This window comes from Adiantum capillus-veneris, chromosome 19, assembly GCF_014529385.1.
Source record: "Adiantum capillus-veneris isolate H3 chromosome 19, ASM1452938v2, whole genome shotgun sequence".
Classification (NCBI taxonomy): domain Eukaryota; kingdom Viridiplantae; phylum Streptophyta; class Polypodiopsida; order Polypodiales; family Pteridaceae; genus Adiantum; species Adiantum capillus-veneris.
The window spans coordinates 95,978,895-96,050,983 of record NC_140949.1 but is presented as its reverse complement, the minus strand read 5'-3'; positions in this window follow the sequence as shown (position 1 = coordinate 96,050,983).

The following is a 72,089-nucleotide window of genomic DNA, read 5'->3' as shown; positions in this document are numbered from 1 at the left end:
GGCTAGTAACAATTGCAGGTAATTTCCATAGTCGGTGTGTTGCATGAATTCTACTCCATTCAGCTTCTACAGCTCGTCTCCAACCCACTGGGTTTTACCTGTGGTAGAGAGCTTCTTCAGGATAAGTTGTACAGGGAGAGGAGGAAGATCCTCTACCCGTCTTCCAAAACAACGAGAGCAGTAACCGAACCACTCTTCCCTAGGACGTGGGAATCTTCTTACCACTTCTTCTTCAGGATTGTTGAAGTGGATTGGTAGCACTCGCATGCATCGTGCAAATCGGTAGGGGACCTTCCACCGCTTAGCTTCGGATGACTTCCTCTTTGGCAAGCTGGGTACAACCCGGATTTCTGAGCTTGAAGCACTTGCTTGGCCAGATGCTTCTCGCTTTGGGTCATGTGTTTCCTGGCTGGCTTATCTTCTTCTTACCTTTGGCTCGAGGAACCTTCTTAGGCCATTTTGGAGTAAAGGTTAAAAATTTGACTAAAGTTTCTTTAGGGAAGAGAGGCCTCACCGTTTTCTTTCCTTCTTTGATGTGAATGACTTCTTCGCGATGAATGTCGATGTAGACGATTTCAGCCCCTTCGCTGCCTTTGTTGCTGGCACTCATTGACGGTGTGTTTTGGTTGACAACAGTGATGGCACCTCACCAACCTCCCGCTTGATGCTCTCAATTTGTGGTTAGAATGAGCAACACGAGATGGAGAATTTACCTCTTGAATACTGACGACACTACAGCCTGGCAGTAGTACTTCAATGAAGGCGGCTAGTGCCTCCTTAGTCTCCTCTTCTTCTATCCTCCAGTTAGAAAATTCCTTCAGCCATTCGTTCATGATTGATGGCGTGCGTCACTTTCAGCATTGTAAACTAAAGGGTCTTCGAAGCCCTCCTCCGTGGGGGCACCAAATGACGGGAGCAAAGCGAACCCCGAACCCCGACGGCCTCTAAAACGCCGAGGGCCGAATGGCACACCTCGAGCCTGTCTCACGGTAAAGCGAACAGGGGGACACCATCTAGCTTTGAGCGGCTAGGACGCAGACTATGATGATATGAAGACCGTAAACTTACATACACACACACACACACACACATAGAGAGAGAGAGAGAGAGAGAGAGAGAGAGAGAGAGAGAGAGAGAGAGAGAGAGAGAGAGAGAGAGAGAGATGACCAAATGATGAAAACCCTCGGGGGTGTGAGGGAGAGTTATTTCTGCAGTATTTACAATGACCTTCCTTCCAGCAGCGAGGCGGCACACCGTGGTGATAGAGAGGTAGGGAGAAAAGATGGTGCAACTATTTGGTGCGTTCTCTAAGACGACTCAATGATTGTGAAGCTTGCTACCAAGAGCGTGTATGTGTGTGTGCATCGACCATTGGAGTCGAGAGGTGGACGTGGCTCCCTTCACATGGTGCAATTCCCAAGGCAAACCATCACACAAGCCCCCTCCCCATGCCAATAGTGTCAATTCTTCCCACTACACTCTACCAAGTGCTGACCTCTCATGAACTGCCCCCCTCGATAGTGACCTCTCAGTGCCAATTTATAGGTGTTGGGGCTGCTTGGATTACGATAATCCCGATGTGATTAGGGTAAGCTAATCGGGGATACAAAGCAAGTGGTGGGCCTAGTGTGGTTGACTCTTGCTTTGTCTTGAGAGTTATTTAAAATGAGAATCTCTAGGTGGGCCTTTGTAGCCATCACCTAGAGAGAGGGAATTTACAAAGTGGGAATTCTACAAGGCTTGGGTGAAAACTGAAGAAATGATGAACATAACCTACAAATTACTGAAAATGGCTGCGTGGTTGCGTGATGCCGACGAATGGTGTGTTGCCGGTGCGTCGGTGTAGCGCGTACTTCTTTTCGGGGTCGGCCGGGACATGCCTTCAGCGCATTTCTTCTTTTTGTTGTTGTTGGCGCGTGCGTTGGGTGTTCTCCTTCTTTTTGTCGATGTTGATGGCGTAAGATCCTTCTTTTTTTTGTATTTTTTTTAAATGCGTGCGTATACACATGCCGTGTGTGTATATGGGTGCGTGAGTTTATTTGTATATGTGTATGTGTGTGTGTATGGCGGCATGTATATGTATATGGAAGCGGGTGTGTGCGTGGGAACGGGGGTGTGGTGTGTATATATAATGTATATATATATATATATATATATATATATATATTGTTTTTTGGTGGTTTTTACTGCAGTGAAGGGACGCGACAAGGATGGGGAGAGATGGGGTGAGAAAGTGTGTGTGTGTGTGTGTGTGTGTGTGAGAGAGAGAGAGAGAGAGAGAGAGAGAGAGAGAGAGAGAGAGAGAGAGAGAGAGAGAGAGAGAGAGAGAGAGCGAATTTACTACGCCTGTACACGCCCGCGAGGGAGAGATGGAGAAATGGCCGGCTGTGGCTATGTGCAAAACGCGAGAGAGAGAGAGGGAGAGGGATGAGAGGTGGTGAGGGAGGGAGAGGATGAGGGTGTGTGTGTGTAATAGCAAGGGTGTGGAGCGGCTGTGTGAGCGGGCACTGTAGGAGCGGAAATTGGGGGGGGGGGGGGGGGGCGCCTGTGCGGTCGAGCGCGAGGGAGATAGGGGGGTGAGAGGATAGAGGTGAGCTACGGGCCAGCTACGGGCCATGAAATGTCGAGAACGGGGGGGGGGGGGGGTGAGCGTTGTCAACGGGAGGGGGGTTTATTTGTAGAATATATTTATATATATATAACCTCCCCCTAAGGCGGGTTCCCGCCAATGGAAGAAGAGGGAGAGAGGAGGGGTGAGAGATTAAGGTGGGGAGAGAGAGGAGAGGTGGGGAAGAGAGAAGGGAGGGAGAGGATGAGCTTGACCTAAGGCCCACCGTGGCTGCTTCCGAGAGAGAGAGAGAGAGAGAGAGAGAGAGAGAGAGAGAGAGAGAGAGAGAGAGAGAGAGAGAGAGAGAGAGAGAGAGAGAGAGAGCTAGGTGTAGATAAGGGGGGGGGGGGATGCTTAAGGCCGAAGGGAGTGTGGACAAGAGGGGGTGGGGGTACGGTCCGCTGGGGCTGGGGTGTGGACAAGCGGACAGAGAGAGGGGAAGAATATTTGGAAAAGATAGAGAGAGAGAATATTATCTGTGGCGGCCCGCCGGGACTGGAGTGTGACAGAGACACCAATGCACCTACTGGGCCGGGTGATGCAGTGGCAGAGTAGGAGAGAGGGAATATTTAGCGGGGTTGGGCAGTAAGAGAGAGAGAGAGATCGTCTTGTGGTGATGATGGAGGGGTGTGTCTAAACTGGCGGTGCCCCACTGGTGGTTAACCTTGGGGGGGGGGGGTATGGTGAGTGGTAAAGGTTTTTTTTTCTTCTTTTGGTAACAAACCCTCCCTTCCTTAGGGTGTGGTTCTCACGGGCACGGTTTCAAAAGCTGGCCCTCACCATGCTTGGGGAAAGGTAAGAGAACATGATGCTTTCATTCTCTTCGACAATGGCTCTAATCACAATTTCATATCCACAGAGTTGGCCACTAAGCTAGGCATGCAAGCCTTTGAGATGGGAAATACCCTACCAGCTGATGGTGCTTTCAAGGGAGAAGAAGTCCTAGTTACTCCTTTAATTGGGAAATTGAGGCTTCATGTCCAAAGTTATGTGGACAAAGAGGATTTCTTTCATATCTCCCCTTAAGCATGAGGATGTAATCCTAGGGGCACCATGGTTTGATCGCATGGCGTTGTCGTGCTGTGACACGTACATAGTGGGAACACATACTACAAGATCTATCTCGTAACTTTTTAGATACATAATTATATTTCCTATAATGTACATATGCATATGTAAGTAGAACAATAAGCTTTCTAACTCATCCTATTATTTATCTCAAGGGTAACGTATTCTTACTTTACCATAAAAAAGTACTATGGGAAAAGCGTCAATAGCTCCGCCTCTTTAACTTGGGGCCAAAAGCATTGATATTTTCTTTCTACTGATAGCCATTTTTCGGCTTTCCATAATTGTTATAGTAAGTTACCTCACCCTATCAAATCACTCAAACATTTTGGTTATCCCTACCATTTCACTGTACATAGGCGTGTGTGAGTTAGGGGGCTTTTCCCATATCTTCTTAAAATCCTCAGCTAGCTAGTCACTGGGTTAGTTGAATCAAAAAAATAAATAAAATCAAAAAAATAAAAGTATATTATGGCCTCTTTGTGTGTAAATATTTCATTGTATATATGGCCTAAATATAGGGATTTTTTATAATTATTTTGGTATTTTATTTAAATATTTCTACTTAGGTGTGTGTTTTATTAAACCTATGTACACCTTCTTTCATCCTCTTACACCATAATTATATTTTTTGCCAATATGTACATACTCTAACCTCATATTTTTTCTTTATACAAATCACTCCCACATTTTTACCCTCACCCTCATGAAAACAAAAAATTGATTTCTACTCATTGGTCACGTTTATTATATTATTTACTTGCATACCTTTTCCTCTTTCACCCAAAATAATTCAAAGAGGGACTATATCATATGATTCCGATATCTTTCCATATCCATAACTCCTCCATATTTTTATTATTATTTTTACTCATTATTCTAACACCATGTGCTCATTGAGCTAAAGTCCATGAATAGTCCATACACTAGTCCCACCATGTATATATTTCTTTATTCACCAATAATCCTCCTCCATGCATGGGTCAAGGGCAACTTGGATGCTTTGTATTATGATATGACAAAGGAGGGGCTCACTCTTGGATGCATTGTACAAATTCAACAAAGGAGGGGGCCACTAAAAGGCTTTTGCAGGCATAAAAACAGGTCTTTTGGTGAGAATTTTGACACCTATTTCCACTCCGAATTTGGAGCAGTGGTCAAATGAGAAAATGTAGCCCACGCTCTGAATAATCACCTCAAATTTTTTCATGATTTTTGGAGCTACCAACGGTGAGCTATGATTTTTTGAGTGGACCCCAGTCTGCCCACTTTTCTCACAAGTAGCCCTTAGTCTTCTCTCACCCTTCCACACACCTACTCACTCTTACACATCCCTCCCTCTCCTTCCCTCACTCAAACCTGCAATTTCCATGGCTTCTCCCACCCTCTTCACCATTACCCTTCTCTCTCATCCCTATAGTTCTTTTATGAACCTCTACATACATACACCCTCTCCATGTCTCTCTCTATTGCTTCTATGTTACAATTTCATTTACCTCTCCTAAAAATATTTAAAATTCAGCATCTTAACCATGATAACTTCTGTAAATTGAGGATTTTTCATCAACAAATCCTCTTTTCATCGTGGTGGTCAACCGTGGCGGCGGCGTAAAGAAGCGAAGAAGAAGAAGAAGACCAGCGGTCATTTTTTCCACAATCTACACAAGGGTGAGTTCAAGCTTCTTCAAAGCTTCACCATCTCAATGATTCTCTTTTAATTCACCCCTCTTCCTTCATCAAATCAACTCATCCTACCCATTGTAAATGTATCACTAACAATTCTAGTGATTATTACCACTAACAACTAACTTCTCTTGTAAAAATGCACCCACACTATCAACATATGGAGTAGGCAACCGCACAAGTAAACCAAATTCACTCACTCCTATGGAAGTTTCTCTCCTTTCACCACATCAATAATTCTCTTACTTGAGCCCACATCCATGTGACTCAAGAGAAAAGAGAGACTCCATTCTCATTTGAAATTCATAAAAATTCATAATCCTTGATCTTTCCTAATAAAATTGATTAGGCTTAATCCTAATCAAGGCTTCTAAAACCTATAAATAGAACCCATTCCTCCTTGTAAAAGACATCACTATACCATTGCACACTAGATTGAGCGTACCACACGCCAGTTCTATCTTGGTTGTAAAGAGAGAGTAAGCTTTCTATACACCATCACCTTGGTGCATAGAAAACCTTGAGCTAGTTTGAGTAAGTGCGAGTAGAAGATATTCTTCCTACCATTGTTGTATCTACCCCAACATCAATGAATTGGTAGTTTTGGGTGCAATTCATGTCCAAAGGCTCACGCTTCTCCTCCAATTTGGCTTGGCAAACTCATTCAGCTTCATAAGGTGACTTGTTTCATTGAAGGTTGTTGTTTTGTTGCTTGTGATTCATTGGCTATTGTTTGGCTACCATTGTAAGAGGGTGGATGGTGAGAAGGCTCCCATAACCCTAAGACAATGTGCTAGTGATGCTATAACCAAATCTCGTCACTTGATTCCGTAAGCTCTAAGTTCCTTTTTTGTGCAAAATATAAAGTTGAAGCTAAGTTGTACACCATCTCTCTCTCTCTCTCTCTCTCTCTCTCTCTCTCTCGTGTTTTAGTGTGTGAGAGTGTTCCATTGGTGTTAGGGTTAGTGTAAATTCATTGCTTGTTTGTGGGTTGCTCTAATGATTCTCCTCTTTTGCGTCCTAGTTCGCTCTTAAACTAGGTGGTGTCCCTTGTGTAGTTGGGATTTGGCTGTGGGTTTGTTGTTTTGGTTTGTGTTGTGTTGTGCCCCAGTCCCATTGAGCAGCACGGGAGCCTTGAAGGGTGTCTAGAGGTTGCTCTTCTTGTTGCCCGCCCCGGACCGCCTCACTACCATCTCATTATTATCTCACACCCTATCTAGATCCTATATCTAGGGCAATTTCCAATCTATATATATTCTATGTATTTTTCATATATATATATTTATTTCTTTTTAAATAGCAACTAGGAGGGAATCAAATCCTAGTGGGACACTAAGTGGCATGATTTTAAAGATACACTTATTTTAATGCATTATTGCAAGCATGATTACAAAAATTTGTCAAGGAGCAATGTCATGCTTTCATATGGCATGAGGTGTCCATTAGAATCAAATAAAAGTCTAGGCTAAGGGGACCACAAGAAGACTTTTGCTGCCAAAACTGTACCCTATTTTGATGATTTTTTAACACAAGGTTCCAATCCGAATTGGAAGAGGAATATAAAAAGGAAGTTGTAGGTAATGAGCGAAAGTTTCTGTCCATATTTTTACTTTTTTATTTGGAACCAAGGTTGAGGAGATATGATCAAAATACTGGACCCCAGTCTGCCCACATCATGCAGGGACAGCTCATTTCCAACTTTTCCAATTTCTGTTCATACTGGCTCCTCTCTTCTTGTGTAAACCCTTGGGGGTTCCCTTCACTTATAAAAGGAGACCTCTTCTTCCTTAAAAACAACTCAAGCATTCAAGCCATTGATGAGAGGAATTCACGAAGGAGTGGGTAGTAATGCTTAGTTGTACTTAGCCATTAACATAAGCCTAAGCCTACACTTTCTCCTAGAGGAAGACTAGCCATCCTTGTAAGCTATCCTTGGAAGATCAACTTTAATCGAAGAAGGTCTTGGATTTGGTGTATCAATCAAAGTTGAATTCTTCCCTCTTCTTCTCTCTCCATCAAAACTGGTGCCGAAGAGTTTGACAAGTAAGATGTGTTCTACATTCATATTTTGTTGATTTCTTGTTGTTTTCTTTTCATCTCTAATCCAACATATATATATATATCTAATCTCATCTCCTTAACCAAACCTATCTCTCTCACTCTTAAAAATTCCTTCTCTCTACAAATTCTAGGTTCTCTTTGCTACAGGTACATCTCTCCCCATAGTATCCTTATTGCCTACGGGCAAGAATAGGGCTTGGGAGGGAAACTTCTCATCTCTTCACTTCTCTCATGTCTAGATTTCTCACATACTATCCTAGATGAATAACCCACATGATGATAATTTCTATCGCTTTCACTCTGTACGATCTATTAGAATTAACGTATGGAATAGCCGTAAAATACACTTTCAACAACGTATAGTGTTTCTCTTTGGCCTAGAAAGGCTCAATGAAATACTTCTATCACCAGATCCCATTATATTACCTCTCATAAACTATAACTTTTCTTTTGACGTAAGCATAGTTAGCTTGCTATGAACCAAGAGGACTTGTACACATAATTAATCCCAATCACTAGACAAAATATATATATTATGGTAAGCACAAAACTACAATTCCAAAGAACAATTCGCAGCCTATTTGGTCAGCCAAGATTGAATGCCATTAACTCATCTATTAACCCTTTCAAATTACCCATGACACGATATAACCATAGCCTTGATGTTTTCATCTTTGTGTTGTTTTGACATTCTCTTTTGTGTTCTTTCTTTGTGTGTGTGTGAGTGCAAGAGAGAAAGAGTGGCGCTTCTTTGATTGCACTTCTTTCCAAACCCTAGTCTTCATAGCATCTATGGTTTAACTCCTTCATATAGTTTTTTTTGGAGTTCTCTCACAAACTCTCACAGCCAAAAGTCCGGTGCTTTCCTGGCAAGATCGCAAATTTCTCGACATATTTTTGGTGAACCCGATGCGAAACTGCGAGGGTGAGAGTTTGTGGGTAACCATGGGTGATCATGCTGAGCAACAGGGTATGCATTTTGACCCAACAACAATGCAAATGTTTCAAGAATTTGGAATGTTCATGCAACTACAACATGCCACTGAAAGAAGGGAGATTTTTGCAATGAAGGCCATACAAGAGGTCGTCAACAGAATGGATCAATTCAATAGTAAAAATGTAACCAAGTACTTCCGCGAGTATGTGAAGGAGATGGAGCTGCATCGCATGTAAGAAGGTGAGATGATTCAAAGCTTTGAGCTAGTTGTTGCTCCAGAAATTAGGGAGCATGTTAAGGCAATTAAAGATGGGCATGGGAGAAATTGGGAAGAACTCAAAGTAGCTTTAAAGGAGGAATATTTCATGGAGGACTCGGAGAGAGTGACCAAAAGGACATTCTTAGAATGGGTAGTCAAGCCAAAGCAAGGACTATCAATAACAGAGCTACTTAGGGAATTTGAGTGGCGCTCTGCACAACTCACCAGGACAGAAAGAGCCACACTAGATGCAGAGAAGACAGATCTTTTCTTCCAAGCCACAGGTAAAGAGTTTCAAGAAAATTTGGAGCTTCTTCTTGAAGATAAAGATGCTGAGCAAGGACTAAAGACCGACTGGAATGAGGTTGAAGGTGCTGTTTCACTGCTTGCCAAACGACAAAGAAGAAGGGACAAGATGGTAGTAACACTACAAGTCCTTCCACCTCAACTTCTGACAAAATGGTAAAACCTACTTTTATCGCTCCTAAGATTGATGAGTCCATGCTAGACAAGCTTGTGAAGGGAATGCGTGACTTGAAGGTGAAGCTTGCAAAGCTTGAAGAAAAAGGCCAATCATCAGGGCCACTTCCTAAGCAAAGACAACAGCCCAAATAAGGGTTTGTTAATAGATGTATTTGGTGTGATAGTACAGACCATGTAAGAAGGGATTGTGATGATTTTAGTGATGCTCTGTCAAAAGATGTTGTCTTTTTTAAGGATGGTAAAATCCACTTAAGAGAGACAGGTCTACCCTTGAGAACTAACTTTGGGAAGGGGGGAATGCAAACCTTAGTTGAAGATATGGCAACTAAGCATGTTAGTGATGAAGAGTTGAGTGACCATCATGGTCAAATTTGGCCAAATGTCATGCAATTAGCTAAAAAGGAAAAGCTTACAAAAGAGATTCTACTTGAAGCAGGTGATTGCATACTTCTAAAAACAGGATGGAATGATCCAGTGGACTCATTGTCAGTGCATGTCTACATTACAAAATTCCAACAAAATGAGGCGATTGTAGAAGAGAAGCGCAGACGTGAGAATACTGAAGAAGGACCATCAAAAAGAGATTCTAGAAGTGGGGGAAGAAGCGACTCAATGCCTTCCCAAACAACCCCGACACAAGGAGCGTCTCCACCTGAAGTACTCCTGGAGGAGTATATAACAGGAAAGAAGAAAGAGCCAACAAAAGGTAAGACAAAAGGCCAGACTTATAAACTACAATCTGATATTGAGGTTGCTAAAGATTTAAAGAAAGTCTTGGAGGAAAGGATCTTGAATAGCAAGATTGAGTTTACTCTAGGAGAAGTTCTTGGCATTGCAAAGCGTGAATTCCATGAGGAGATCATTGACATCATCAAGAGGAAGAGGCAAACCCTTGCTGAAGTTTCTCGTCCATAGGTTGAAGGGGAAACCTCGAAGACACAAGGGATGCAGCTGCAAAATAAGGAGGATGATGGAGCTGTGGTAGGATGCTACCAATCTAGTGGGAGAGTGAAGCAAGTGCATTTCTCAAATGATGATGAAGAAGTTGAAGATATTCCTAGGGGCTACTATTCACGAACTTACTGGGCAACTACTAAGGGCTACTACAGAAACTTTGGTCAAGGTAGGTGACCTTGAAGAGCCATTTGTTGCCTTGATTGACCATGGTTAAGAAATAAACATATTGTCAAAGAGTCTCTACAACAAGTGTAAATGGCCGATGGCCACAGATCATGGTTGGATGCTGAAAGTGGCAAACAATTCATCCGGTGAATTGTATGCAGCATGTCCAGGTGTTAAGGTGACAATAGGTGATGTAAAGATTGACCAAAACTTCTTTGTACAGGATACATCTTCATATCATCTCATCCTTGGACAACCCTACATTGTGCGAGTTCGAATGGAAACAAAGGTAATGGATGATGGTTCAACATATGCTAGGATACGTAGCAAAGATGGTAAACGAGCTGTCCAATTTCTCACAGTTTGTGTGAACCATGAAAGAAATCGTGACAACCTCGGAGAACATCCTCTACCAAAGGTGAGCAAAGAGTTTCATGACCATAGGGAAATGATGGGTTTTGGCCAAGTACCATTGTAAAGCGGGATTGCAGTGGTACAGAAAGAAAAAGGGTCTCGCCTGATCTAGAAATAGGTGAAACTTTTTCAACGAGCTCCTTGGTAACAAGGAATGGATCAGTATGTTTTGCAAAACTTGAAGATTTGAAGAGATGTGAGAGGCAATATGTGAATAATGTACAAATAGCCATGATAAAGAGTGGGTTGCTAGAGCCTACTGAAAATGTTTTGGGTTTGTGTGAACAAGTTTCTTTTGTAGATACTATGGGTGAGTTTGATGCTATAATGGGGTCTAGTTTGCATCTTGAAAATGAAGTTGTGGAAGTTTGCTCTATGGAAATGTATCAGCAATAGAAGCCTTTAAAGAAAACCAAACAGTTGGCCCAAAAGTCCATGTTGAAACTAAATACAAGAGTGTAGCAAAGAAGGTGAAACCAATAGCTTCACCCTTACCACCCAACAATAGGGAAAATATTGAGCAGGCTTCTGTACAACCAAGTTTGAGGAATCCTAAAAAGATTGGGCATACCTTCACAAAGGAGTCTTTCCAAGAGTTGCAGATTGGTCGCGAGGAGTTTCTAGCACAGGAGGAGACAAAGTGCTTCAAATAAATGCTTTCAAAGCATGGTAATGCTTTTGCATTTGAGCCACATGAGATAGGATGTGTTGATCCTTCTATTGTAGCTCCTATGGTAATTTTCACAATACCTGATGTGCCTTGGAATCTGCGGCCTATTCCGGTTCCAAAGGCTCATTTGCCAAAGTAAGTAGAGGTACTGAATGAGAAAATCAAAATGGGAATCTTGGAGCCTTCTTGTGCTCCATACTCAAACAGGGGGTTCACAGTTCCAAAGAAGAATGGTTCTCTACGCTTCATCCAAGATATGCAACCAGTGAACAAGGTGACAATTAGAAATGTAGGTACAGGTCCAATTGTGAATGAGTTTGCAGAGGCGTTTGTAGGGAGGGCAATCTACTCAATGGGGGATTTCTACTCAGGGTATGATCAATTTCAGCTTGCAATCGAAAGCAGAGACTTGACAACCATGAGGACACCTTCGGGTTTGGTATGGATGTGTACCTTGCCACAGGGAGTAACCAACTCGATTGCACATATGACGAATGGGATGAATAAGGTCTTACATGACTTTATTCCTCAAATCACAATGCCTTTCATTGATGATTTGTCTATCAAAGGATGTGAAGAAAGTGACAAAGATGAAGCTTTGGATCTCAAGGGATGTCGCAGGTTTGTGGTAAATCACATAAATGATCGTGATAAAATTTTGTCTAGGTTGGAAGAAGTGAATCTTACATTGTCAGGGAAAAAGTTTATGTTTGGTGTCAATGAAGTGCTCATTGTGGGGCACATGTGCAGACCATATGGTAGGAAACCTTGTCCAACAAAGGTAGATGCCATCCAAAGAATAAAAGAAACATGCACTAGCATCACTGAGGTTAGAAGGTTTCTGGGAGCATGTGCCTTCTATGTTATTTGGATTCCACATTATGCACATGTAGCTGGTCCTCTTTATCAGCTGCTTAGAAATAATCAAAAGTTTAAATGGACAGAAGCACATGTAAAATCCATGAAAAAGCTAAAGGAGTTGCTCCAGTCAGCAACGACTTTGAGAAAGGTAGACTATGAGTGTCAAAGGCCAGTAATTGTGACAGTAGACACCAGTCCTACAGGGATTGGATGGGCAATAGGGCAAGATGACAAAGAAGGACACAGGTATGTGGTAAGATTTGGAGCAAAGGTACTAAGTGCTTGCCAAAAAAACTATTCACAGATAAAGAGAGAGTTATGGGGTATGGTTACAGCCTTGAAAAGTGGGAAAGAGTACCTAATTGGTGCATGTGTGGTTGTAGAAACAGATTGTCTACCACTTCTTGGGATGATTACAAGCTTCTCAACGCCAGATATTGCTATGTTGCGGTGGATTGCCTACATTAAGTCCTTAAATCCCGACTTTAAGCACATTGTAGGTAAAGACAATACAGTGGCATATATGCTATCAAGGGCAAGGTATGAAGATGAGTCACAAATGATTGATGAGGACGATGATGTAGGCACAAATTTCTATTCTATCTCTCATTTCAAAGGTAACAATGTCTGCATGACTAATTCACTTGAATTGTTCTTGTAAGATCTTTATGAAGGTGATTGGCTTTCTATTGGAAGCTACTTGAGTACTCTAACAAAACAGGATGATTGGTCTGAACAAAAATTCAAGAGGATACGCAGGAAAGCATATGGGTACTTTTTAAGGGATGGTTACTTGTGGAAGCATCCTAAACAAAAGGGTGCTACACCACAACGGGTTACATATAAAAAAGAGACTCAAGTAAAGCTCATGCAAGAGTTTCATGAGAGTCTATGGGCTGGACACAGGGGTGTGTGGGCAACCTTTTCCAAGTTGAAAGAAAAATACTGGTGGAAGTGTATGTATAAAGATGTATCTCAGTTTGTAGAGTCGTGTGTAACTTGTCAAATGTATTCAAATGTTCGACATCGTGATGGATTGCACCCTACATATCCACCAGCCATGCACTATAAATGGGTTGTGGATCTAGTCACAATGCCTTTAGGACTCTGGTAGATGAGATACTTAGTTCTTGCATGAGAGGAACTAACTAATCAGGTTGAAGGAAGAGCATTAAGAGCTAAAACCACATAAGCTGTGTGCAAATTTCTTCGTGATGAGGTGATTTGCCGTTATGGTCATGTGGGAAAAATCACTGTAGATCGAGGTGAACTGGATGCCGAAGAAGCAAGGGAGTTCTTTTCTATATTAGGAATCAAGATTTCTCTTACTATAGCTTACAACCCTGAAGGCAATGGAAAGAGTGAAAGAGGGCATCCTCCTATCATCAAAGCTTTGGCCAAGGCTTGCGAAGGAAGAGTTGGTGAGTGGCCAAAATTGTTACCATATGCTTTGTGGGTTGATTGTACAACACATAGCTCAGTAACTGGCTACATGCCTGCAGAGCTAATGTATGTTCAAAAGCTAGTGATGCTGATTGAAGATACAATTCCCACATGGAATGTACTACCTTGGCAAGAGGGGCTTAGCAGGGAAGATCTCCTTGCACTGCGTATAAGGCACCTAGAGAGAAGATCTGGAGACATTGAAGCTGCAAAAGAACGACTCAAAAATGCAAGGTTGTAAAACAAGGACTACTTTGATAGGCGACATCGACTCAGGAGCAAAGCAATCGACAAAGGTGACTGGGTTTTAGTGTATGATAGTAGCCTTGATAACCAGCACACAGTCATGCGTAAGTTCTCAAAAAGATGGTTTGGACTGTATGTTGTAAAGCATGTGCATGAAAATACTACTTACAGCTTGTCTGAACTAGATGGTACAGAAGTAAATATTCCCATTGCAGGAAAAAGGATCCAAATGTTTAAGAGAAGAGGTGACAATAATCCAGAAAATGTTGACGTGGAGGAAGAGCAAAACACATGTGAAGATGAATCTTTGGAATCATCCAGTGAAGAAGAAAGCAAGGAAGATGTACAAGACGACTGATCTTACAACAAAGAGAAAATGTGGCACATACCGGAGGATGTGCAGGTTTAGAGGGGGTGGATGTCGTGCTGTGACACGTACATAGTGGGAACACATGCTACAAGATCTATCTCGTAAGTTTTTAGATACATAATTATATTTCCTATAATGTAAATATGCATATGTAAGTATAACAGTAAGCTTTCTATCTCATCCTCTTATTTATCTCAAGGGTAACGTATTCTTACTTTACCATAAAAAAGTACTATGGAAAAAGCGTCAATAGCTCCGCCTCTTTAACTTGGGGCCAAAAGCATTGATTCTTTCTTTCTACCATCTCATTATTATCTCACACCCTCTCTAGATCCTATATCTAGGGTAATTTCCAATCTATATATATTCTATGTATTTTTCATATATATATATTTATTTCTTTTTAAATAGCAACTAGGAGGGAATCAAATCCTAGGGGGACACTAAGTGGCATGATTTCAAAGATACACTTATTTTAATGCATTATTGCAAGCATGATTACAAAACTTTGTCAGGGAGCAATGCCATGCTTTCATATGGCATGAGGTGTCCATTGGAATCAAATAAACGTCTAGACTAAGGGGACCACAAGAAGACTTTTGCTGCCAAATTTGTACCCTATTTTGATGATTTTTTAACACAAGGTTCCAATCCGAATTGGAAAAGGCATATAAAAAGGAAGTTGTAGATAATGAGCTGAAGTTTCTGCCCATATATATATATATTTAATTTGGAGCCACGGTTGAGGAGATATGATCAAAATATTGGACCCCAGTCTGTCCACATCATGCAGGGACAACTCATTTCCAACTTTTCCAATTTCTATTCACACTGGCTCCTCTCTTCTTGTGTAAACCCTTGGGGGTTCCCTTTACCTATAAAAAGGGACCTCTTCTTCCTTGAAAACAACTCAAGCATTCAAGCCATTGATGAGAGGAATTCACGAAGGAGTGGGTAGTAATGCTTAGTTGTACTTAGCCATTAACATAAGCCTAAGCCTACACTTTCTCCTAGAGGAAGACTAGCCATCCTTGTAAGCTATCCTTGGAAGATCAACTTTAATCGAAGAAGGTATTGGATTTGGTGTATCAATCAAAGTTGAATTCTTCCCTCTTCTTCTCTCTCCATCAAAACTGGTGCCGAAGAGTTTGACAAGTAAGATGTGTTCTACATTCATATTTTGTTGATTTCTTGTTGTTTTCTTTTCATCTCTAATCCAACATATATATATCTAATCTCATCTCCTTAACCAAACCTATCTCTCTCACTCTTAAAAATTCCTTCTCTCTACAAATTCTAGGTTCTCTTTGCTACAGGTACATCTCTCCCCATAGTATCCTTATTGCCTACAGGCAAGAATAGGGCTTGGGAGGGAAACTTCTCATCTCTTCACTTCTCTCATATCTAGATTTCTCACATACTATCCTCGATGAATAACCCACGTGATGATAATTTCTATCACTTTCACTCTGTACGATCTATTAGAATTAACGTATGGATTAGCCGTAAAATACACTTTCAACAACGTATAGTGTTTCTCTTTGGCCCAGAAAGGCTCAATGAAATACTTCTATCACCGGATCCCATTATATTACCTCTCATAGACTATAACTTTTCTTTTGACGTAAGCATAGTTATCTTGCTATCAACCAAGAGGACTTGTACACACAATTAATCCCAATCACTAGACAAAATATATATATTATGGTAAGCAAAAAACTACAATTCCAAAGAACAATTCGCAGCCTATTTGGTCAGCCAAGATTGAATGCCATTAACTCATCTATTAACCCTTTCAAATTACCCATGATACGATATGACCATAGCCTTGATGTTTTCATCTTTGTGTTATTTTGACATTCTCTTTGTGTTCTTTCTTTGTGTGTGTGAGTGCAAGAGAGAAAGAGTGGGGCTTCTTTGATTGCACTTCTTTCCAAACCCTAGTCTTCATGGCATCTATGGTTTAACTCCTTCATATAGTTTTTTTTGGAGTTCTCTCACAAACTCTCACAGCCAAAATCCCGGTGCTTTCCTGGCAAGACCGCAAATTTCTCGACAGCGTCCAATATCAAGTTTCCTGAAAGGCAAATTTACTTTAAGTACAGGGACAAAGACATGTACATATATGCTAATGAGTCAGGTAACACTATACCTATTGTACATAAGCAAGATTTTGATAAGTCAATAAAGAGCTCTATTTCTGTGTACATGATATTTGTAAAAGACTCTCAAAATGAACCTAATGTTCTGTCAAATAAAAATAAAGGGAATCAAAAAGAATTAGTGTTATCTAATTTCCTTAATGAATTCCAAGATGTTTTTATTGACGACATCCCTAATGAATTGCCTCCAAAACGTGGGGATGATGACCATGCAATTGAGCTTCTTCCAAGAAGCGCACCGCCTAATAAACCTCCTTATTGAGTTTCTCAATCTCAACAAGAGGAAATTATGCGGCAAGTGCATGAGTTGGTTGAGAAAGGAATGGTTAGGCCTAGTTCATGTCCATTTTGTTCACCACTTTTTTTGTTTCAAAAGAAAGATGGCACATATCGTATGTGTGTCGACTATAGAGCACTAAATAGATCCCTATCAAAAATAGGTTTCCCATTCTATGATGGGTAGAAGAACTATTTGATAAGCTACAAGGATCGACCTACTTTAGTAGGATTGACCTAAAAAGTGGCTATCACCAAATAAGGATTGTTGATCAAGACATTGTAAAGACCGCATTTCGCACTACGTTTGGTCTCTATGAATTCATTGTCATGCCTTTTGGCTTGACCAATGCACCGGCTACATTCAACCGCATGATGGAGAAGCTCTTTAGGCCTCACCGCCGCTACACTGGAGTGTTCTTTGATGATATAATCATCTACTCCAATTCCTTGGACGAACACAAACAACACCTTTAGGTAAATTTTCAAGTTTTGCGAGAGAATAAGATTTACATAAATCAAAAGAAAAGTGAATTTTTCTTACAAGAGATTCAGTATTTAGGTCATATTATCTCTAAAGATGGCAACCAAATGGATCCATCAAAGTTAGAAGTAATAAAAGCATGGCCTAACCCAAAGAATCTACATGAATTAAGAAGCTTTATAGGCATGTGTGCATACTATAGACGCTTCATAGAAAAATTCTCACTCATAGCAGGACCATTGCATGACCTAACAAAAAAGAATGTTAAGTATGCATGGACTACCAAGGAGAACACTGCTTTTGAAAAGCTTAAAGAGAAGCTTATCTCTCAACCTGTGCTTACACTACCGGATCTCTCAAAGCCATTTGAGGTCCAATGTGACGCTTGTGGTGATTGCCTTGGAGCCGTGCTGCTCCAAGAAGAGCAGGCCATAGCATTTGAAAGTCGAAGGCTCGACCCAATTGAGCAAGCTCTATGCATATATGAAAAGGAACTCCTCGCAGTTCTACATGCCTTAGACACGTGGAAGCACTATTTATTGGGGACTCCTTTCATTCTACGGATGGATCACCAAAGCCTCAAGTACTTCATGATGCAGACCAAGCTCTCCGACAAACAAATGAGGTGGGCAAATTTCCTTTTGCAATTTCATTTTCATATTGCTCACATTGCTGGCCGCAAGCATAATCAAGTAGATGATGCACTCTCAAGACGACCGAGAGTGAATGCGGTTTTCATAGCAACTCACAATGATCTATCTTCTATGATAGATGAGTACGCTATCGCTTCTGATTTTAAAGATGTGATGTCAGCCCTTGCACTAGGGAAGAAAGAGGAACCATTTACCCTACAAGATGGTTATCTTCTCTATAGTAATAGGCTATGCGTTACTAACTCACTACGTGAGAAAGTAATGTATGAATCTCATGATCCTCCATATGCGGGGCATAGAGGGATGCAAGCTACCCTAAGAGGGATACAAATGTACTTATATTGGCCTACCATGAAAGCAAACATACAAGAGTATGTTTCAAAATGTGTGGTTTGCCAAAAGACAAAGTTTAATAGAGGGAAGCAACCTGATTTGCTTCAACCTTTGCCAATCCCTAATTCACCATGGGAGAGCATATCCATGGATTTTATCTTTGGATTGCCTAAGTCTATCCATGGGAATATGGGAATATGGACAATAGTAGACAGGTTACAAGCGCATTTCATACCTGTCAAAAATACTATTAAGGCCCATCAAATGGCAACCCTCTTTATATCATAAATCTTTAAGTACCATGGCTTGCCCAATTTCAATAGTGTCGGATAGAGATCCTAGAATGACCAGCAATTTCTGGAAGGGTCTCTTTGAGAATTGAGGTACAAGGCTAAATTTCTCTTCGGCCTATCACCCGCAAATGGATGGTCAAAGTGAGACAGCTAACCTAACAATTCTTGATCTACTAAAAGATTATGTCACTGAAGTAGATCAAAGATCCCAATGGGAGAAGTACTTACCTTTAGTGGAGTATGCTTACAATAACATAGTACATACATCCACGGGAAAAGAACCTTTTGAAGTACTTGAGGGAAGATCAAAAAGTCCCCTGCTACTTAAGGTACATGGGAAGATCTTCGTTGAAGATGAATATAGCCGCGACATACAAGAATCTTTCCAAAAGATTAAAGATGCTATATCCATCTCATAGCAAAGGAAAAAGGCTGCTGCTAACAAGCACAGAAGAGACCTGACCTTTAAAGAAAATGATTGGGTCTTGCTTAAATTTCCAAAGGCTCGATTAAGACACATGACGGGAAAGAATCCTACGGGACACCAAAAATACTATGCTAAACTAGCAAAAAGGTACTATGGCCTCTTTCAGATTCTTAATCCAATCAATGAGACGACTTATCAGCAGCCCAACCACTAGCTCATACACAATGCTTTCCATGTGAGCCTGTTAAAGCCTTACCATGGAGAGCCACCCCAAGAAGCAACCATAGAAGACCCACCGGAGATTGAAGACCAAGAAGAGGTACTGCAGCCAGAGTCCATTCTCCGACACGAAGACAAGGTATTAAGAGGTGGTAAGATTATCCGACGGTATCTTATTAAGTTTAAGAATTATCCTTTTGAAGATGCTTATAATGATTCCCTAGAGTAAGCAAATATAAATATGTTTTAACTGATCAATGTTTTTGTCTTATAAGACTCTCTTTTTTTCCTTTATTGTGCACAAATGTTAAGAAGTATGCATGCTTAGGATCAAGTTTGCGGAGGCGACGTCTCCCAAACACCAAGTAGAGCTTGTCACTCTACTATGGAAGATTGATAAGAATAATGCACAGACATGCTTGCGGCAGCTTCGGCTCTCAAGCGCCACATGGATTAGTCATCCATTGTGGAACGGTGTTGTAGGGTAAAATAGGGATCCTATACCCGCTAAGCAAAGGACTAATGACTATGCTTTATCATCTCTACCTCATAGTCGAGGACGACTATGATTTCAAGAGAGAGGTAATGTCATAATAACTAATATCTAATTCTCATAAATGATTTTCTCGTATTAAACTGATCATTTAATATGGGGAAGTACCAGGGGAGAAAAAGCTAGATTATTAGTAAGGCTAGTAGGTTGGTCACAGTAGGGGGCCCACAATAGGGATCCAAAGGGGTACCATCTGCACAAGAGAAATGTGCAACGTGCAACGTGCAATGAATGGGCTCCAAAGACCTTAGGGTTCAGCCCATTAAGACTTCCAAAAGGTTAAGTTCCAAAATTTCAAAGTGTAAGTCCAATGGTCAAATGTTAATGGAATTGGATGCTTTGTGTGTATACAAAAGTCCAAATAGCTAGAGGAAAAATTAGAGGGCAAGTTGGGAAGATGGCAAAGCTTGTGAAGTGACTACACACACACACACACACACACACACACACACACACACACACACACACACACACACACTATACACCTAAGCTTACCCTTTCCACAAAGTAAACATGAAACATGTCAGGCATGCAAAGAAACCCCCAATTCTTGCCTGAATCCTATTGGATGGACAAAGAGGTGGACCAATGAGGATTGAGCTAGTGTAAATTCAATTTCCTATTTTAGAAATGCTTCATAAAAGAAGCAATGAGAATTAATCTCCCAAAAAGACTATTGGACAGTCAAAAGGTCCAATGAGAAATAAGTAGCCCACAAATTTGCTTAATTCCTGTTGGCCAGAAGACTAAAAGGTCCAATAACAATTTAGATAATCAAATTAATTATCTGAGCTTTTACAAAAGAGGAAAGGGGTGGACACCTGTCACAAGGCTCTTGACTGGGCCTCTCAAATGCTATTGGCTAATCTTTTCACCGGCGAATAGGAAGCCATCATGAGTAAAAAGCTTGCTCAAATGCTATTGGCTAAACTTTTCAAGGGCCAATAGGAAGCCAACATGAGTAAATTGCAAGAGGGATCTACCAAGATGAGAGAGGGGGCTGATTTGTAAAGGAATAATTTCACACACACTCACACAACTCATGTGTAGAGCAAGAAAGTCATCTCCTTCTCCAAGCTTTAATGGAAAGCTCATCTTCTTCTCCAAGATTGGAGAATGGAGGCCTACACCAAAAACTCTTGGATATGGAATGCAAATCCAACCAAGAGCCAAGCTTCAATGCCATGCTTCTCTCCTCTATTATCTAATTACTAAGAGAAGCTAAGCTACAAGAGTAATTAAGTGAGGAAATACTTCTTTCTTGTAAGAATACTCCTTCTTCCTCTAGATCTGCTCTCATACCCCGCTAGCTCTCACCATCTTCGAAGGTGTGTGAGGTCTTGGATCTGAGACCAACGAGGAATTGATGTTATATGTTATCATGTGTAAGTTTGGTGCATGAATCTTCCATCTTCATAGCACCAACGAGTTTTTACCAAGGAACACAAAGAATTGTATTGTACAAAGTCTCTCTTAATGGGAGAATCTATAATACAAATGCCTAATGGAGGGGGGACCGGTCCATGTAAATCCGGTCCTCAATAGTTGTCAATTGTTCTATTTCTCTCCCTCTTTCAAGTATTGTTATGCCAGTCTAATTAGGTGTTATCCTAATGTTGCTATCTCCAACCAAGCACTCCTTTATGCTCATTAGGAACTTTCTCTTAATGAAATGCTCACTATGTTAAGTTATTTTTCGCGATTTACAAGCTTTATAGACCATTAAATGTTACACAAGATGTGCCTGTAGACTCTATAGAGACAAAGGTAGAGAGGCAGTGCTCTAGTGAGATTCAAGAGGTGTTGTCAGGGTATGTGCAGGTAGAGGTGGAGCGGTCTGCTCCCTAGAGACACAATCAGAGATGACAGACATGAAGTTCTTTGGTATGCTCATGCTAGAGGTTGATGAGTTGGTGCCAGGGTGAGAGGGACATAGACATCCCAGTGTCTGCTTTGACACATCCATATGCGATGAGTATTCTTGATGGTGTTGTAAATGCAGACAACGCAAGGGAGGCTAGGACAACCAGGTTTGCGCAAATTTTGTTAGCGTTTGGGCATCCCGTGTACGACCTACTAGTTTGGAGGCACGACCTAGCAGCTGCAGTGAGAGCGTTTGCAACAGGAGTTATTAGTCGTAAGATGACTGACACTAGTATGATGCATAGTAGAGTTTTGAAGACCATCTAGAGTTGTCTGTGGGATTTACATGCAGTCTCTCGCATGAGAGAGAGAGAGAGAGAGAGAGAGAGAGAGAGAGAGAGAGAGAGAGAGAGAGAGGAAAAAAACCTAATATAAAAGACGATATTTCCACTTAGACACCACAAGTAGTAATGTAATGTAAAGAGATAGAGAATGAGAGAGCTTGAGCTCTTACAAGCGCACACGTACACAACCAAGAGAGCACACAATGGATATGGAGGTTGAAAGCTACCTCTCTTCTTCACTACTCAAAATGGTGATAAGGTCTCCCACATAAGTAGGAAATACAACATAGTAAGAGTTTAACCCGATTCCTCTCCCTGGGCAACTGCCCGCCGACACATGCAAAGCTAGTGTTTGCTCAACCGAGTACACTTTATGGCCACCTACTACTAATATCCCTGCCTCCTACCCTGTGTGTAGTCTGCCACCCCATTGGGCAAGCACACATCCCCATGTCATCCTCATACCATAATAGCGTAGCCTCCAAGCCTTGCACTTCAAACCACTCTCTAACACAACAAGGACTTCTTCAAACCAAGTTTGGGTTGCAGGTTTGTGCTACGTCATGGTCAGAAACCACTTCCTACCCCTCTCCCCTTAACCTTGATGGTAGGGAAATGTCTTTGAATCACCTTTCCCCCTGGAATATGTGCTCTTAAACTGGCTCTCGAGGTTGCCAAAATGGTCGTCCATATTCTAGGGAAAGGTCTTTGAGGGTCAATCAAAGACCTTTCCCTACACCATCACAACAACTTCAACCGCCAGGAATCCTCAGCCCAAAACCTCAGCCCTGTCGCTTTGTACACCCTGCCTTCATGCAACCTCTTCCCCTCATGGTGTCTCACACAACCCTCTTTCCATTCTCTCTCTCTCTCTCTCTCTCTCTCTCTCTCTCTCTCTCTCTCTCTCTCTCTCTCTCTCTCTCTCTCTCTCTCTCTCTCTCTCTCTCTCTCTCTCTCTCTCTCTCTCGCACGTGTGCCGCCATGCAAAGCTATGAATGATTTTTTTTCCCCACACTATTTTCTGCTACATACAAAAAGCAAAGGCTCTTTGAATCCTCCACCTACCCAATATGACTACTTTTTGTCTCTAGTTGCCGCATGATACCAACTCACAACTCCTACACACCCATGCACACTTACCTAATGACCTTTTCTCTCTCTCTCTCTCTCTCTCTCTCTCTCTCTCTCTCTCTCTCTCTCTCTCTCTCTCTCTCTCTCTCTCTCTCTCTCTCTCTCTCTCTCTCTCTCTCTCTCTCTCTCTCTCTCTCTCCCGAGTGAAACTCTGCTTATCACCTCCTACAACAACAATCTTGCACCTTCTAACTTGCATTAATCCAACAACTTTGTCATGGTTCCTTCTGAGCATCCTCCATCTTTTTCATCGCGCCAACCCCTGCATGAAAGCAAGTTCATAAATATTACTCATTAACGTATATGTTGCAACATAACTAGATATTTCTCGATAAGCACCTAGAAGAGTCGACCAAATTCTAGGATAATCAAATGATGGGCTCATCTTGATTACTCTCATAACTTTGCGTCAATACCTTGTATGTCTAAAGAGGTCAATCATGGAAATATAGTCGACAGTTGACACAATGGTGGGGTGCAAAAGAGCCGATGATGGAGATCACTATAGACATAATCAACATGAGAGAAGTTATGAAAGACAAAGAGACCATGACGGAGATGATGATTATAGAGGGGGTTGTAGCCACATGGATGGTGATTAAAGGACTTTCAGAATGCATGATGATCGCAAGAATAGACACGATGGATACACTCATAGTGACAACAATGACCTGAAGGAGTACGAGCGAAAGTGCGACGCGAGAGAGAGTGCGAGAAGAAGAGCACGACGATATGGTGAACTCGCTCTACTGTAATGTGTAGAGCATAGTGAGTTCTTATTAGGTTTTTACAAAAGAATATGTGTACATACCTGGCGGCCCGCCCACTTACCTGGGCGACCACATTGGGCTTTATACCCCAACAACCTCCCACTTAAAGTCCAATGTGGTACTTTAAGTGTGAGAGAAGCTACTATACAAGCTAATATACAAGAGATGTAGAGAAGTGATGTACTACCCTACACCTAACTGCTTGCGAAAATGCGCAAAGCTCTCTGAGGGAAGTCCTTTTGTAAGTAGATCAGCAGGATTTTCTGTGGTGTGAACTTTGACAAGCTGAAGTTGCTTATCCTCGAGCATTTCCCTGATGAAATGATACTTCACATCCACATGCTTTGTCTTTGAGTGATAAACTGGATTGCGAGCCAATTGTATAGCACTTTGACTATCACAATATAACACAGGCATCTGTTCTTTGATTCCCAAATCTGTTACTAGTCGATTAAGCCAAATTGATTCTTTGCATGCCTCTGATGTTGCAACATATTCAGCCTCTGTAGTAGACTGAGTAACACAATCTTGTAATCTAGAACGCCATGATACTGCTCCACCAGCCAATGTAAAGACATACCCTGACGTAGACCTTCGGTTGTCTAAGTCACCTGCATAATCTGAGTCTGTAAAACCCTTTACACTTAGCTCCTGACTCCCATAGCATATACGCATACTCTTTGTAGCTTTCAGGTATCTCAATATTCCTTTCACTGCCTCCCAATGTTTCTTGCCTGGGTTTGACATGTATCGACTTACTAATCCCACTGCAAATGCAATGTCTGGGCAAGTAGCAATCATTGCATACATCAAACTACCCACTGCAGACGCATATGGAATCTTATCCATTTCAGCCTGTTCTTCCTCAGACAGAGGACAATCTTGTTTGCGAAGTTTCTCATATGGTGGCAATGGAACACTCACTGCCTTTCCCTTCTCCATATTGAAACGCTGCAAAACCTTGTCAATATACTCTGTTTGAGATAACCAAATCAACTTCTTTGATCTGTCTCTCTCAATGCGCATACCAAGTATATGACTTGCCTCACCCATGTCTTTCATGTCAAACGATTTTGCCATCTTTGACTTCAAAGCTGAAATTTCTTCCAAGTGCTTGCCAGCAATCAACATGTCATCCACATACAAAATAAGGATCAGCCAATTGCCATCCTTAGCCTTCTTTGTATATAGACAGTGATCGAACTCACTACGTTTGTAGCCTTGAGAAAGCATAAACTTGTGGAATTTATGGTACCATGCCCTCGGTGATTGTTTTAAGCCATGAAGACTCTTTAACAACTGGCATACCCAATCTTCCTTGCCTTTCTCAACAGACCCTTCTGGCTGCTGCATGTAAATTTCCACATCTAAATCACCATGCAAGAACGCTGTCTTGACATCCATTTGGTGCAACACCAAATCTAATATGGCAACCAATGCAAGAAAGCATCTCAATGTAGTCATCTTGACCACCGGAGAGAAGACTTCCTCAAAGTCAATGCCTTGTTCTTGCTTAAAGCCCTTGGCAACAAGCCTTGCTTTGTACTTTGGCTGACTATCATGAGCGGTGATCTTATACCTGTAAACCCATTTACAGGGTAGATCCTTTTTGCCCCATGGTAATTAAACTAGCTTCCATGTCTGGTTTTTATGCAGAGCTATCATCTCTGACTGCATGGCCAATTGCCAATTCCCGGAGTCCTTCATTTGCATTGCTTCCTTGTAACATGAAGGCTCATTGCAATCAGTCAACATGACATAGTTCATAGATGGAACAAACCTATCAGGAGGTCGCGTGACACGTCCAGATCTATGCACAATAGGTGGCTCAGGCTCAACCACAACCTGTGGTTCCACTCTATCCTGCCCTTGCTCCTCTTGAGCCCTTACATTTTGTCTTGCACGTGCAGGTCCATCTTCTTGGAAGACAACTCTTCTAATCTCCTCAACCCTCTCTGGTTTAGAATGATATTTGGATTCATTGAAGTGAACATCATTGCTGCGGACAACCTTTCTGGATTCGGGATCCCAAAGTCTGTACCCTATCTCACCATAATTACCATAGCCTAGAAAGATGCACTTTCTACTCTTTGGTTCAAGTTTGTTCCTAAATTCCTTTGGAACGTGAGTATATGCCTCACAGCCAAAGACTCTGAGATGCTTGTATGAGGGCATTTTGCCTGACCATACCATCTCTGGCACTGATTCCTTCTGCAAAACCTTGCTAGGAGATCTATTTACAAGATGAACAGCTGTTGATACAGCTTCAGCCCAAAACCCATTTGGCAGCTGTGCATTAGACAACATACTTCTGACCTTCTCTTGTATGGTCCTATTCATCCTCTCAGCAACACCATTTTGAGGAGGATTGTAAGGAGCAGTAAGTTCACGTTTTATACCTTTTGACTCACAAAAGTTCTGAAAGGCCTTTGAAACATACTCTCCTCCATTGTCAGTGCGTAAGCATTTAAGCTTCTTGCCACTCTGATTCTCCACAAGTGTCACAAACGTTTTGAAAACACTAAACGCTTCATCCTTGTGCTTGAGAAAGTAAACCCATACTTTCCTCGAGTAATCATCTATAAATTTCATAAACTAAGAAGCTCCCCCTAGAGATAGGTTAGGCATAGGTCCACACAAATCACTATGAACAAGTGCCAACTGTGTATCTCTTCTACTGCTTCTATGCTTATGTGGCTGCTGTGTTTGCTTACCATACAGACAATGTTCACAGAATTCAAAATCATTAAATGAAAAGCCAGGCAAATAACCAGAACGAGACAAGATTTCCATTCCCTTCTTGGACATATGTCCTAACCGGAAATGCCACAAAGAAACGTTCGGCTGCTCGGTTACATTGATTACATTTGTAGAGACATTTGATACATAAATCATGTAAAGTCCTCCAGACTTTACTCCATGTGCTACTGTCATAGAACCCTTGGATATCTTCCACATGTTCTGTCCACAAGTGGTGACGTAGCCAGCATCATCAAGTAAACCTGTGCTGATCAAGCTCTTTGTAATTGCGGGAACATGTCTCACATTCTTCAGCGTGAAAGAAGAGCCATTCTGAAACTTCAATTGAACATCTCCAACACCTAAGATCTCACATGTTTGCCCATTGCCTAGCCGAACATGATCTTTAGTGGTCACATAAGAGGTAAACCACTCCTTGTTTGGAGACACATGAAGTGATGCCCCTGAGTCTATAATCTAGTCACTCAGTGCATTTCCATCAGATGCTATAAGAAGAGCTGAGTCCATTGTATTCTTCAAGAAGTAGATGTCTCCTGACACTAGACTGTCATCCTCTACAACAGTGTTTGTCACATTTATTTCTTGAATCTTCACTGAGGACTTGTTCTTCTCACCATGGTCTTCAGCTTTCTCTTTGCCTTTTTCTGCTTTCCATTCTTTGCAGTCTCTTTTCATGTGACCCTTCTTGCCACAATGGTAGCATTCTATGTCACTCTTGCCTTTAGCACTGCGGGACTTGCTACGAGATTGATTCCTCTTTCCACCTTTGTACTTTTCTTTGGTCCTTCCCCTGACAACTAAGGCTGTTCCTTTGCCTTTGTCCATTGTCTTTCTATTGGTTTCTTCAGTAAGCAGACTTCCTTCTACACCTGCTATGTTCAAACCATCTAGAGGTGCAGAATTACTCAAAGCTGTGCGAAAAGTGTCCCAACTTTCCGGCAATGTGATCAACAGGAACATAGCTCTAACAGGTTCATCAAACTTGACACCTTGAGCTGACAATTGACTGTAGATTGTGTTGAATTCATTCAGATGATTGGACATAGGTGTCCCTTCTTTCATCTTCAAGTCAACAAGCTTCTTAAGCCAGTATACCTGTGAAGCTGCACTCTGCTTTTCATAAAGATCACTCAGCTTTAACCATGCTTGATAAGCCGACATCTCGTCTGCTACATTGAAGTAAACGCTTTCTGCCAAAGTCAGCATAATGGTAGAAAGTGCCAATTCATCCATTTCATTCCATTCATCTTCGTCCATATCTTCTGGTTTTATCCCCTTGAGATTTATAGGTTTTATCTGCTTCTTTTGTACCAACACATGCCAAATCTGCTTCTTCCACAATGGGAAATTGGTTCCATCCAACTTCTTGATATTGTAAAGAGCAGTGTCTTGTGATCCAGCCATAGCTACGCTTCACAGTAGTTTACTTTTCTGGGAAAAATTCGGCAGAGTTTCCCCTGTAAACTGACCTCTGAACCAATATCAACCTGTCAAATGAACCAAGAAAGCTTCAGATTCTGCAGAAATTTTGGCAGAGTCTCCTTTGTAAAATGGCCCTGGTGTACTAAAAATAGACCAAAAAACAGCTCAAAAAACCACTGTCTCTCTAACACTGTAAGCTGTGGGTAAACCTGTCCTGCACCTGTACTGTCTCTGACTGTCCTTTCACTGTCCTGTAAGCATAGACTGCGACAATGCCTCAACGGCAGTAAAGCGAAGATGCAATCCCAACTGTCTAACTCACAGTCATTACATCCTAGCTGCCTATCTAAGGGTGCTCGAGGGATCGCTCCAAGACCTGTATCACCGAAAGGATCTCAACATTCGACATTTGGGGCCGTGTCTTCGCCTGTCGAATTTCACTCCAATCTGAGTTGGTGACTCTAGCCTCCTGCACTGCTGCCCCAAGCCTCGATCTGAGCTCTGATACCAGTTGAAGGAGTACGAGCGGAAGTGCGACGCGAGAGAGAGTGCGAGAAGAAGAGCACGACGATATGGTGAACTCGCTCTACTGTAATGTGTAGAGCATAGCGAGTTCTTATTAGGTTTTTACAAAAGAATATGTGTACATACCTGGCGGCCCTCCCACTTACCTGGGCGACCACATTGGGCTTTATACCCCAACATGACCAACATTGAAATCTCTCTCTCTCTCTCTCTCTCTCTCTCTCTCTCTCTCTCTCTCTCTCTCTCTCTCTCTCTCTCCAGGTCTACATCAATTTTGTTTCCACATTATTGGATAGGTTTTCAATTCTAAATGATTTGTTTCTCTTGGGCTCTAAAGAACCTTGAGCTTTAAAAAAACAATCACCCAAAGGCCGGATGCAAGCCACAAAGCTTTTTCTATCATTTTTTGGCAAGCCACAAAGCTTGTAGAGTTGCTATCTTTATCTTGACACAAATTCTAGTAGTTTTAGTACTATGAAAGACATTGGGATTATGGAGGAGGAGTGCATGTTATATGCATTTGAATGTGTAGCCTCCATGTTGAAAAGCTGTCCATTTAGATTATTATGGTAGCTTTCCTCATTACATGACAACCGTATCAATTTAGCTGCTATAGGAATGTGCCGATGGCGTGTTTAGGCAACCACAAGATTCTTTGTCCATGATTAGTAGTGTACTTGAAAAGCTAGGGATGCTTGCAATTAGTGCCTCTTTGGAACATCTTGATTGTACATTGTGAACTTGTGGTTTCCCACCTTTCCTCATCAATGAACTTCAAAAGTATTCCACTTGGGATACAAACAAGAGTACCCACTATTGTTAATGAATCTGATTTGCACAAGAAATAGTTGGTTGCTACAATATGTTGTACCTCAAGTAGATCTTGGTTAGTTTTTATCATTTAGATCCCGCCTTATCAAATTTTGTCCCAATATGAGTGCTTTATATGTCCAATAGAACCTACTTTCCCACTAAAATGCTACTTTAATGATGTTTGCTTGTTAGACTCTACTAAATCACAAGCTTACATAATGCTAAAATTTCAAACATGAATTTAATGACCGGAGTAGCAATTATATAGTGATATGGATCGCATTATGCGAAGGCAAGGTGAAATTTTAGTAATCTTGTGCATATGCTTTTTGTAAGGATGGATGTTGTTACAACACTATACACAATAGTGGTCGAAGCAAATCATAATAGTGATTTTATGCTTTAGGCATATACTATGTTTGAACTTTTTTATGTTTTTCTTTAACTTCATTAAATATAATAATTTGAAAAACTAATAGCCAAATTTGCACCATATACTTCTCTTGGCCTCTTTTTTATCCCATTTTATAGGATTTTCCAACTTTAAATCACACATCAACCATATGGTAGTGAACTTGTTTCTTCTGTGTTCTAAGTTGTTAAATTTGTAGATGTTTTGGTAAGCCTCTTAAGGGAGTATGTTTTTGGCACTAGTTTGGTAGCCTAACAAGACAAGTGTCCTTTCATGGTTTTGAAACAAAGTTAAACACTAGTATCATAAGTATCTCTTTGTAGAAGTCCTTACTTTAAATCAAAGCTAATGTTACGGGTGTGTAATGTCAAAAAAATAAGACATAAGACCTCTACATCACACATAGGGAAGGTACAAAAGACCAAGAAATCATTACAAAAAACAAGTTAGAATAATACTGGTATTCATCATACAGAATAGATGTGAATGACTTGTTATGTATGCAAGATATGCCTAACTTATAGAATTCCCTTTGTATACTGGTACAAACAGTTGCACCATTTTCGATCAGCACATACACCCTTTCAGGCTCGACTAAGGTTCCTTTGGTCTAACATTTGGCACGCACGAAGGACCTGATCCCACATTACATATCCTGTTAGAGGAATTAGTATGTGGAATATAAGGGGGAGGTGGATTGGATTTACATAAGGTTGCAGTTGCACAAAAGGCTAGTAGCTTAGATAATGCTACATGAGCAAGGGAAATGCCATTCATCCACCAAGGAGGAGCCGGATGCTTGAACAAGCTGAGGGAGTTTGCACATTGGTTCAAGAAAAAGGTAGCACGTCAGAAGAGGGTTTTATACTTTGTAACACTATGTTTCTGTATGACTACTTCCTCCCACAACTCCTCCTCCTCGAGGGTTTGAAAAAACAATTTGATAGGGAAATGGGGTACAATCATCAACCTTTTTCTTACCTTGATCAAATGAGCTGGATGATGTCCCACCCAGATGACCCTCTAGTGAGGACAGCGCTGGGACCACAAAAAAGGCGAGTGTGGACTGCCATGTCCAAATCTCTCCTTCCTAATGAAGTTGGATATCTTCTTTTAAAAGTGACACCATACATCTAGATCATCTTCTGTTAATGCAGGAGGTCGGAACTAGACTTTTGATATGCCACCTTCAACGAGTAGTTCGAGCCCACTCCTCCAAATCACTTCTTGCGAATTTTGCTTGCCACTCGTCAACCGTAGTGGTTGCTTTAGTCGCCTCATGAACTTGGCACCGAGCTTACTCCTCTTGCTCCTTTGAGGAGAAATCATGTGACTCAGCCCCATGTAGCCTTCCCTCCATTTCAACAAGTCACTCAGTTAACAATTGATTCTAAGCTATAAGCTCAAAAATTTGTTGTTGTTTTGCTGGAATGACCTGCATCTACTGGTGTTGCTCCATGACATGGCATATTCACTTGATACATGAACTGCAATCAATCAGTGACATGTTGTGCTTGAAGTTGGTAATCCGGATTGCATTCAAAAATTATCTGCACTTTGATGAGAGTTGAAGGGCAACTGCTTTTACTTAGCAAATATTGGGGCGGCTCCAACCACTTGTGTCCCCTCTTGTCTTCCTGCTGCTCCTTCAAATGTAGATTGAGTAAAAACTACAATAGCCATAGCTGGCCCAAAGCCTGTTGTCACTGGCACGATAACCAAAAAAGTAGATACGGGAACAAAAATTGGTGTGGACACAGTCTGGTCCGCATCAATAATAGTATGCCATGTTTTGATAAACACAGACTGTGTTGTTCACAAGGCATTCAGCCTCTTCTCAAGCCTTGGTCATCATACATACTCCCTCTAGCACCCATTGAAGGCACTCTCGTACTTCCACATCCTGACACCCTTGTAGTCTGAACTCGTTGCTGGTTGGGTTTCCAAAAGCTGTAATCATATCTTGCATGGTCGTCTTGTCTATAGGGACAATCACACCTGTGGAAGATAGACAACATTTTTGTTTGTACCAATTGTGTTGACAATTGATGGGGCTCACCATGAAGATGCACAATGCCTTGACTGTCCTTCGCCTACTAGCACTTGCAAGATCAAAAGAGTATGGGGATGGGGCTATCCCTGCACCTAGTTAATTAATGTATACTCCACTAGTCCTCTGCGCTCCAGCCAACCTTCATAGCCTCTGTCATTTGATGATTGAGGGGGTTAGAGTCTTCATGCTCATAGATCCCGCAACTGGTGTCATCCTGTGGTTGTACACAAGGAGGTCAAGGACTTGCACAGAAAAAGCGGTGAACTACGCTAAGTTGTGCGACAAGCAGAATTGCACAGAGCTAAGCAGAGCACGCGAATAGGAAACACACATGCAAACAACAAGTAAAAGTGGGACCAAAGACTTTGCCACACTTATATAGTATCCCTTTTGCATGTCAAACACCGCCAAGCTTTGAACCACTTTGTACTATAATCCATACAAGTCACAATGTATCTTTATTTAGATTGTTTGCTATTGGTTTGATTGGTCATATTGATAGCCATTTTTTGCCTATACGTATATGCTATAATGAGCTACCTCACCCAACCAAAATCACCTAAACACTATGGCTATCCTCACCTAAACACTATGGCTATCCTCACCTTTTCATTATACATAGGCATGTGTGAGTTAGGGGACTTTCCCCATAACTCCTTGAAAACCCTCAACTAGCTAGTCATTGGGCTAGTTGAGCCAAAAAATAAATAAAAATAAAAGTAAAAAGATATTAGGACCCATTCGTGTGTAAATATTTCATTGTATGGAGGGCCTAAACATATTTATTTTATTTTATTATTTTGATAGTCATATAAATTTTTTATACCTAGGTGTGCGTTATTTGCCTAAGTATGCTACACATATTGGCTCATTGCTATGATAATTTTTTCTACTATTGTTCATATCTCTATTTTATAAATTGACGTATTCATGCAAGCCTCCTAAAGATTTGTGTGAACCCACTCCAAGAAAATGCACAAAATTTCTTTTCACTTAGTTATGCTTTCTTTGCCATAGATAAGTATTTTTTACATGTATTTTCTCTTACTTCAAGTAAATAAAATTACATTATTAAATACAAATGAGGGTACCCTCACTTGATTTCCTATATATTCACACACACACACACACACACACACACACACACACACACATATATTTCATTTTATATTTATATACAGGTGACACTATATTAGATTCCATGTATTGTATATGGACTAACCTGTTTTTTTTCATCATATCCGTTTATCATATTTATGAATAATCCTAATCTATGCATGTTTTCAAACAATTAAGAATCTATTAGTCATGATCTCATGCAAGGAGGGGCTCACTCTTGGAGCCTTATACAAATTCAACAAAAGGAGCACCACTAGAAGACTTTCGCAATGAGGAAAAATAGGTATTTTGGTGGAAATTTTCACATCCACGTCCAATCCAATTTTGAAGAAGTGGTCAATTTGAAAAATGTAGCCCACAAGTTGAATAATCTCCTCAAATGGTTTCATAATTTTTGGAGCTACCACGGGTAAGATATAATTAGACTTGTATCTTTAAGTTCTATCATTTGTGCTTGTTTGGGAAAGTGGTTGATGCGTTTTCATCGCTCACCAAATTCTTGTCCATTGTAAGTGGGTATTGTGGTGAGAGGTTTCCCACATCCTAAGATAGTGTGTGTGTGCTAGCAGTGTTTAGCATTCACTAAGCATTGGTTAGTTTTGTGCAAGCTTTGTGATAGCATCATAAACAACATCACCTTGAAAATTGCAAAAACTAGGCATTGCTCAAGCTCCATTCCTCTCTCTCTCCTCCTTGCTCTACATCTTTGGCATAAGATTTCTTGTGTGTGTTTTGTTGTGCATCTTCTTGGTTGTGGCAAAATATCTCTTGCATCCTAGTTCGCAACACATAATTAGGTGGTGCCTCTATCCTTGGGATGTGGGTTTGTCGTTGTGTTTTGTGCTTGTGGTTGCCCCAGCCCTAGTTGAATAGCACAGGAGCCTTAGAGGAGCGTTTATAGGTTGCTTCTCTTGTTGACCACCCCATACCACCTCATTATAAAGTCCAAATCCCACTTTTGGAACGGTTCAAGTGGCAGAATTGGATTAAGTGGTAATCTATCCTTATTCACTAGCTATCCAAATGTCTTGCAAACATCACATTGGCCTGCAAACCTAATTGCATCTGTATATATTGTAGGCCACAAAAGCCCAACTTGAAATTATTTCATAGTTGTTAAGGTCTCGGATAGATGACCATCAACAATACCTTCATGAGCCTCCTTGAGTATTGCTCGTTGTTCCGATCCTGGGACACACTACAACAATACTCCCCAAAGATCTCTATACTAAAGATAAGCCAATAGAATTTCAAAGACATTACTCTTCAATTCCACCCTTTTCCTTTGATTTACAATCAATTGGGCCGATATAATGCCTTCCTACAAAAAGAACATCATCTCCTCATACTATGTCCATGAAAGATTTTTTGGATTCGGAACAACTTCCTCATTTTGCACATTGCCTTTTTCTTTCGCTTCAGCTTTGCATTGATTGTATCTAACAATTCATCTTCAACACCAGTTGGTGCTTCCCCTCAATCCAATAGAGATAAATAATCTCCAACTACATATTGTGTACCCAAACGATGCATCACTTTAAATTTAAATTCCTACAGTAGAATCATCCACCTGGCCTATTTGCCCACCAAATTTTATTGCCAAACAAGGAACAACAATACCGAGCGATCCACATGAAAGTAAAATAATTTTGCAAGAAAATAATTTTGAAACTTCTTCATAGAATAAACCATTCTTAGACATTCTCCCTTCATCATCATCAAATAATCCTTTGCAGCTCTAGAGAGTCGTCTACTAGCATAACAGACTAGTTGGAACCATCCATTAATGGTTTCTTGTAATCATACACTTCCAATTGTGATGTCGGAAGCATCAACAAAAACATGGAAATCCATTCCCAATCTGAAGATAATAGGACTCGTGCTTTGGTCAACATCATCTTCAAATGATGGTAAGACAAGTCACATTCTAGAGTCCATTTATTTCCCTTTTTATCCCACCACTGGCTTATGCGGTTTTGGTTATACCCGTTCCTCTAGAAACAAAATTGGTGGGATTTTTCATGGAAGATCTGGCCTAGTTCTTGTGAAATTGCCTTGCTAGTCCGGGATTACCCTTGGTCTGGCTTAGGAAGAACTTTGCAATAAAAATATTGACTTCTTCTTTGCTCATCTCACAACTTGCTTTAGAAAAATTATAAGATCTTCAATTGTTGGTTTCAAAACCGCCTTTTGACTCGGATGAACTTCCTTACTTGTACTTTCGGATCAAATTTTTTTGCTTCTTCATATGTTGTTGCCATTATCTAAAAATGGATATTTTTTATTCTTCATTCGTTTCTTTGTTTGTTGTCTCCATTATCTCAATGGACACCATGTTTGTGTTGGGTTCTTTCTTTTTTTCGCTTTATCATATTTTGCAGCTTCCTTACACTCGTTGTACCAATGATCATCATCCAAACAAAATTAACGATGCTTTTATCTAGGTGGGTAGAAATTAGGTTGACCTGCACCTTGACCATATCCACCTCAACCTCCAAATTGGCTTCCCTCATTTGAAGAGCTTGCATAATTTTTCCGAGTCTCCTTCCGCTATGCTTTTTGGGAAACTTGGGCCGCATTGGTCGATTACTTGGTTGATGATTTTGATGGGTTTGCCTGTTAGGAAATAAGATGTAGCTAAATAGATAATTGAGTAGATTATTAATGGAGAGAGACAGATTTACATACACGAGATTATAGAATAGAGTAGAGAGAGAGAGAGAGAGAGAGAGAGAGAGAGTACACACGATATATGTGGTTCACCCAATGTGGGCTACGTCCACGGGAAAGCAGCCACTCAATGGCTTTAGTACTTCAAAACAAGAAGTGGTTTACAAAAGGATTATACCCTTTTGGAGCTCCCACCTTGCTTCACTCTCACCTCCTCACACTCACCTTGTTGCATCAACTTCACGTGTAGAAATGACCTCCTTTTATAGGCCAAAAGGGTTGCCCTCTCTCATGAGAGGCAGCCATGTGTAGCCGTCCTTGTGTGAATAAGTCCAAAGCGGACCCTCCAATCCGCCCATGTGTGGCCGCCCTTGTGTAGACAAATCCACTTTTGAATTCGGCCACCGGCCACCGGCCATTGACTTCCGATCACTGGCCACCGGCCACCGGCCAACCGACCGGTTGATTTCTGACCACTTTTCGGCCGCCGTCCGGCCATAATATTCTGGCAAAAAGGAATATTCCAACGCCTGATTTTTGGCCGTGAAAATTTTGGTTTTCGGCGAGTGATTTTCCTTCATGCACGATGGCTTCTCCTCATAATGGGGGCCTTACAAATGTGCGCTTTTACCACAGAAAATTACAAGGGTAAATCAGGCTCCATACTTAACAATCTCCCACTTGGAGACTGATCTCAAAACCAAACCTGTGTGACTACTTTCCATTCTGGCTTCTTATCCTTGAATGCCGATTGAGGATGAGCAAAAGCTCAACTTCTCCTTATTGACCACCTTTGTAAACATGTCTGCAGGATTTTCACTTGTATGCACCTTTCCTAGCTTTAGCTATCCCTCTTCCAAAAGAGTGCCTATGAAGTGATATCTCACCTCAATGTGCTTTTTCCTTGAATGAAAGGCTGAGTTCTTCACAAGATGAATAGCGCTTTGGCTATCACTGTACAAGACACAATTGTCTTGTTTGAATCCAAGCTCTTCTAAGAATCTGTGAAGCCACATAATTTTTTTGCTTGCCTCCGTCATTGCTACATACTCTGCTTCTGTGGTAGAAAGTGAGACCACTTTTTGCAACTTTGAAGCCCAGCTTATTGCTGTGCCTCCAACTGTGAATACATAGCCCGTAGTGCTCCTTCGAGTATCTTTGTCACCTACCATATCTGCATCAGCATACCCTTGATGAAAAATATCAGCTCCTCCAAAATACAAAGCATTTGTTATTGTCCCTTTTAGATACCTAAGTATCCACTTCACAGCTTGCCAATGCTCTTTACCTGGGTTATCCATGAACCTACTCACAACTCCCACTGCATGTGCAATGTCTGGCCTTGTCGAGACCATAGCATACATTAGAGAACCTACCGTCGTAGCATATGGAACTTTAGACATATAGGCTATCTCCTCTTGTGTCTTTGGACACATATCCTTCGTTAGTTTAAAGTGACCAGCCAAAGGTGTAGAAACTGGTTTTGCATTTTGCATTGCAACCTTTCTAGCACCTTCTTGATGTAATCCTCTTGAGATAGCTTTATTGTCTTCTTCGTCCTGTCCCTTGATATTTTCATACCAAGTATCCTCTTTGCAGCACCTAAATCTTTCATTGAAAAAGATTTAGACAGCGCCTCTTTTAGGTCTTTGATGTCCTGCATGTTAGCACTTGCAAGAGCATGTCATCAACATACAACATTAGGATGATGAATTTCCCATCTCCCAAATTCTTTGTGTAGACGCAGTGATCCAAGTTGCATCTTGTGAATCCATGATCCAACATCCATCGATCAAACTTCAAGTACCATTGTCTTGATGCTTACTTTAAACCATACAAGCTCTTCTTTAATTTGTAAATCATTTTCTCCTTACCTTTTACTTCATACCCCTTTGGTTGAAGCATGTAGATTTCCTCCTCTAAGTCACCATGAGGGAATGCCGTGTTTACATCCATTTGCTCGAGATTTAGATCATGAGCAGCCACAAGGCTTAAGACAAGTCTAATTGAGTTCATTTTTACACAACAGGAGAAAATATTTCATTGAAGTCAATACCTTTCTTTTGAGAAAACCCTTTTACCACAAGCCTAGACTTGTAGCTTTTCTTCCCACCTTCTTCTTCCTTCACCTTGTACACCCATTTGTTTTGAAGTGCCCGCTTACCTTTAGGCAACTCAACTAATTCCCATGTTTGGTTGCGATGTAGTGATTCCATCTCCACTTGCATGCTCTTCGTCCATTCTTCTTTGGATTCATGTTGCATAGCTTCTTCGTATGATTCCGGCTCTCCAGAATCTAAGATCAAGAGATGGTTGAAGGAAGGAACAAACCTTTCTGGAGGTCTACTTGCTCTTGTAGATCTTCGGGGAATAGGTTGAGACTCCTCATTTGGTTGACGTTGTTGCACATTGTCACCATTTGTAGTCCTTGAGTCTTCACCGTCCTCAAGCTCCATGTACTCATCACCTGTTTCTTTTGTTTGATTTCTTTCCAAGTAATCTTTGTACATATTTTGTTCGTTAAAAATTACATCCCTACTCCTTAAGATTTTACCATCTTCAGGATTCCATAGGTGATACCCAAAGTCACCTTCTCCATAGCCAATGAAGAAACACTTTTTGGACTTTGCATCTAGCTTTGATCTTAGGATTCTATCTATGTGCATGAAAGCATCACACCCAAACACTTTGAGAAATGCATAATTCACCGGTTTACCTGTCCATGCCTCTTATGGAACTCCCCCATCCAATGCCGTTGAGGGTGACCGATTGATTAAGTACACAGACGTACTTACAGCTTCCGCCCAAAGCTCAAGCGGTAGGCCAGCATGTAGCCGCATGCTTCGTGCTCGCTCCATGATTGTCCTGTTCATCCTTTCTGAAATCCCATTTTGTTGAGGTGTCCTTGGGGTTGTCCTTTGCCTCCGAATGCCATTGCTAGCACAAAAGCTTTCAAAAGCTTGGTTGCAATATTCACCTCCATTGTCAGATCTGAGGCATTTAACCTTGGTACCTGTTTCATTCTCCACAAAGGCTTTCCACCTTTGAAATATGGAAAATACATCGGATTTATTCTTCATAACATAAACCATGTTTTTCTAGTCGCATCGTTTATGAATGTTATATAGTACAATGAGCCACCAAGTGATGGTGTACTTGCAGGACCCCAAACATCAGAATGAACCAGCTCAAGTTTTTTATTTTTTCTTTCATTTCCTGATTTTTGAAATTTCACCCTCTTTTGTTTACCATAAACAAAATCTTCACAGAACTCTAAGTCCACTTCTTTCAAACCTGGTAGAAGCTTCTTTGTTTGAAGGATTTGCATTCCTTTGGCACTCATATGCCCAAGCCGGTAGTGCCACACCGCACTGTCAACTTCTGTAGTTGCTGCACAAGCTGAAGGTTGCGTGCTAACAGTACACAAGTAAAGTGTACCGACCTTTTCTCCTTTGGAAGCCACCAAAGATCCCTTTGAGATCTTCCACCGTTTGTTTTCGAATGCAATGTTGTGACCTTCATCATCCAATTGTCCTGTAGAGATCAAATTTTTGCGAAGAGAAGAAACATGCCTAACATCTTTAAGCTTTCATTCATTTCCATTAGCAGTTTTGACAGAAACTGTACCTTTGACGACAATCTCACAAGCTTCATCATCTCCCAAGTATACATACCCAAAATTACCTTTGGTGTAGTCTTGGAAATGTTGCTTGTGTGGTGTCGCATGGAATGAAGCCCCGGAATCTACTATCTAGGAATTAGACACATTGTCTAATGAGAGAATTAGAGCATCTTGCTCTACTTTACCTGCCACATTGGCCTTCGATGTTGGCTTGTTGTCTTGAGACTCTGTCTCCTTCTTCTTCTTGGACCAGCAATCCTTCTTGACGTGGTCCTTCTTGCCGCAGTTCCAACATTCAAGAACTGACTTTGTGCGTGACTTGCTCCGCCTTGAGCGATCACGACCCTTTTGGTTTTTGAATCTCTCCTTAGGCCTTCCTCTTGTTTCTACTGATAGTGCAGCACTTGATGATTCTCTTGTGCTTCTCCTTCGTATTTCCTTGCTTAGGAGAACACCCACAACATCATCAAACTTAAGAGTATTTGTGCCAGAAATAGAATTACTTACAGCCATCACAAGGCTGTCCCAACTATCTGGTAGAGATGATGGTATAAGGAGAGCTCGCACTTCGTCATCGAAATTTATTTTCACCGATCGAAGTTGACTTATGTTTGTGTTAAAGTCATTTAGGTGTTCTGCAAATGAACCATTCTCTACCATCTTTAGATTGAACAAGCGCTTCATAAGAAATACCTTATTGGATGCCGATGGTTTCTCGTAGAAGTCGTCAAGTGACTTCATCAAGTCCTCCGTGGTCTTCACCTCTGAAACATTGAAGGCTACCATTGACGCTAAACTTAATCGGATTGTTCCCAGTGCCTTTCGATCAAGGACATCAAGGACAATCCATGCTTCATCTGCCATCGTTGCGGGCTTCTTTGCAAGACCGCCTAGTGGCAAATAGAGGTCCTTCTGGTAGAGATAGTCTTCAATCTGCATCTTCGAATGTTGGTAGTTTTTGCCATTGAACTTCTCAATCTTGAGCTTCCCTTCCTCCGCCATAACTTCCACTCAATTCAAGGAATCCTTTCCTTGAGATAATTTAGCTACGAGCAAACCTTGCTCTGATACCAGTTGTTAGGAAATAAGATGTAGCTAAATAGATAATTGAGTCGATTACTTAATGGAGAGAGACAGATTTACATACACGAGATTATAGAGTAGAGAGAGAGAGAGAGAGAGAGAGAGAGAGAGAGAGAGAGAGAGAGAGAGAGAGAGAGAGAGAGAGTACACACGATATACGTGGTTCACCCAATGTGGGCTACGTCCACGAGAAAGCAGCCACTCAATGGCTTTAGTACTTCAAAACAAGAAGTAGTTTACAAAGGGATTATACCCTTTTGGAGCTCCCGCCTTGCTTCACTCTCACCTCCTCACACTCACCTTGTTGCATCAACTTCACACTATAAAATGTGTGTAGAAATGGCCTCCTTTTATAGGCCAAAAGGGCTGCCCTCTCTCACGAGAGGCAGCCATGTGTAGCCATCCTTGTGTGAATAAGTCCAAATCGGACCCTCCAATCCGCCCATATGTAGACAAATCCGCTTTTGAATTCGGCCACCGGCCACCGGCCATTGACTTCTGATCACCGGCCACCGGCCATTGACTACTGGCCACCGGCCAACCGACTGGTCGATTTCCGACTACTTTTCGGCCGCCGTCTGGCCATAATATTCCGGCGAGGGAAAAAAAGAAAGTCTCAGGGGGCTTTCGCCCCTGAGGCCCCTAAAGTGGCCCTTGATTTTTGGCCGTGAAAATTTTGGTTTTCGGCAAGTGATTTTCCTTCATGCACGATGGCTTCTCCTCATAATGGGGACCTTACAAATGTGCGCTTTTACCACAGAAAATTACAAGGGTAAATCAGGCTCCATACTTAACATTGCCAATTTTCCATGTTCATGGAATTATATCGGCACTGGATGGTGTTACGATTCTTCATCTAACAAACATCACACCAAAGTTTGTTTCGTGCTCAATCACTAGTCATATGACCACCCTCATTCCAACACTTAGTACAATGTAATTTTGAGGTGTTCGCTTTGGAGGTCTTCCCCTTTCTTGCCACTATTGCCAGGTTATTCCTTTTGACTTCCTTGCTCTTGTTGATCGTGCAAAAGGATCTTCATACTCATCTAAGCTCTCATCCTCTTCTAATATACCATCCGTGTCTTGGAGTCAATGTCTGCTGACTGTTTCTTGGATTTCTTTAATTGAGGTACACACAAATATCTCTTTGCTAGTTGTGCTGCTAGCATGCCCCTTTTCAATGATACCTTTTCCAGGTCAATAATAGCTAGTGAGGTTCGACACCTATTTTGCAATCCTTGAACATAATAGGAATTCAACTTCTCATTTGTTGGGCGTGCTATTCCCATTCTCTAAAGTAGCGTGGAAAACATAGCCATGTAACTCTCTACATTAGATCTTTTTTGCTTGCACAACTATAAGCGCTCCAATATCTATAGGGTCATTTTCACCGTATGGAATCACTTCAGGACTGCTACAATAATCTCCGCAAAGGTTTTGAAATAGTCAATCGGTTATTTTGCAAGACACTTTGAAGCTTTCACACTCAGTGTGGTTTCAAATACCGCTTCTTTATGCACCACATTACTATTGCCATCTAGTAGTGCATATCACTTTTGAAAGGATCGTATATGTGAATCCGCATCTTCATTGGATTTACTCACTGATTGTTGTACTTGAGCCACTGATGCTGACTACCATATCTTGCCATATCAAAACTCCTAGTGTTGCGAGTCCAGTCGGAAAAAGTGCGGTTGTGATAGTAGGGATTTAGGATAAGAATCATGTAGCCCCACTAGGTCCTCTCGTTGATTCGAGTGAATCCAAAATAGAGGTTCCAAAAGAGATAGGATCTTGAACCACAATTATCGTTGGCATAGTTATCGAAGTTGTGGCAGCAGTCCCTTCAAGACTGAATTCAACTACTACAGGGAGCAGTGGTTCATATGAATCCACACAATCCAGGTCATAATTGTGGTTTGGAGAAGGAGGGACTATTTGCAAAAAATTTGATGTTGATTTGGACCCTCGGTGTGCATCCACGTAACGAATTAATTTTGTTGGGTCCACTTGTGCAGATTTGTTTGTGACTTTGATTGTTTCCTCTCAAATGCCCTTTCTTCGCATTGGTCTTCCGATTGCATTGGAGTGGCATTTCGAATTATGCGAAACTAGCGCAACCCTCATTTTTGCCTTGGCGGAGCGGCAATGGGAGAAGGCGGACCATGAGACCTTGTCTGCCAAAACATGGTACCTGCCGTGCCTCAGTAGTCAGCGCCATGGACCCTGACTCCATAGGTTATGTTGTTTCATGGTTGATCATGGTCGCTCGTGTTACGAGTGTGAAATGTCAAAAAATAACACATAAGACATACTACATCACACATAGGTAAGGTACAGAAGGTCAAAGGATCATTACATAGAAAGAGTCAGAATGATACTGGTATTCATCATACAAATTAGATAAGGCTTGCTACATATGCAAGCCACGTCTAACTTATAGACTTTCCTCCACATATTGATACAAAGAGTTGCACCACTTTTTATCAACACATACACCCTTTCAGACTCAACCAAGGTTCCTTTGGCCTAATAGCTAGCACCACACTTTATGTGGAAAAAAAAAGAAACATACACAACTTTTGACTATATGGTCATGATGAGCTCTCAAAGCCAAAAGAGTGCCCAGTTTCACCAAAAACAACATATTTGCAAGGTGAACCCCATTTCACACAAGGTAAAAGAATTTCTAGACCATGAGCCCATTTTCCCCATAAACATCAATGATTTCTTGAACAAATTCTATGGTTTTTTTACACCCAAAAATATCCTTTTGAACATAGAATTAAGTACAAAAAAGTGCATTTTTGCATTTTGCTGACTCATCATCAATGTTTCTATGCATACATCTATCTACGAGTGTGCATGTGCGTGGATGTGTGCGCGGTGCGGTGCGTGAGGGGAAGGGGAAGAGCAAAAGTCGGTGTGGGTGGAGCGACCTCCTGAACTAGTAGTAAAGAGCTCCTTATTCTCATGTATATGAAGAATAGGGGTATGTACACATGTGGATGGGCGGCCGAACACCAGACGTTTGGCGTTGGGCAAAGGCACAACACCTTTACCCCAACAATGTTGTGTCTTTACCCCAAAAATCTCTTACTTAAAGGTGATGCACCGATAAGTGAGGTCTACTAGCTAAACTTCTAGTATGTACAAGAAACTAAGTGAGAGACTCTCTCAACCTATGCCCATTGGCTCACTCTATCGATCTACACGCAGTCGTATCAGCTCTGGTAGTAGGCGAGTGTGCATACCCATGCTCGAGCCTACTTGTAAATCTTGTAGACAACTCTATATGGTCTACAAAGCTCCATGAAGCATCATGCTAGTGTCAGTCACCATACGACTGACTACCCCTGGTACAAATGTTCCCACTGTAGCTGCTAGATCGGGCCTCGACACTAACAAGCCTGAACATGAGATGCCCAAACGCTGACAAATTTGCACAAACCTGGTTGTAGTCATCCCCCCTACCTTATTTGTAATCACTGCATCATCAGGACTACCCATCGCTTATGGATGTGTCACTAGCGGCATTGGGAAACACCAAACTGTGTCCAAACTGACAAAACCTGTCAAAGTGAGAGTAAACACTGTTAGGTAAAGGTGGTGTGTCTCATTGTGCTTTGCCCGTGTCCGCCGGCCAATGTTTGGCTGCCCACATTTATCTCCTTATTCTTTATACATACAAAGAATAAGGAGCTCTCACTCACATTCTCACATGATACTCATACAGTGAGGTTTGGGAGCTCCACCCACATCCTGTGTCCTTCTCTCTCTCTTCCTCTCTCCCCTTCGCACTCTCTACGCACGCGCACCACATCCACGCACTCACAATTGGTATCAGAGCTTTGGCTTCACGATAGATGGAGTGCTACAGATAAGTGAGCTTTCGACTATGGTGAGCTCGCTTTCGGTGGAAGCTTGAGATCGGTGAGCAACCACCAGATCTGTGCTCATGGAAGTTTGAGGGGCATTCCCAAGCTTGAGGAAGAGTGTATTGCAAGTGTGTATGGTTATTTGCAGCCATAATTGCAAGAAGAATGCAGATTTTCATTTCCGCACGTCATTTTTCGGGCTCCAAAACAATGTTTTTCGTATAACTTTTGCACACGGAATGCGATTTATGCAAGGTCAGGGTGTAACCTATGGTTTTGGCATGCTTCAGAGAATGGTGATGTTGATTTGAGCTGATTTTGACCTCTGAACTTTCTGCAATAGCAGCAAGTTTTTGCTGCGTTTTTGAGCCGAAAACAGTGTTTTTTTGGCATATCTTGCACACTCGGACTCAGATCTATATGATCTAGGGGTCTACCCCAGGGTTTGTCAATGTTCCGGATGCAATGTGATATCAGAATTTTGAAATTATGATCTCTGAATTTTCTGCAGCAACCTGCATTTTTTTGAGACATAAAAGTTTTGACAGTTAAGGGCTTGTATAGTGCAAATCATTGTGTAGATTGAGTATGGGGATATGTACGTCACATTGTGGAGTCCATTGGGTGCTGATTTAACTTGCAATTGTTGATTTGGGATGTGGTTCTTGGACTAAGGTACATCCGTATGCAGTTTCTCGGCACATGGTTTTGTGTTGATGTATACTCTATGTGAGAACAGATGTGGAGATGTGGAGCCATCATGGCTAAGTATTTTGGATGCATGGTTGACGCTCGTAGTTGAGCACTTGTTTATGCGCATCCATTGAAGCTTGTTTATGCAAACAAGTTGATAGGTTTTGTCAATATTCCGTTCAGTGGTACTTCGACTAGAGCGTGCTTGCTCTTTGTATGACTTTGTGAGGTGATTCCGGACGACTACATTCCCGGATTTGGCCATTTGGGCATTTTGTGTTGTCTCCATTTGCGGTTGCGGTTTACTGTTGAGTTTTTGCTCCAGTTACAAGGGAGACTCTGCCAAAATTTTGTCAAATTTGTTTGCCTATTGTAGAGGCTTGTGAACTTAACAATTTGCTCACTTTTTTTGCTTGAGATAGTGGTTTGCTCTCAGGTGGGAGAGTTTTGTGATCTTGAGTATTGTTTGCCATTGTTTGGCATGGCCATGAGAAGCGATTCTTGTTCACGGCGACTGACATGTTGGTATTGTGGCCACAAGGGACATACTAGGCACCGTTGCTTCAGGCGTATGAGGCAGCGGAAGAGGCAGATGCATGGTGCTACTATGAGGACAGATGCTAGAGAGTATGCATGTGACGGGCATGTCACTTTTGAGTCTAGCTTGCCTTCAGACTACTTTGTGTCTTGGGATAGCACATTGTCTACGCGTTTTCTACTAGACGAGCATGTAGTTTTTCACGGATGCCAGGTCGTGATTTCTTTTGCTCTTTCTCTAGTAGGAGACTTGGTTGTGTGCAGTTTACTGATGGTTCAGTATATGACATAGAGGGTGCTGGAGATGTATGCATGTCTTTACCTAGCGGTGCATTGCTTACACTACGAGATGTACGTTATGTACTAGGACTCAGTCAGAGTCTCATTTCAGTGCGCCTGTTGTGCAGAGTAGTGGACATTGTGTACTACTTGGAGAGCGGTCATTTCAGATGCATAGGGGATCACTGATGATAGCCGGAGGTGCTAGGAGTGGTCTGGTATACACTTTGCATATTTCTAACACATGAGTAGTGTAGTCTCTATGTATTTGCAGCCATGTTTGGAGCGAGAGACGAGGCGTGTCTCTATTGCGGATGTGCTGCAAGGAGAGCAGTTTGTGCATTTGTCTTGTGGTGATGTTCACGCAGAGAGTGGTATCTCTAGGGATGCATAGCTTTGTCAGTCATCAGTTGAGGTGACATCAATTGAGCCAGAGATCGATGCATTGTTCTATGATGCGTTTGATACGTTTGAGGGTGACAATGTCCTTCAAATAGCTGTGTGTGATTGCAGTGGTGCTGATTTTTCGATTTTGCAATCATTCTCAGCAGATATGCCTTTGCCAGAGGATGCTGACATGGTGATGCATAGTCAGGTGGTTCCTGATGAGGATGCATATGCCACTGAGGTTGCTGATAGGGATAGGTTGGCACACATAGTGCATGTTTCGTCGGCTTTTGGGTCTCTCATGTCTGACCTTTTGGTTTCGAGACCTGATCTTGCTTATACGGTTGGTGCATTTGTAGTGGGAGTTGTCAGTCGTGTGATGACTGACACTGGCATTGTGCATTGTGGATCCATGCAGGTCGTCACTCGATACCTACATCATGAGTGTCATCATAGATCTAGCCCTAGTGGTATGCATGTTGCATCTACACTAGAGCATGTTTGGAGTGAGCCAGTCGGCATAGGTTGAGAGTCGTCTTCTCTCACCTCTTGTATATACTAGTTGTAGGCTAGTCTGCTCGCCACTTATCCGCACACAGCCTTTAGTGGGAGAATGTTAGGTAAAGGCGGTCTGCCTCACCGTGCTTTGCCCGTGTCCGCCAGCCAGTGTTCGGCTACCCACATTTATCTCCTTATTCTCTATACATACAAAGAATAAGGAGCTCTCACTCACATTCTCACATGGTACTTATACATTGAGATTTGGGAGCTCCACCCACATCCTGTGTCGTTCTCTCTCTCTTCCTCTCTCCCCGTTCGCACTCTCTGTGCACGCGCACCGCATCCACGCACTCACAAACACTCGATCCACTGTCAAAGTGGGAGTCTAGCTCGACCACTAAACCATCAAAGAGATAACTGAAAATATGCATAAATCATGGCAACAATCTGGGAAAATTTGGTAGAGTTTCCCCTGGAAACTGAGTAAACTAAAAAAAGTCTCACTAAATCGCATAAAGAACAGACAATCAATGTCTGAGTAAACAGATCCACAAAATGGTCTATATGCAATGCCAAAAGCCTGGCAAACTGGCTTACTCCTGATCGAGTAGCTCTATGGACGTATACCTGTCCCAAAATGCTGGAAACTTGTAAACCTGCTACCTGCGAGTGACATCTAGGTCAAGATTTATCCACATATGCATACATAGCATAAAACTACACAAGACCGTGCAAAAATTGCTCTCTAGTGCTCCGCACAAGCTGCACTGCAACATGTGAGCAAAACCGTCGAAAAAATTGCAACTTCTACCTCATCGATTGGTAAACACTTCGATCGGAAAAACTTGCCAAGAGTTGTGTGCGCTCAAGGAAAAACCCGCTCTGAAATGGGCCGTTGGAGCCAAAAATGTCGGTATGTGCCGTCGGAGCTGGAAACTGGAGAATGTCAAAGTTGATGCTGTCTTCTGTCGTCGGACGGAAGCGCCAAAACTGTAGAGAGAACGCTCAATGTTGGCTTCCTCCGCCGGACGGAAGCGCGCTAGTCAAATAGCCGCAAATCGGTGTCGAAAACGATGCACCGAGTCGTCAATGCTCAAAGCTAGTGCTAAACCGTTGATGCCAAGGTCGGAGAGGAAAATCACCGAGACACCGAGAAAACGCTGAAATCGGTGTCGAAACCGATGTCGAGTTGTCAAAAAAATCGCAACTGAGGAGAACCTGATGACAATGTTGGGTGATGTCCGGGCTTACTCACTGAAAAACGGTGTCAAGCCGCCAAAAGCCGAAACCGAAGTCGTAGAAAGTGTGCTCGTCAATGCCGGGTCTGAGCCGAAAGGCTATCCGCTCTCTCTCTCTCTCTCTCTCTCGCTCGCTCTTTCTCTCACTCTTTCGCTCTCTCTAATAGTTGTCTATCCCTCCTATCTCTCAAGCTCTTGATTTGTTTCAAGCTTTTCAGATGGTACCGACCTGTTGCGGCCCGTGAGAGCCTCGATCGCTGCAGGGAGAGTAGGGGGTCGGGGAGTCTAAGGGTGGTCGAGGCGGTCGGGGTGTTGAGGTCCCCCGTGGGAGCAAGCCCTAGCACACAAAAAGTATGTAAGGCTCATGTATTTAAAGAAAATAAAATTCACTAAATTGCAGGCTTTGTCCTCTGAGGGAGCTCTGCTCACGGCGCCTGGTGCTCAAAGTCTCCTTGCCTAACTCTATACGATGCCTTTGACTTGCTTAAACCTGGCTAACGCTGCTCTGCTTCCCTCTGGCACTGCCCAATTCTACACGGTGATGCTGCCAGTGCTATTGTCGACTCTGTCCACTCCCGTTGTGGCTTCTCACGGCCTCAAAATTCTCTATCCCCGACTCCCCAGTTATAGCCGAATGCGCCAAGCCTGACTTCCTTGCAATGTCGACCTGCAATTCCGACCTTTGCTCTACTGCTGCCGATGCTGCTGCTCCCCAAATGCCATGAAGCACTATGGCCACGAAGCAGCGCTGCCCTCGAATTTCCATTGGCCCAACCTTGCTGCCTGAGACTAGCTCTGTCCCGCTGCCCGAATTTCCCCCCTACTCAAGCTGTGGAGACCTGTTCGGCCGATTTGGTTGCTCGAGATTTTCTTACATAGCCTGAGCTTCCAAAAGATCTTCTCAAAGGCCTTGATCATTGTTTTTCCAAAGCTTTCAATTCTGTCAATGCTTGGCCTTTCTTTGTATAGGTTGCCCGACCTGCTCTGTTCCCTGCAAGCCCTCGACCGACCTTGCTTATGGCTCTGTTCACGCTGCCCTGCTTACACGGTGTGTGTGTGTGTGTGTGTACGTGTACACAAGCATTCCAAGCTTCTTCTTATGCTCCCCTCCTCGAACCCTGAAGAGCTCTAAGCTCTTGAGCTCAGAAATCTCCACTGTCTGAAGATCTCTCACATGCTCGAGAGGGACTGCGCGCGTAGAGAAGCCGTGATCTCACCGAACTCGTCTGATCCGTGTCGGATCAGTCCTGAATCAGCCCGAGCTGGTGCCATGAAGTGCCGAGCTCTGACCAAGCTCTATCTCGACCGATAGACCACCGTCGCCGCTGAACCAAAGCTCTGATATCACTTGTGAGTGCGCCTGTGTGCCGATGCATGCGTGCGCGCGCGATAAGGGGAAGGGGAAGAGCACAAGTTGGTGTGGGTGGAGCAACCTCAGTAACTGGTAGTGAGGAGCTTCCCATTATCATGTATATGAAGATTAAGAGTACACACATGTGGATGGGTGGTTGGACACCGGATGTCCGCCCCCGGGCAAAGGCGCACCGCCTTTATCCCAACAATGTTGTGCCTTTACCCCAACACTATCATCACCTTTATAAATGCTTCCACTTTACGTACTTTTGTTCTTTACTTTAATGTTCAAGCATAGAATGTAACATTTAATGGCCTAGTAACTTGTGTGTAGCGAAAAATAGTATATACATAGTGAGCATTTCATTAGAATAGATACCTAATTAGCATAGCAAGAGTGCTTGGATGGAGAGAGCAACAAAAAGCATAACACCTAGTTAGATAGGCATGAACAATACTTCGAAAGAGAGAGAAATTACGCTATTGACATCAGTTGAGGGCTGGATTTACATGGAGCCGGTCCCCCTCCAAAAGGCTTTGTATTATAGGTTTTCCCCATCAAGCGAGACATTTTACAATACAACTTTGTGTTCCTTGAATAACTAGCTAGTGCAATGAAGATGGAAGCTTAAAGCACTAAGCAAACACTTATAAACCACAACATCAATTCCCTCACGGTCTCAGACCCAAGACCTCACACACCTTCGAAGATGGTGAGAGCTAGCGGGGTATGAGAGTAGATTGAGAGGAAGAAGGAGTAGTCTTACGAGAAACAAGTATATCTCCTCACATAATCACTCATAAAAGCTTAGCATAGCTTAGTAATTAGCATGGTATAGGAGATGAGCATGCATTTAAGCTTGGCTCTTGGTTGGATTTGCATCACAAAGCCAACAATTGTTGGTGTAGGCCTCCCTTCTCACAAGCTTGGAGTAGATGATGAGCTTTCCATTAAAGCTTGAGAAGCAGAGAGAGAGAGAGTCTTATTGCTTCACACATGAGATTGTGTGAGTGTGCGTGTGATAATGCCTTGCCAAAATCAGCCCCCTCTCTCTCTTGGTCGACCCCTCTTGAAAATTACTCTTGTTGGCACCCCATTGGACCCTGCAAAGCTTAGCCAATCATAATTGAGAAGCATAAGTGATAGCCTTGTGACATGTGTCTCCCTTTCCCCTTTTGTGAGAGCTTTAGGCAATTAAATAATGCAACTAAACTCTCATTGGATCCCTTTGTCTTTTGGCCAATAGGAAGCAGGCAAGCCATTGGGCTACTGAATGCTCATTGGACCCCTTGGGAGACTGACCAATAGTCTTCTAGAGAGAGTAATTCTTATTGGTTGTTTTTTTAAGTGTTTTTAAATGAATTAAACTAGATTTACTCTAGCCTAATTCTCATTGGTCCATCTCTATGGCCATCCAAAAGGATGTGAGTGCACCTTGTGGGCAATTGGGCTAGGGAGCTGACATGTGTCCCCTATTCCCTTTGTGTAAAGGGAGCCTGTGAGTGTGTGTGTGTGTGTGTGCGTTTCTCTCTCATCCCCTACTTACAGGGCTCCCCCCTCCTATGTAAGAGTCTTGAAGAATTTTGTGTACACTCACAAAGCATCCAATTTCCCTAAGATTTGACCATTGGACACAACCTTTGAATTTTGGAACCTTAGCATTTTGGAAGTCTTAATGGGCTGAACCTTAGTGTCTTTAAAGCCCATTGTTGCACATTGATCTTTTGCAGATGGCCCCCCCCTTTGGATCCTCCTTTGGATCCCTACTGTGGCATGTTTGTCAGCTTAATCAATATTCTAGCTTTTTCTCCCCTGGCACTTCCCCATATTAAATGATCAGTTTAACATGAGAAAATCATTTAAGAGAATTAGATAGTAGTTATTATGACATTATCTCTCTCTTGAAATCATAGTCGTCCTTAACTATGGGGTAGAGAAGATAAAGCCTATTCATTAGTCCTTTTTCTAGCGGGTAGAGGATCCCTATCTTACCCTACCACATCCTCCCAAAATGGATGACTAATCCATTTGGTACTTGACAGCCTAACCTACCACAAGCATGTCTGCACATTAGTCCTATCAATCTTCCATAGTAGAGTGACAAGCTCTACTTGGGGTTTGGGAGACGTCGTCTCTTCAAACTTAATCCTAAGCATGCATACTACTTAACATTTGTGTACAATAAAGAAAAAGAGAGTCTTATAAGAAGAACTTTGTTCATTTTAAACATTTGTACATTTGCTTACTCTAGGGAAGCATTGTAAGCATTGACAAGGTTTAGGTTATCCTTTAATTATATGCCTTGCATCCATCTACTTAAACTTAATAAGATACTGTCGGATATTTTTACCGCCTCTTAATACCTTGTCTTCATGTCGGAGAATGGAATCGGGCTGTAGCACCTCTTCTTAGTCCTTGATCTCTGGTGGATCTTCAATAGTTGGTTCTTGAGGTGGGTCTCCTTTGTAAGGCTTTAGTAGGCTCACATGAAAAGCACTGTGTATGAGCCAATGACGAGCCAATGACTGTGCAACTTGACATGATAGGCCATGTCATTGATTGGTCTAGAAGCTGGAAGAGACCATGATAGGCCATGTCATTGATTGGTCTAGAAGCTGGAAGAGACCATAGTACCTTTTTGCTAACTTAGCATAGTACTTTTGGTGTCCCGTAGGATTCTTGACCATCGTTGTGCCTTAATCGAGCCTTGGGAAATTTAAGTAAGACCCAATCGTTTTCTTTAAAGGCTTGGTCTCTTCTGTGCTTATCAGCAGCAACCTTTTGCCTTTGTTGTGAGATGGAGATAGCATCCTTAATTTTTTGGAAAGATTCTTGTAGGTCTCGGCTATACTCATCTGTAGCGAAGATCTTCCCGTTCACTTTAAGTAGCAGGGGACTTTTGGATCTTCCCTCAATTACCTCGAAAGGTGCTTTTCCCGTGGAAGTATGTACAATGCTATTCTAGGCATACTCCACTAAGGGTAAGTACTTCTCCCATTGAGACCTTTGATCTACTTTCCTCTTCTTGGATTTCTACCAAGGTAGCTCTAGGAGGCTCATGGCGGGTGTTCTTTTGGGGGCAAGTGTAAAGAATGAGGATGCAAGAGAGCTACACAAGACAAGCACAAAGCACACAGAGATGGAAAGCTTCTTCTTCTTCTTCACAGAAAAGAGAGTACAAAATGACTAAGTGCTAAAGCTGAAAAGTAGCACATATGTACATGCGGTCACTAAGTGTGAACTCGCTAGAAGCGTACTAGGTTGGCATTATAAGTGTAGTCCAGCTGTAGAATCACTGGCAGAGATCCTCCGTGTCAGTCACCTAACGCGTCAGTGAGTAAATGCCGTAAGCGGCCAAGACCCGTAGTGGATGCCAGCTCAAGGTGTAGAGCTCGACATCTCAACACTCCCCCTCGAGCTCTGCATGTCGCAGAGTCCAAGCATAGTCCGGAAATGTCGAAGCTTCTCAGCTCCGAGGGCCTTGGTAAAGATATCCGCTATCTGCTCCTCTGTGCTGACGTAGACCAAGTCGATGTCTCCCACCAACACTCGCTCTCGAACGTAGTGGTAATGGACCTCTATGTGTTTGGTCCTTGCATGGAACACTAGGTTCCTAGCCAACTGCATGCTGCTGAGGTTGTCACAATGAATGACAATCTGCTGGTCCACCTGCACTCCCAAGTCCTCAAGTAATGTGCGTAGCCAGGCTACCTCGCATGCCGCAACTGCTGCACCTCTGTACTCGGCCTCTGTGCTCGATAAAACAACCGTAGGCTGCTTTTTGCTGCTCCAAGTAATAGCAGCACTCCCAAAAGAGAACATGAAGCACTCGTAGATCTCCTATCAGCAATGATACCTGCCCAATCTGCATCTGTATACCCATACAATGCTAATGGTGCATCTGCTGCATAGAACAATGCGTAGTCAAGAGTACCTTGCACATACCTAAGTGTGCGTCGTACTCCATCCAAATGTGGCTTCCTCGGAAGCTGCATGAACTGACTCTCCAAGCCTACTGTGTAGCTCAAGTCTGGCCTCGTGATAGTCAAGTAGATTAGACTACCCACATTCTTCCTGTACATGTTGACATCCTCAACAACATCACCCTTCTCTGCACTCAGCTTTGAATTCACATCCAAGGGAATAGAAATTGGCTTACAATCAGCCATACCATACTTTGACAACATGTCCAAAGCATACTGTCTCTGTGATAGCCATACACCCTCTCGAGTCCTGATCACCTCAATGCCAAGAAAGTAGCGCAACTCGCCTAAATCTTTCATTTCAAACTCCTGTTTGAGAAGACCCTTCACATGGTCAATCTCCAGAGCATTGTCACCAACAATAATAAGGTCATCTACATATATGGTAATGACCACAATCCCCACATCACTCTCACGTACATAGAGTGAATGATCAGCATGAGCTCTCCTAAAACCAATACTGACAAGATACTTGGAAATCCTGTCATACCATGCTCTAGAGCCCTGCTTCAAACCATACAAAGCTTTGAGAAGTCTGCATACATAATCTAGGTAACCTGGATCAACATAACCAGGTGGCTGATCCATATACTCTTCCTCTTGCAACTCACCATTCAAGAAGGCATTCTTTACATCCATTTGATGCATAATCCATCCTCTAGATGCAGCCACTGCTATGACAGCTCTCACAGTCGTCATCTTTGCCACTGGAGCAAAGGTCTCCTCATAGTCTATGCCATACTTCTGTGGATAACCCTTTGCGACCAGACTTGCCTTGTGACGCTCAATGTTATTATCAGCCTTATGCTTGGTTTTATACACCCATTTACAGCCAATAGCTTTCTTGCCACTTGGCAATGGCACCAACTCCCATGTGTCGTTTGCTTCCAATGCAGCCATCTCTTCATTCATTGCATCATCCCAATGCACATTTCCAACTGCATCCTCAAAACATGTGGGCTCCACATCTTGTATCACCTTATCCATGTAGGCTTGGTGATGCGCTAGGTACCCATCATAAGTCAATTTTTGAACTGGATTTCTGACTCTATTAGATCTGCGCGGTCCTGGGTCACTCCTTTGCCCTCTAGCATCGTCTTGTACTTTCCTTACACCAGGTGCCTGACAGCCGGAATTCCAAATTCCTCATCAAGACTTTGTTCAGAACCAACTGAATCCATGTCTACATGTGAAAAACCTGATGATGCATCAGCCATAAAGAGAGGTTCATCAACCTTTTCCTTTCCTTTTCGTGATACATTCCCTGTACCTGTTGGTGGAGTAACCTGCGTACGTAGTCTACCATTCCATGGTTTCTCAACAGAGCCACGAGAAGAGGACTCTTGTGGTCCACTCAAAACCTGTGACTGTGGCCTCACATTTTGTACAACCACATCATCTTTTACATCAGCCCCAATAGTGCCATGTGCATTACTGTACCAGCTGCTCATCTCATCAAAGACTACATCTCTGCTCACTCGTAATTCTCGTGTAGTAGGATTGTAGCACTTGTACCCCTTTTGTTCAAGGGAATATCCCACAAGAATACATTTCTCTGCTTTAGGATCCAATTTCCTATGCAACTCATCTGGTACATGCACGTAAGCTATGCAGCCAAACACTTTCAAGTGTGCCAAATCAGGCTTTGTACCTGTAAACTTTTCCTCAGGTGTTACATCATGCACTGCGGCTGTAGGTGTCCTGTTCATAATGTACACAACTGTATTTATGGCTTTAGCCCAGAAATGATGAGGCATGTTCTTCTCATTCATCAATGCACGTGCAACCTCTGCAATGTGCCTGTTTTTCCTTTCTGCGACCCCATTCTGTTGTGGAGTATATCTGCATGTAAACTGCCTGCGTATACCATGCATTCGTAGAAAATCTGAAAAATCATTGGAGAAGTACTCTCCCCCTCCATCTGACCTCAATGTATTGATTTGCATATCTGTCTCCTTCTCAATCATGACTTTGAAGTCTTGAAAGTGACCAAACACTTCACTTTTGTTACGCATGAAGTAGACCCATACTTTCCTTGTATGGTCATCAATGAAAGAGACATAATACCTGCAACCATGTATACTTGCAGTATCGGTTGGACCCCAAAAATCTGTGTGCACCACCTCAAGCGGCTTTTTACATACATTGCGCTCATGTGGAAATGAGCCCTTTGACTATTTTCCAAATTGGCATGCTGCACACACTTTATGCATACCATCCACCTTGAATTTGGGCAAATCTTTTACAATCTATTTTGATTGCATGCTGCGCAATCTCTGCTGATTGACATGGCCAGTGCGTTTGTGCCAAATGTCAACATCAGCCACAACACCTGTGCCCTATGCAAATAATGCAGCTTTTACCTCAGGCATGTCTACATTTAGCGTAAACATTCTGCCCACACATTTGCCCTCTGTGATCAGCTTACAGCCATTATGGAAATCTTCTACATAACAACCATTTGGATTGAAGCAAACCTGCAAACCCTGCTCAACCATTTGTCCAACAGAAACAAGATTCTTTGTAATGTTTGGGACATGAAGTACATCTGCTAAGTACTTTGATTTCCCACTCTTCGTATTTAGAGGTATGTCCCCTACATGAGCAATGGGGTGAGCTGTGTCATCTCCTGTCTGCACATAGCCTGACACATCTGGTTTGCGCATATCTCTAAAACACTCTCCACGAGACGTCATGTGATTAGAGGCACTTGAATCCACATACCAAACATCATCTTGGGTGGAATTCTCTGCAGTCATTGTATTCATTACATGCTGCATAACAAACATGCGCTCGTTTTTGCTGTCATGTGCATCTCTGCTAGTAGATGCATAGTTGCCCTGTTCTCTCTTTCCACTTGCTTTTCCCTTTGGACAGTCACGTGACATGTGACCTCTTTCACCACAAGTCCAACATTCTCTGCTATCTGGAGTATGTTGCTGCCTGCTTGATCCTGCACCACGACCTCTTTGACTCCCCCTGCCTTGAGACTGGTTTCCCCTGCCACCTGTATTGTTTTGATTTGATTGACCTTCCAGAAATTGGCCCCTGCAACCCCTTGGGCCTCGACCACGACCTCTACCTCTACCTCTGTTGGAGTTAGAATAGAAGGCCTGTTCAGAATTATTTCTACCATGAGAAGAAGATGTGTCAAGGTTCTTCTCCTCAAGAATAAGCATAGAAATCAAATCTTGGAACACGGGGATGTCGTCTCTTGTATTCATGGAAGACCTAAAATGTACATACTCATCTCCTAGACCATCCAAGCATGCACGGACAATGTCATCGTCTTCCACTGAGACTTTAATAGATCCAAGAGCCTCAATGATACTGTTGATCTTCAAGGCATAATCATTGATTGAGAGGTTGTTCCTCTTAACCCTATTTAGCTCTGACTTTAGTTGAAGCTTTCTGGCCTTGGTGTTCACCTCGAACACTCTGCCTAAGTTTCTCCATGCAATGGCGGGGGTTTCAGCATCCTGTAGATAGCCCATCATGCCATCTGTGATGCTCATAGAAAGCCAATACATCACTTTGCTCTGGCCTTGTTGCCAGTCCCTCAAAGCTTTCCTTTGTTCTGCTGTAGCATTTGCCTCAGGAATCTCTGGTTCCTTTTCATTGTCTCCTTCTACATAGTCCCAATAACCTTTTCCTTTTAGGAAATTTGTTATTCTGAACTTCCATGCAGGGTAGTTATTTTTCTCAAGCTTCTCAGTAACAATTTGACTGAAACCGTCAGACATCTTGAAGCACTAAGACAAAATAGCTGCAATCTGCAAAAACCTGCAAATCTGCTGAACCTGCTATCGTGGTCCACAATCAAGCGTACATACAACCACTGTACTTGTACAGTAAATCTCTGTATACTGCACTTTGGAAACCTGTTCAGAAACTTGTGCGAAAAACCCCTAACGAGTGTCCACAATCAACCACTGTACTTGTACAGTAAGTCTCTGTATACTGCACTTTGGAGACCTGTTTAGAAACTTGTGCGAAAAACCCCTAACGAGTGTCCACAATCAAGCGTACATACAACCACTGTACTTGTACAATAAATCTCTGTATACTGCACTTTGGAGACTTGTTCAGAAACTTGTGCGAAAAACCCCTAACGAGTGTCCACAATCAAGCGTACATACAACCACTGTACTTGTACAGTAAATCTCTGTATACTGCACTTTGGAGACCTGTTCAGAAACTTGTGCAAAAAACCCCTAAATTTTTTTCCGCTACGCGAGGCGCCTTCGGCATCTGGTCGTGGATTGCGAACGAAGGGATTGTGATGCTCTTGCTCTCTTAGCCTCTCTTGCCTGCACCAGGCTCTGATACCATGTAAAGAATGAGGATGCAAGAGAGCTACACAAGACAAGCACAAAGCACACAGAGATGGAAAGCTTCTTCTTCTTCTTCACAAAAAAGAGAGTACAAAATGACTAAGTGCTAAAGCTGAAAAGTAGCACATATGTACATGCGGTCACTAAGTGTGAACTCACTAGAAGCGTACTAGGCTGGCACTATAAGTGTAGTCCAGCTGTAGAATCACTGGCAGAGATCCTCCGTGTCGGTCACCTAACGCGCCAGTGAGTAAATGCCGTAAGCGGCCAAGACCCGTAGTGGATGCCAGCTCAAGGTGTAGAGCTCGACATCTCAACAGCAAGCACGGTACGCATGCCCTTGCTCGCGGCATTTGAAACAACGGTTATCCTTGTGATAACGCTCAAGCTCTTCAGGAGAGAGTTTGTTTTTGCCTTTGTAAACTCCCTTCTGCTTAGCTTTGTTGTTATTGGAATTTCCCTTGGGAGACTTATGGACATTGTCTTTCCCCTTAGGCTTATTGGAACCCTTGTTTTTCGTGGGCTTAAGATTTCTCTTAGCCCCTCTTTGGAAATTGATTTGTGAAGCCAATATAGTATGGTGTATGACATCAGATATGGTACGTGGCCTTTGAGAGTTGACATACTCTACCATATCTTCAGTTAAGCCCGCACAAAATTGTTGTTTTTGCTCTCCAAAATCCATCTTTTTGAAGACACTGGCTTTGAGATGTAAGTCCCAAAACATGTCTACATATTTGTCAATGGATTCATAGGGAGAGAACTTCAAGCTTCGCCATTCGGTGAGTACTTTGTCTTTGGCATCGGTGGCCAAAAAATGCTTCATGATGGAAGCTCTTAAAACTTTCCATGTTTGTGGAGCTTCACCGTTTGCCCGTAGGCTAGACCACCATTGCCTGGTAGACTTTTGAAAATGCATAGCTGCATGGCGTAGCTTAGAGGACTCCGTGAAGCCCTCATCTCCAAACGCCGCATCGAATTGTTGGATGAAAGCCAAGACTTTGTCCGTAGCACCAAAAGTACCATCGTAGGTAAGGAAAGAGATGCTCTTATCCCTCTTTGAACTTCTTGAGCTTGGATGACCTCTTCCATGCGGCATAGGATTTCCTATGGCCTCTTCTTTTTGATGGTTCAAAAGTTGCACCATCGCTTTCTTCAGAAGATGAAGAATTTGAGGAATATGGAGAAGAGGGTGACCTCTTTCTCGCCTTTTTCTTGCCTTGTTCCTCTTTGTCTGCACCATCACTTTCTTCATAAGAGAAGAAGGATGAAGAAGATGGAGAAGAGGGTGACCTCTTTCTCGCCTTTTTCTCTCTTGTTTTTTATAATCCCTCTTTGAATTATGGTGTGGAGAGGTGTGCGATGGACTTCTCCATTTAGGAGGTGATGGAGAGCGTTTTGCCTGCCATCTTCGTGGAGCCATCTCCGTCGAGGTGGCAGGAGACTCACTTCTTTCTCGTTCCTTTGGTGGGGGCTCTTGAGTTCTCATTTGGGAAGGAGATGCGTCATCAAGAAGCAAGTTTTTGAGCCCTTCGTATGGATCCTCTTCTTCTTCCCAAATCGGAGAGAGGCCTCTTTTGGAAGTCTCACAGGGAGGCTTCCTAGGTACTCTCTCGTCATGGTGGGAAGTTTGGAGAATCCCATGAGCACAAAGCTGCCGTTGCACTTCACTTTGGAGGGATGGATTGCCCATGGCTTATTGAAGCCTAGAAACAAGGTAGTTAACAAGCATAGGGGCATCATTAGTAGCCTGCTCATTAGCAAAATCAAAGCTATCAACATTAATTTCACTCTCTTTATTATTGTGAGCCTTTCTAATAATTTGTAGGTGTACTTTGGCACTTCAAGCACTAGTTGCTGCTCCTCTTTACCCCTTTAGAAAATCACTCAAGCTACTGTACCCGTGGCTCAAATATCATTAATCGCAACAAGGAATAGAAGAGAGGGTCTTTCAACACCAAAACAGTACCGACTCTTGTCAAGCTTCTAATAGCTCAATAGTGGTTAAGCCGAAGGCAAGCCCCGTAGGACTCCACTATTAAGACCATAGCTCTCGACGGTGATGCCCCGTTATCTGCACGAAGGCAGACGCACTGCAAGGCTGAAAAATCCCTATTCTACTTACTCAATTGCAATTAATAATACCAACCATTTATAGCTAGCTTGAGGACCTACCTTCTTGAGCAAGAAAAGAGAAACCTTGTTCTTTGGTACCAATGTAACATTTAATGGCCTAGTAACTTGTGTGCAATGGAAAATAGCATAGACATAGTGAGCATTTCATTAGAATAGTTTCCTAATGAGCATAGCAAGAGTGCTTGGATGGAGAGAGCAATAAAAATCATAACACCTAGTTAGATAGGCATAAACAATACTTCAAAAGAGAGACAAATTAATCTATTGACAACAACAATTGAGGACCGGATTTACATGGAGCCGGTCCCCCCTCCAAAAGGCTTTGTATTATAGGTTTCCCCCATCAAGGGAGACATTTTACAGTACAAATTTGTGTTCCTTCAATAACTAGCTAGTGCAATGAAGATGGAAGCTTAAAGCACTAAGCAAACACTTATAAACACAACATCAATTCCCTCATGGTCTTAGACCCAAGACCTCACACACCTTTGAAGATGGTGAGAGCTAGCGGGGTGTGAAGTAGATTGCAAGGAAGAAGAAGTAGTCTTACGAGAAAGACGTACATACTCACTCATAAAAGCTTAGCATAGCTTAGTAATTAGCATGGTATAGGAGATGTGCATGCGTTGAAGCTTGGCTCTTGGTTGGATTTGCATCACAAAGCCAAGAGTTGTTGGTGTAGGCCTCCCTTCTCAGAAGCTTGGAGTAGATGATGAGCTTTCCATTAAAGCTTGAGAAGGAGAGAGAGAGAGCTTCTTGCTTCACACATGAGATTGTGTGGGTGTGTGTGTGATAATGCCTTGTTAAAATCAGCCCCCTATCTCTCTTGGTCGACCCCTCTTGCAAATTACTCTTGCTGGCACCCATTGGACCCTGCAAAGCTTAGCCAATCATAATTGAGAAGCATAATTGATAGCCTTGTGACGTGTGTCCCCCTTTCCCCTATTATTAGGGCTTTAGGTAATTAAATAATGCAACTAAACTCTCATTGGACCCCTTTGTCTTCTGGCCAAAAGGAAGCAGGCAAGCCATTGGGCTGCTGAATGCTCATTGGACCCCTTGGGAGACCGACGAATAGTCTTCTAGAGAGATTAATTCTTATTGGTTCTTTTATTAAGTGTTTTTAAATGAATTAAACTTGATTTAATCTAGCCTAGTTCTCATTGGTCCACCTCTATGGCCATCCAATAGAATTTGAGTGCACCTTGGATCCTTTCGGAGACTGACCAATAGTCTTCTAGAGAGCTTAATTCTTATTGGTTCTTTTATTAAGTATTTTTAAATGATTTAAACTAGATTTACTCTAGCCTAATTCTCATTGGTCCACCTCTATGGCCATCCAATAGGATTTGAGTGCACCTTGTGGGCAACTGGGCTAGGGAACTGACATGTGTCCCCTATTCCCTTTGTGTAAAGGGAGCCTATGAGTGTGAGTGTGTGTGTGTGTGTGTGTGTGTGTGCTTCTCTCTCATCCCCTACTTATAGGGCTTGCCCCCTCCTATATAGGACTTTTGAAGACTTTTGTGTACACTCACAAAGCATCCAATTTCCCTAAGATTTGACCATTGGACACATCCTTTGAATTTTGGAACCTTAGCATTTTGGAAGTCTTAATGGGTTGAACCTTAGCATCTTTAAAGCCCATTGTTGCACATTGCTCTTTTGCAGATGGCCCCGTCTTTGGATCCCTATTTTCCCTCCTTTGGATCCCTACTGTGGCCGGTTTGTCAGCTTAACCAATATTCTAGCGTTTTCTCCCTTGGAACTTCCCCATATTAAATGATCAGTTTAACATGAGAAAATCATTTAGGAGAATTAGATAGTAGTTATTATGACCTTACCTCTCTCTTGAAATCATAGTCGTCCTCGACTATGGGGTAGAGAAGATAAAGCCTATTCATTAGTCATTTTTCTAGCGGGTAGAGGATCCCTATCTTACCCTACGACATTGTTCCAGAATGGATGAGTAATCCATTTGGTGCTTGAGAGCTTAAGCTACCGCAAGGATGTCTGCACATTAGTCCGATCAATCTTCCATAGTAGAGTCACAAGCTCTACTTGGGGTTTGGGAGTCGTCGTCTCCGCAAACTTGATCCTAAGCATGCATACTACTTAACATTTGTGCACAATAAAGAAAAATAGAGTCTTATAAGACAAAAACTTTGTTCATTTTAAACATATTTAGATTTTCTTACTCTAGGGAAGCATTGTAAGCATTGACAAGGTTTAGGTTATCCTTTAATCGTATGCCTTGCATCCATCTAGCATCTTCAAAAGGATAATTCTTAAACTTAATAAGATACCGTCGGATAGTCTTACCACCTCTTAATACCTTGTCTTCATGTCGGAGAATGGACTCGAGCTGCAACACCTCTTCTTGGTCCTCGATCGTCTGTGGGTCTTCAATTGCTATGGAAATCGCATTCACTCTCGGTCGTCTTGAGAGTGCACCGGCTACTTGATTATGCTTGCCAGCAATGTGAGCAATATGAAAATGAAATTGCAAAAGGAAATTTGCCCACCTCATTTGTTTGTCGAAGAGCTTGGTCTGCGTCATGAAGGACCTAAGGCTTTGGTGATCCGTCCAGAGAATGAAAGGAGTCCCCAGTAAATAGTGCTTCCATGATTCTAAGGCATGTAGAACTTCGAGGAGTTCCTTTTCATATATTGCTAGAGCTTGCTCAACAGGGTCGAGCCTTCAACTTTCGTAGGCTATGGTGTGCCCTTCTTGGAGCAAGACAACTCCAAGGTAATTCCACTTGTCCTCTAACTTTGGAGGTTTTGGCATTGGACACTTAGTAGTGGTTGTTTTCTTCAAGCCAATATTATGGATATGTCCCACACGTTGTAGGGAGATGCCCTATCAAGTTTTTTTCCATTCAAAGTAGATTTGTGGCCACGGGTAAAAAATGATGCTTTGTAGTCCTCTCAGAAATTTTAATGCCATAGGCCCTAAATGGTATTTTATTTCATTCCCACCTAGGTACATTGATTATAGCAGCTATGGGGAAGCCTCTTGTGAAGTTAGAACAAATTTTGGTCCACTTGAGTTGTTCTCTCCACTTGGTCCTCTGACTTTGGCAATTTTGCCTTTAACACTTAGTAGTGGTCTTTTTCTTCAATCCACGCTTATGGATATTTCCCATAGGTTGTAGGGAGACTCCCTATCAAGTTTTGTTCCATTTGGAGTAGATTTGTGGCTACATGTCAAATTGATACTTTGTTGCCGTGTGAGCCCATTTAAATGCCATAGGCCCCAAATGGTATTTCTTTCATTCCCACATAGGTACATTGCTTATAGCACCTACGGGGAAGCCTCTTGTGAAGTTAGAGTCAAATCCCCTTGGGAGGTTCTCTTGAGGTGATTCTTGATAGTAGGTGATTTTCTTGTTGATGTGTGGTGCTGTTTGGCGGAAGAGGCAACAGGCGGCCGTGGCCAGAAGGACCATAATTTCCTGAGAAACCATTGTAAAATTCTTTTGTAAAGAAGCATCTCTAAGCCGGGAAATTGTCAAGGATGTATGATTATTCTTTTTGGAGCAATTGTATATTAGAGAGCCAGTTTTAAGATTAGGGGCTTACGGCCGGACAATCCGTTTTTGCAAAGACCTAATCTATAAAGGTCATTTTCTGTAAGTTTTGGATAATATTTTTTGGAGGAAAAACGGAGAAGACAGCGTATGAATGAGAGCTCCTTCTTGTTCAAACTTGTAATCTTCGCCATTGCGGCTACGATAATCCAAATTCAGTTTTGTTTCTTGCATTGTGTTCCTCTTACTCTGCTCTTTCATTCAAGTGTAAGCATTCAAGATTCGGTGAAGGTTTCAAACGCGTTCGTTTAGGCCTTAAATCGTTCAAGTGTAAGCATTCAAGATTCGGTGAAGGTTTCAAACGCGTTCGTTTAGGCCTTAAATCGTTGTTTTGAGTGTTTATATGCGTATTTAATGTTGTTTTGATCCTAGGAGAGGCTTTAGGGACCTAAAAACGAACCTTTAGGATCATTCGTTTACTGTTTTTGCGTACTGTGGGACGAAAGATCGTGATCGTTGTACCTCTCCAAAATGTTGTGACAGTGATAGGATATGTTCCTAATAGTCTCCTGTAGCTTCCCTTCAAGTTTCGTGCGATTCCGATATGATTTGCATGGTGAACGGGCGTGATGACTGTAGAGCTATGTAGAAGGACATAGGCAGATTACTTAGCTTTAGTGCAATTGATTTGCTTGTAGAGTTAGTAGTTGCATCTCTTCGAGTTCACTTCATTAGGATTGACACCCTAGTGAGTTTCCATGCCTCATTCGAGTCGCTTCCCCTGTATCGATAATTTTATGTTGATGCTTGAGAGCTATGCTATGGACGTCTGTCGCGGCGACCCGCAAACATTGGCGCCGCTGCCGGGGAATGCACCTTAGGTGATGAGTGACCGAGTGCGCAGTTAGACTCCTTTAAAAAGATCAATCCACAAATCCATTTTACACCTCAGTTAGGCTGCTAGACAAGAGTTAAGGGCCTAGGGGAATCTAGAGCCAGTGGACCATCCAGATCCTCTCTTAGGAGATTTAGGGAGCTGTGAGTGAACGTGTTTAAGCATTTTTGCTCTTCAATTTCTCTAACTCGATTGAGTACTGAAATCTCAACCGAAATCCGTCGTGTTTGATTCAAATTCTTATGCTTTTTTCAGTTCTGTACTTAGGAGTAGGATAAGCAATTCACATTCCAATCAGATTGGGGCAAAAGTTAGAGTCAAAGAACAAGAAAACCATAACCTTGGCCAAAAAGCCATAAGACTCTGAAATTTAGAAAATTTGACCAAACAGAGCTGAAATTGATTCAAATCACCAAGTGGTAGCACAAAACACTGGGAAATACTTGTCAGAGGGAGCAGACCAAATTTCATCAGATTTGGCCCAGGTACTACGATCGCGATCGGTGTACCTCAGTCTCAGAAGTGAATAAGATTTGACATGTGGCTTTCTGATAAGATTCTAAACAAGTTTGTCTAAAGCAACCACACCCAAAAACATCAAATCAAGGGAATTAGGCCACTTGGGTAAAACTAGCCTGACAGACCCAGAAACTGCAAAATCTTGACTTTTGGTGATCCAAATGCAAAAAGACTTGGGGCATAGCCTTGAAACATCAGTGTCTACAAGCATGCCAAATTTGGTCTGATTAGAACTCAGAAGTACGATCGCGATCGGTGTACCTAAGTGCCAGATTTTGACCAGATTTCATCTGTGGAATCCCCGGGTGTCTACAAACATAAAAGTCTAAAGGACCTAGAGTCAGAATCCTCAAGATACCTATCAAACCACTTGAATACAGATCCAAGTCAAAAATTGCTAAACTAGTTTAGAAATTGACTTTCAGTTGACCAAAACACATCAAAACTGGGAAGGAACCATACAGAGGAATAGCCTGTACACAGAACAACCCCTGGTATCCTTCAAATCCCAAATCAAACGTCAAAATCTAGTCAAACTGATAAATATGGGAGAAACAGGCACTTCCAACCAAGAAATGATAAAAACTTGACTTTTTTGAGTCCAAATACAAAAGTGTCTGACAGGTAGTCTTAAAATAGCCTTGTGAACAAGCTGGTAAAGTTTCATCTGATTTGGACCCAGAAGTACGATCGCGATCGATGTACCTTTGGCCCAGATCTAGCTCATTTTTTACCTGATCATAAACCTAGGTTACACAAGATACTAGGAGTTTTCAAAACTCAAATTGGACATATTGTCAATAATCTGCAAGCAAAATTGTGTTAAGATCATTTTGAAGTGTTGAATCTGCTAACAGTTGGAATGATACAGTGATCTCATAGCTATCCAGTGTATTCATTTGTAGAGACCGGTCAAGTAACAGCCCATGCAGTCGCCGGAATTGAAAGATTTTTCCATCTCCAGGTAAGAGGTTTGGATTCGGTTAGTAAATCCCACTTTCTTCATGTTTTTGAGATTGGAAAAACAAATCAACACCAGACACCTAAATTTAGCGGATCAAACGAGTGTCGCGTCAACGGAGGAGAGTGTAAACCAAGGGATAGTACGCCCATTGGAACCGATCCTTGAAGAAGTCATTTCCGATACTTCTTCAAAGAGATCTTTCGAGTGCTTCACAGATCACTTGGGGCAAATAAAACTAAACGAGAGAGAAAACATGGCAGCAGGATCATCAGACCCCTCGGCCACGCTAAAGCTGTTGTTCATCAAGTATCAATATGACAACAAGCAAGGTGCCAAGATATACAAAGACGGTATGGACCGCTACTGTGTGAAAATAGAAGATAGACCAAGCGAGTTCAGGGACTTAGTGCCTGTAAGCTATAGCGGAGACAGGTACCTAGATGACGAGGGTATCATGTATTTGGTAGTCCTAAATCCTAACATTGTAGACAAGTGGGGATTGATGGGCACAAAAGCCAAAATAGACGAGGAACATGAGGAAAGGGCTCCAACAATGAGCTTACCGAATGTGAAATTAAGGCGAGAAAACGAAACGATGCGAATCAACAAGGATAATGTCTACCTGGGGTTATACAAGTATAATAATGGAGAGAAAGATCTCTATTATAGATGCGAGGATCCCTACGTTGGGGAGATGACTGAGCGGAAAATACTTTATGTCTTCACCCACACCGAGGGAGCGGAAATGAAAATTGCCGCATATGACAAGTATGGAAGACGATATGCAGCAATCGACAAAAAAGAATTGGAGGGTTATACGTGCTTTGGGGGACCACTTCACCATTACTATGTCACTCCAAGCCATTTTAGAACAACACCTACAACTGTTGTGCCAGAACCGTTAACCACAGGCGGAGGGAGGACTCGTGTAGCTAATTCTTTCAGTCGACCTCATTATTCGATGCCAAGCCCCATGGGAACGTTACATTCCAGAGAATCGATGGCTACGAATCGAGGTAGTACTGTTCCTATCTCTACACATACGGCTGTAGGTCTGACATTTGCAACCATCCCATCACATTTGCCTCCTCGTAGTAGATTTGGGGCGGGTGAGCCAACGAGAGCAACCTACGACCTCCCTGATGTACGAGAACGATTAAGTCGGGACATGGGAGCAATGAGAGTGACCGCAAACCATAGACGGATCAGACCGTCCCAAGTAGCGAAGTGCATGCCAAAGAAGTATAGCAGCTCGGGGGATCCATATGCCCATGTATTGCTTTTCAAACAAGTCTTAAGAGCGGAACAGATCACTGATTTCCATACTCAATACGAGGGATTCGGGCTGACCTTGGAAGGGACGGCTTTAACATGGTTTCAACCTTTAAACCTTGAAATTTTTCCGAATATTGAACATGTATTGCGCGAGTTCGCAGAAGAATTCTCAAAACGGGGTATAAAGCATAATACTGTATTGCAGATATATGCTTTTAAACAAAGGGAAAATGAAAAAGTGAAGGAAGCGACCTTGAGATTCAAGCAATACATTGAGAGATGCCCGAGAGGAGAATTACCGCAGGACGAGAGATTGTCTGTGCTCTTCGTTGAAGGACTTAGGAATGAAACCTTGAAAAAGGACCTTCACTTGAAGGCCTGTAGCACATTTCAGCAGGTTACGAGGGAAGCATTATATCTTGTCGACAACTGCAAAGCATATGGGGAAGTGTCTGAGGATACTGATTCAATAGCCAGTGGCTCTTCATCGATTAAGAGCGAACCCTCTACCAAGAAAGATGCTCAGGCGTCCTTGATGCCGACAGCTGATCGATTGATAGAGGAGTTAACAAAGAGAATGCAACATGTGAGATCAAATCCGGTGATGAGATAGTCTCAGACGAGGAAGTGTGACGCATGCGGGGGGGATCATCCGACGCCATGGTGCACACAACAGCCTAAAGCTCCAGTTGCGAGTGGACGAGTACTGAAATGGTGTGCCATAGAGCAGAAATGGACGAATCATAGCATTGAAGAGTGTTTTTATAACAAAAATTTTGTGAGGGAAAGACCGTATGGACCTCTAGCAGGACTATCCCAACCACCTCCTCCAAGGTATCAAGTTGGACCAAATATGAATTTGGTAGCGGGAGCAGACAGACCTCAACCTGTGTTGGGTCAACAACCTCCATTACCACAGGAAAATAGGGCCATGATTAGATATGCTCAACCTTGTGAAGCATCACCAGGAACAAATAGTACACTTCAAGTGTCTTATTATGAGGAACCAAATGAGCCTTACGCAACTGAACCCGAATCACAAATATACGCAGATGAAGCATATCAACCGTGGGGAAATAGTAAGGGTATAGCACCACCAACGTATATAGCACAACGTTCGAGAGATCAATATTTGGTAGACGAGAGAACGTTAATGTTCATTGCGAACCAAAATTACAAACCAAGAGGATATCTCAATAGAGCAGGACAACCTATGGGACCACCTCCTCAAAATCAACTAACAATTGGACAGTGCTATAGCTGTGGAAGTACGGATCATTGGGAGCGTAACTGTCCTTTTAAGGGCGAAAGAGTGAAAATTTTTGGGTTTTGCGACGGATGTGGCGTGAATCACATATTACCAGATTGCCCGAAGAATCCGGACAACAAGGGAAAAGCGACTATGAATATTGTGGGGGTGATACCAAGCGCTAGCAGCGGATCAGAAACCGATCCCATGATCCGAATCAACGCGATAACCAGAGCCCAAACCAAGGACTTAGGAAAAAAAGAAACTTTGGAGGAAAAGGTCGAGTTTCCCATACCAACAGAAAATGACAGTTTATCCGTTAGAACTCAGCAAAAATCCTGGAAGGCAAAACGAGACAGGATGAAAACGAGAAGGTTGACAATGCAAATTGCCCTGCAAAACGAGTTGCATGAAACAAGGGAACAACTCAAACAAGAGAGAGAGAGAGTAAGACAAGTGAGGCCATCAACAAACCGAGGAAAGCGTCCTCAGGAGGATCAGTCTTGGTTGACAAAGTGCTAGAGCCGTTAGATGCTCTATTACAAGCATATGAAGCAAGGCTAAAAACAAACCAAACCTTAGAGCAGAGATTGTTGACTTACCCTCAACCAGAAGTAGAAACGAAACCTTTGAAAATGTGTAAACACCTCATTGAGACAGCCCAGGCGATGATGGAACCTGAGATAGCTAGAACCCTAGAACAAGAAGTATTGATTCACAAAGAGCAAGAAAAACTAAAAATCGATGAACCAAAACGATTAAACGAACCCAATCCTGAAACAGTATTGCCACTGGATCATTGAGTTGTGCCAAACACGACTGATGACGCTAAATCAATGACGATGATGCCAATTCCAGAGGTTGAAGAACAATGGCCACAACACTTATGGGAAACCATTAGAAACAGAAAGAATGGAAGCGTGACGTTACAATCTGCTCCAATTCCTGAAATTAACATGGATAACGGATTTTTTCCAGCCGATATACAATCGTTGTATGGGGATGCGGGAACGGAAAATTCGGTGCAAAGCAAAGCCCAATCCTTGAAAACCCTACCTTCATTTATAGGTGAACATGAGGCACAATTGGAGATAAGGTTAGTTCCATCCCAGATGAGAACTATCCCACATATGGTTGACTCAAAGAGTCTTCAAGAGATGCTGTCGACACCTATAACATGCACCATCACGCTGTTTGAACTCTTGAGAGTCAAACCACATTTGTGGGAAGACATGGCAAAACATATGGAGCACAAGGGAGTAAAGATTCCTCTTTTGACAAACCCTCCGGGAGAAGAAAACAAATGGGGAAGTCAACCCAAAGCCCAACCAGTGCCCATAAACAAGGTCGGAGATTACTGCGAAGGAGAGGAGGGTAACACAACATTACCTGTTGAGTATGAGGATATAACAACAATAGCTATCCTAGACAGTGGAGCTGGAGTGGCGATTGCTACAAAGCAAATCTGGGAGAAGTGGGGCCGTTCAGCTCTCAGGAAAACTAGAATGAAACTGCAACTCGCAGATGGGTATGTAGAGAGGCCGTTGGGGATCTTGGACCAAATAATTGTAACTTCGTGTGGAATTAACTATGAGCACACCTTTGCCGTGGTGGATTTCGGAAAAACGAACAACTTTGACATTATTTTGGGATGACTATTCATGCGCCAACTCAAAATGATACAGGATTGGGGTTACGATCAAATCTACCTAAGGCACGAAGAACTAATAACGAAAATCAACATGAAGGATCACAGCTATAGAGACGTTGAGAAAACACCAGCGCAAGAATTTAATTCTACCACTGTATATGAAAAAGAAATACATGCGTGGATGCAAACAAAAGCGCATGTCTGGATGTGTGGAGCATCCGATTGTGGTGAGATAATCTGAGAGGAATGCGTTCTGGAAAGATCCGTCGAAGACGAGGCATATTTCCCAGAACCTTTCCCGGAACATTTATTTGAGCCATTCGGATGGACACAAATATTGTCAACCTTAGACGTATGTGTTAACGAATGCACACCTACGAAATTTTGTGATGAAGAAGGATACGACCTAGTGACGTTGCAAATGGCTAGCGTTGTCCTTGAGTCGGGATCAGAGAACGAGGAACAAGAGGAACCTCCATGTGAGACTGTGTGTAAACAAATAACTGATGAGGTATCTGTAGTGAACGATAGGATTCAAACAGAAGAGGAATTCATGGATTCACTATGCTGTGACCTTCCATCAATGGACGACGAAAACCAATTGATAGAGGCTGATGATGAAAGATCAAGCGCATCAGAGACGAACGAAAAATACAGGATGAAAGAGGACAGGTTTTACGAGTTTCATAACCAAAAACCTAGTCGACAAGAGCGGTATAAATCCAAGAGAGCCAGAAAATCAAGGGCGAATAAGCATAATCCGATGCCTCTTGTTAATGACAGAACGGGATATCTAACGCTTGTCAAAGCTGAGGATTGTGTCAAAGACGAGGTCACTGGCCAGTTTACCAAAACTAAACAATGGGAAAACAACAAGAAGAACAGACACAAAAAGCGGATGACTAAGTCGCAAAAGGAAAGAAAAACATGGTCTGGAATGACCAAAACAGAGTACAACAAGCTCAAGCGAACCCTTAGAGACATATGGACGACCGACTTTGAAACAAATGAGGACACGAGTTCTGACAAGATAGATGCACCATCCCATTATAAGAAATATACCATACAAGATAGGAAAATCATAGTGCAACAACCTATGAGGGAATTGAAAGAACCAGGTACATCGTACGACGGTCCGAAAAAAGCCAAACGAATAGATCTAGCGGAGCCAGGAGAAGATCCAAAACCTGAATATATTGCCACGGATCTTACTGATGAAGAGGAAAAGCTTTTGGTAGCTACTCTTAAACAATATAGAGATGTGTTTGCGTGGTCGTACAAAGATCTTAAGGGGGTGGATCCTAGTATCTGTCAACACACGATACCCCTTAAGAATGACGCGAAACCCAGCAGACAACGTCCCTATACTTACAATGAAACATTTGCTAAAAAGATCAAGGAGGAGATAGATAAACTTAAGGAGGCAGAGTTTATTTACGAAATTGAGCACATCGATTGGGTTTCACCAATTGTGGTGGTCCCGAAGAAAAACGGAAAGTTGAGAGTGTGTGTCAATCTCAAGAAAGTAAACGCTGCTACAATTCGAGACAACTATCCCCTACCCATTACTAATCATGTAATAGAAAGGGTAGCAGGCAAAGAGGCTTACAGCTTCTTAGATGGCTTTTCGGGTTACAACCAACTCGCAATAAAGCCAAAGGATCAGCACAAAACGGCTTTCGCAACTGAATGGGGTAATTTTGCATTCCGAGTAATGACTTTTGGCCTAACCAATGCACTAGCTACATTTCAGAGGCTAATGGGTCATGCTTTTAAAGAATATCTAAGACAATTCTTAGAAATTTACATGGATGACCTGTGCGTTCACTCCCTTGTAAGACTGGAGCACATAGAACACTTGACCAAGGTGTTCGAAAAATGCAGGCTGTATCGGATTTGCCTGAATCCAGAAAAATGCGTCTTCATGATAAGACAGGGCAAAATATTGGGACACATAGTGTCCAAAAATGGGATTTCGACAGACATGGAGAAGATCAGCGTCATTGTTGATCTACCACGACTAGTAAGGGTGAAAGAGGTACAGGCATTTATGGGTCATTGTGGGTATTATCGAAGATTTATCTACTCATACGCTATAATTGCAAAACCACTTTATGCGCTGATAACTAAATTTGAGTGGACAGAAGAGTGCGAGGAAGCTTTTCAAACGTTGAAGCAGAGATTAATTTCCGCTCCAATATTGAAAGCTCCGGATTGGGAAAAGATCTTTCACATTCACGTGGATGCATCAACGTATGCAATAGGATGCATACTTGCACAACCTGGAGAGAACAACATGGATTTTCCAATAAGTTACTCCAGTAGACAATTGAACAATGCAGAGAAGAATTACACGACAACAAAGAGGGAGGGATTAGGTATGGTCTATGCGGTGAAAAAGTTTAGACACTACTTACTTTCCAATAAATTTGTATTCTTCGTTGATCACCAAGCACTGCTGTACTTAGTAA